The sequence below is a fragment of the Indicator indicator genome, chromosome 18, assembly GCF_027791375.1.
Source record: "Indicator indicator isolate 239-I01 chromosome 18, UM_Iind_1.1, whole genome shotgun sequence".
In the NCBI taxonomy this organism is placed as follows: Eukaryota; Metazoa; Chordata; class Aves; order Piciformes; family Indicatoridae; genus Indicator; species Indicator indicator.
This window is the reverse complement of record NC_072027.1, coordinates 20333443-20394390: the sequence shown is the minus strand read 5'-3', so window position 1 is coordinate 20394390 and position 60948 is coordinate 20333443. Positions and strand designations below refer to the sequence as shown.

The following is a 60948-nucleotide window of genomic DNA, read 5'->3' as shown; positions in this document are numbered from 1 at the left end:
GGTTTGTGTGATGGGCTGTGCTAGGTTTGATTTCATGAAGAAGACTTCCCTGGGTTGTTTGAATTCATTTGAGCTGTTTTGCACAGATATCCACGTACCTGGGGCTTGGGATTCTGTTTCAGAGAGCAGTGGATTCCCTTCTTTGAGAGGAGAGGATATGCATGGTGTGGTCTTCTTCCAGAAGGGGAGGTGCAAGGGCAGTCTGTGCTCCACGGTGAGAGCAATATAATCTTATAGAAAATGTCTTGGTTAAGGACGCAAAGCAGAGGCAAAGACAGAAGAGGATAGAGAAAGAAAAGAATTGAATGTAGGAAGGTAAGAACAAGGCAAAGAAAAGCAAACAAGGACGAAATCAGCACTAGAAAGAAGAGAGAGAAAAGAAGAACAGAATCAAGAAATTGAGCAGCATGCACTGAAGCTGTCACTGTACACAGGAAGGATGGTAGGGAGAGAGGGAGAGAGGAAGGGAGAGAGGAACAATAGGAGGGAGGGAAGAATGAAGGGAGGAAGGAAAGAAGGAAGGAAAGAAGAAAAGAAAGAATAAAAGGAAAGAAGAGGAGGTACAGGAGATGAGCAGAAGTGAACAAAGTCGCCTCTAGTCGCTGAAAGCAGTTGGTCCCTAACAGCTTCCGCCTTGGTTAGAGACCTGCGCTCCAGAGATCATTGTCCGGTAACTAGCGCCGATGGCTCCGACTTTGGTGGTCTCCACAGCTGCACCAGAGGAGACAGGAGGTGCTAGCGAGGGTAAGAGAGAAGAATGGAAAGAGAAAAGAGAAGGGAGTAAAAAGTCACGGAAGGTCAGGAAGAAAAAGGGAAATGAAAAGAGGAAATAGACGAGGAGGAAGAAAAGGAGGAAAGAGAAGATAGGGAAAACGGAATTGAAAAAGCAAAGAGAAACGATGAACAGGAGAACTGGAAGAAAAAAGAAAGAAGAAAGTGAGGAAAAGAAAGAAGACGAAGGAAAGGAAGGAAAGCAATAAGGACAAAGAAATAAGGAAAACCCGTGAGCGGAAAAGCAGGGCAGCGTGTGGGGCGGTGGAGCAGCACACGGTGTCGCTGCAGGATTAGAAACGGCGGCGTGCGGCTCGGCAGCTCCGCCCCGGTGCGGCGAAGAGCCCGGCTGTCAGAGCGGGAGGGCGGCGCGACGCAGGACGGTGAAGGCAGGAGAGCCGGTGTGTGCGGGTGGCGGAGAGGAACCGGTGTTTGCTCAGCCCGTGACTGGACCGTGGGCAGCGATGGACGTGCGTTGGGGTCCAGCGGTGCGTCTGGTGGTGCTGGTGCGGACGTGGGCGCTGGTGTCGGGGCAGGTGCGGTACTCGGTGCCGGAGGAAGCGAAGGTCGGGACGGTGGTGGGGGGGCTGCCGCAGGAGCTGGGTGTGGAGGCGGGCGATGCGGAGGCGCGGCGGCTGCGTGTGGTGTGGCAGGGCCGGCGGGCGAGCGTGGAGGTGAGCGGGGCGAGCGGGGCGCTGGTGGTGAGCTCGCGGCTGGACCGGGAGGAGCTGTGCGGCAAGAGCGCTCCCTGCTCCCTGCGTCTGGAGCTGCTGCTGGAGCGGCCGCTGCGCGTCTTCCATGTGGAGCTGGAGGTGACCGACATTAACGACAACGCCCCGCTCTTCCCCGCCGCACGGAAAAACATCAGCATCGCGGAATTAACCACGGTGCCGGGTTCACGTTTCCCACTGGAGGGCGCGTCGGATGCAGATATCGGAGCGAACGCACAGCTCTCCTACACCCTCAGCCCCAGCGAGCACTTCAGACTGGAAGTGAAAAACAAAGATGAAAATAAAAACTCTATAGTTCTTATATTAACGAAACCGCTGGACCGGGAGACGGTGCCTGTGCACCGGTTGGTGGTGACGGCGAGTGACGGGGGACGACCATCTCTGACCGGCACTATGGAGCTGGTGATCACGGTGCTGGATGCCAATGACAACGCCCCGCAGTTCAACCAGTCGGTGTATAAGGTGCAGCTGCCGGAGAACGCCGCTCCGGGAACTGTGTTTTTCCAGCAAACAGCAACAGATGAGGATGAAGGAATTAATCGCGAGATACATTATTCCTTCAGCGACTCAGTTCCGGCCAGGGTTCAGAACCTTTTCATAATTGACCCAAAATCCGGAGAAATACGAACTGCCGGGGAACTGGATTATGAGGATGTTCATTCGTATGACCTCGAAGTCGAAGCGAGAGACAAAGGGGCACCTCCCCTGTCCGGTCACTGCAGCGTGGAGCTGGAGGTGCTGGACGTGAACGACAACGCGCCCGAGGTGTGGGTGACGTCACTGTCGGTACCGGTGCCAGAGGACGCGTCGGTGGGGACGGTGGTGGCGCTGCTGAGCGTGTCGGACCGGGACTCGGGGGCGAACGGGCGAGTGCAGTGCTCGGTGTGGCCGACGTCGCCGTTCGGTCTGGAGTCGAGGTTCGCGGGGTCGTACTCGCTGGTGGTGCGTGAGGCGCTGGACCGGGAGCGGGTGTCAGAGTACGAGGTGGAGGTGCGGGCGGAGGACGGCGGGAAGCCGTCGCTGCGTGCGAGGCGCGGTGTGCGTGTGCCGGTGTCTGACGTGAACGACAACGCGCCGTCGTTCTCGCAGGCCGTGTACACGGTGCTGGCGCGGGAGAACAACGCGGCGGGCGCGGAGCTGGCGCGGCTGTGGGCGCGGGACCCGGACGAGGCGGACAACGGTCGCGTGAGCTACTCGTTGTGGGAGGGCGTCGCCGGGGCCCCGTGGTCAGGCGGCGGGTGGCGTCCGGCGTCGAGCTACGTGTCGGTGGACGCGGAGAGCGGTCGCCTGTGGGCGGTGCAGCCGTTGGACTACGAGGAGCTGCAGGTGCTGCAGTTCGAGGTGCGAGCGGTGGACGCGGGGGAGCCGCCGCTGGTCGGCAACGCGACGGTGCAGCTGTTCGTGGTGGACGAGAACGACAACGCGCCGGCGCTGCTGCCGACCGCGGGCGGCGGTGCGGGGCTGGTTCCGTTTGCGGGTGGCGTGGGCGGGTCGTCGGTAGAGGGGGCGTCGGGATCGGAGTCGGAGACGCTGTGGGCGTGGGCGGCGTGGGGGTCTCCGGCAGGGCAGGTGGTGGCGAAGATCCGTGCGGTGGACGCGGACTCCGGCTACAACGCGTGGCTGCGGTACGAGGTGTGGGAGCCTCGTGGGAAGGGCCTGTTCCGCGTGGGGCTGTACAGCGGCGAGGTGAGCACGGCGCGGGCGCTGGAGGAGGCGGACGGCCCGCGGCAGAGACTGGTGATCGTGGTGCGGGACCACGGCGAGCCGTCGCGCTCGGCCACGGCCACGCTGAGCGTGTCGCTGGTGGAGGGCGGCGAGGCGGCGCTGGCGGCGGCGGGGTCGTCGTCTTCGTCGGTGTCGGGTGTGGTGTTGCCGGTGGAGGGCGGTGTGGCGGCGGGCGCGGCTTCGGCGTCGGCCAACGTGTGGCTGGTGGTGGCGATCTGCGCAGTGTCGAGCCTGCTGGTGCTGGCGCTGGTGCTGTACGGGGCGGCGCGGTGGGCGCCGCGGGCGGCCGTGCTGTCGGGGCCGGCTCCGGCGACGCTGGTGTGCGCCAGCGAAGTGGGCAGCTGGTCGTACTCGCAGCGGCAGAGCCGGAGCCTGTGCGTGGCGGAGGGCGCGGCCAAGAGCGACCTGATGGTTTTCAGCCCCAACTTACCGCCGCCGCCTCCTCCCGGCCCCGCGTCCAAGGACACTTCACAGCCGGAGCCTTCCGCTCTGCTGAACACGGTCAGTAGTCCTCGCTTTCTCGCCTCTCGACCCACCCTTCCTTCCTTCCTTTCTTGCCTGCCACAGCCTGAGACTCCCCTTCCCCTCTCTCTCCCTTCTCTGGTATCTCCTGGCAGGCGCTGCTGGGAGCCGGGTTAAGCCCGCGTGGCCTGCGGGCAGTGGGTGCTTTGCTGGTGCTTAATGATCTTGATTGTTCCTTTGTCTCTGCCCAGGCGTTCCTACCGGGACCCTAGGGCTCTTGATTTTAATGAGTGGGAAATTACATTATTTTCTCATCCAGTAGGAGTTACCATCTGCACCTCTGGTTTTCTGTGGTGGGTGTGAATTGCTCTCCAGCAGAATGAAATCAGTGCTGTTGCTTACTGGTGTGTAAGCAACCCGAGTTTGCTGAAGGTGTGAAGGATATGCAGACTATTGTGTCGACAATTCCCCAGACACAGACTGTTGTGGTGACAATCCTGCAGACACATAGATTGTTGTGGTGACAATCCCGCAGGTACTGTTTCCTGCCTTAGTATCCTCGATGGCTGCTGTCAGTGCTGGCATCAAATCTGGTTTCTTGTGGGAAAGTCCTCTCCTTCTCTGGGATTCTCTTCTGCTTGAGTCCTGATAGTCCAATACCTCCATTTAGTTTGTCCTACCAGCATCCTTATGAAGGGAGGGAAGACAAGATGGACTTTTCCCAAGTGTGTTATAACCATTTTATTAGCATAAAATGTTAAGGCAGAGGAGTGTGATGCAAGGCAGTTTTCTGGAAAGGGAGTTTTGAATTTCTCCCAGATGTCAAAGAAGATTTTTAGTAAGCTGACCAGTTTTAGCATCCTCCCAGTATTTGAGTCATCATCCACACAGGTACAAATGCCTAGAAATGTTGGTTTGTGACAATCAAAATAATTAACTGCACTGAAATACTCATCAGCATTTGGGTGGTTGTTCCACAGCATGATACCAATGGCATTTCTATTCAGAGCTGTCCTGACATCACCTAAGGAAGAAGTAGAGAGTCTTCTGTACACTGTGTATTTGATACCAGCCATGTGGGTTTTGAGTGGACTCTTATTGAAGGAAGGGTCTGCAAAAGCTGGAGTGGACCTTGAAGTGGTGAAGGAAACCACAGCATTGCATGGGTGTGACTGTGTCTGTCACGCTGAGTGGGACCTTGTTGTTTGCTGATGTGACCTTGAGCAGTGAGGAGAGTTGTCTGTGGGAACTGAAAATCTTTGGGAAGACCATGGGATGTGCCATAAGAAAAAATAGGAATATTAGATGTTTTTTGTGTCATGAGTATTGCATATGTCAGTGTCAGGGATGGAGTGAGCATAGAAGAAAGCGTGAGGCACGCAGTGTTCTTGTCCAGCATTCTTTGCCAGGCTCCAAAGGGTTTGGAACTGGAAGCCTTCCAGCTGTTGAGACTGTTACATGGTATTGAAATCCTCTCAATGTCCTTTGAGGACATGAAAATCTCGCAGCAGAGACAGTCTCTTGTGCTGCTGTTTGCTTGATGTAGGCAACAGGTTGGTGAGAGAAGGAGAGATTCAGACTGCTGAATGTTGTCTGGGTGTTGTACTAGATGATCCTTGAGGTCACTTCCAACCCTAACAATTCTATGATTCTATGAGCTTTTTGAGTGCTGTTTTGGGAAGCTGTTGTTGCACAGTGCTGGGTATCCATAGCAGATTCCATAGGTGTTCATGTTACCATGAGTGCTGTTTTCCCCTCTTCAGGCAGGATTTGTAAGGGGATGTAAAGAGGTTGGGTGCAATCTTCAGTGCTCAACTCCCATCTTCTTGTTCACTTGCACAGTCAGCCTTTGCAGTCTTGCCTGTGTGGCATTTGTGGAGGAAAGTGAGGACATGTGGAGGCTTAGGGCTTCCCATTCAGAGCAGCTCTCAGAGGAGGGGCAGCTTGCTGGGCTGAACCTGGGTACTGTGACAACAATCCTGCTGAAGTAGGCTGGGATTGTAACACAGGGAGAGAGGCCTCGAGGGTGGAAGAGCTTTACCTGAGCGAAATGCAGAAGCTGAATGGAATATAGTGTGTGCAAGAACTTCAAAATGTTCTCTTAAATGGAGAGGATCTCAGTAGAAAATCTCTGGAAGAGGTTCTGCAGGAAGTGCTACTAGCACAGGATCCTTTCAGGGCCTCCAGAATTTCTGCACATCCTTGTGCCTTGCTCTCTCCTTGCATTTCAACACAGTGAAATGGGATCCTTTGGTTTTCTTCCCTTTCTTACCAAACCCACCCACCCTGTGTGTTCTTCTCTCCTGCTGGCAATGTGTAGGTAACAGTGGATGAGATACTTACTGCATCTGTCTGGTTGCAGACATGCAGATGGTTTCTGCTCAGACTTAGAATGACTTTTTCCCACTCCTACACTGAGAGAGACGCTGACAGAATGTCCTTGGCTTTCAGGTCTGCCTTCTGCTTCCCTTTAGACAGAAGTGCATCAGCACTGCAGCCTGTCCAGCGTTTTCAATGCTTTTGCAGAATGTGAGGGAACTTTTTTCTGCCCGGCTTCCCTAGGAATCTCTCAGAATGTTAATTGAAAATGGCCCTAAAATTATTGCTGCTGTTGCTGTACTGTAGAATTATATCAATGCTTCCTTCCTTGCTAGTTTGCAGCATTTCCACCTGAGCTCCTTGAGGGACTGCAAGACCTGCAGGCTGTGGTCTTGACCATCCCCCAGGCACTATTGCCTGCATTAGTGGCACTGCTGACTGTGCTGGGAGCAGCTGTGGTTTATGAGTGAAAACTGTCTTCACTCTCTGTGATTCTCCTCTGACAAGACTTGACTCAAGGTGGTGTTTGGGATTGAAGGATTTTGTCTACAAGTGAAGAGAAGTCCCCACTGGCTGGTTCAGCTGCCTGAAAACATCATACAACATACATCATTCAGTGGCTGCTCTCACCCACAATGAGATCACTTTGTGGTACACAGCTGAGTTTTCCACCCTCCCGCATCACCCAGCTCCCAGGTCCTTGAGGAAAACCAATCCTGAGGGCCTGTGTCTGGAGCAGGACTCACCCAAACTATCTTCCCTGCTATAGTCTTAATGTGCACTGGAAGGACTTTGATACAGGGGTGCAGGGACAGAATGTGGGAGTTCTGACTGAGCAGGGCCAGCTGGCTTGGCAGATCCTCAGGTGTGCACTCACCAGGTGGTTTGTGCTAGATGTGTGTGCCAGTTTTGAAAGGTCCCTCCTTCCATTGCTCTCAGTGCAGTTTTGCCTCTTTTCTGGCTCAGTTTTTCTGGGCTGCCATGTTGCTGTAAGAGTTGCTTTTCAAGGACAGGGAAGGTATTATGGGTGGTGGCACAGGGCAGTGGTTAAGTTTCCAGCCCTCTGTCCTTCTCTTCTCTCCCACTGGGAATGTGTTGGGAACAGTGAATGAGACAGAGACAAGTTCTGGGGAAATGTCCCTTAAAGGCACTTCTGCTGTCTTGGCAACAATTCTTCTTCTGAAGATGGAACCATTGAAGCCACAGGTAAGTCAATGGCACCTGTAGAAGATGTGTGTGAGAGACAGATGTACTTTTGTCCCTGGTCTGTCATGGTATCTTCATGTTGGATTGAGCCAATGTTGCCTGGATTGCAGTGCCTGTAGGAGTGGAGCAGGGAAGCATCACTGCCTGCTCTCCCGTTCCTTTCTTTGTGGTTCCAGGCACAGTGTGAGCAGGTGTCACCCCACATGGGTGAAGAAGGGACTCCAACATGTTCGTGGGAGTGGATGTGCTGGGTGTCGAGGGGATGTTCTTAGGGAAAATGTCATCATAGAAATGTTTCTTTCATGGCTTCTGCTTGGTTGTGTGATGTGTGGATCATATGAATGCAGTTCATGTTAATGGTGTTCTCTGGGAACTACATCCCTTGGGTAAAAAGGTTCTTGTGTTGTTGTGGCAGAGCATGACTGCAAGAGGGGAAGCAGGAGCTTGGCATTCACTGTGCAGGTAGAAAAGATGTCAGGAAGAACAAATCTTCCTCAAATACATGGAAGTGTGCTTGGGAGCTAGGACTGCCCTGTGCTCTTTCATCTTTTGTGGAGGGTTGTTGTGCAGGTCTGAAATGGGTTTGTTTTTTTTTCAAAAGAAAGACTTTGCTAGATTTTTTTGACTCCCTGGAGCTTCTTTACAGAGATGTCACAGCCCCTGAGACCTTGGGCTTCTGTTGCAGACTGGAATGGATTCTGTTCTATTGGAGCTGCTTTGGTGTTTGAGATACATCGTTGCCTTGCTCTGGTGTTTGCTGAGTGCCTGAGAGGAGAGTGGTTGTGCAGGCAGCGAGCAGGTCAGGAGGAAGAGATCACTGTGGTTGCCCTGTGCTGTTTCAGCCTTCTGGAAGGCCTGTTTGTGATGGGCTGCAAAGAGTTTGTTTTCCATCATGAGAGACTCCCCTGGGTTGTTTGCATTCCTTGGAGCCTGTTTGCACAGTTGTCCAATGCCTTGGCCATGGGCTTGTGTCTCAGGATGGAATGGATTCTATTCTGTTGTAGCAGGGCAGTTCTTTCCCATCTGGTTGCCTTGCTCTGACATTTGCTGGGTACTTGAGAGGACAGTGACTGAGGAGTGTGGTCTTCTTACAGAAGGGAGGGAAGGGAAGCTGTCTGTCTGTCTTGTCTGGCACAGACTGGAGGAAAGCAGGAAGTTCACTCTGCATCCAGACACTTGGGAAGGTGAAGGGGAAGAGAATAATGAGTACTTTTCCCAAAGGGCATTTCCATGGTTCATGGCAAGTGTGGGGCAGTTCTATGAAAAAGTATTTTATTAACAAGGAAAATGAAGAGAGAAGGACAGAAGCAGAAGAGATTTGAGCCAGGAATACGGAAAAACAGAGCAGTCAAGAAAAAGAAAAATATAAAGTAAAAAATAAAACAAAGAAAATAAAGTAAAGGAGCAAAGGAAGAGAAAGAGAGGACCAAAGAGTCCTTTGAAGAAGGAAGAAATGAGTGAGAAAGAAGGAAGTGAAGGAATCTATGGAAAGCAAATGAAGCAAAGCATAAAGACAGAAGGAAGAGAAAGGAAAGAAGGAAAAGATGCTGAGGAGCTGAGCAGCATGCACGGATGTTACCTGCATGGTTAAAGGGGTGAGGACCTCGGCATCCTCGGTTCCCTGGGAAGCTGTCGAACTCCTAATGAAAAGTGTTGAGGAAGAGGAAAGCTGTCTTGCCTGAGGGCATTTGCGGGCTCCATGGTGAGTGTAATGTAACCACAGAGAAATCGTGTTGTTAATGGGAAGGGGAGGGCAGGAGTGGGAAGAGAAGAGGGGTAAGGGAACAGAGAAGGGAATGAAAGGAGGGAAGAACTGTAAGCAGTAAACTCAAACAAGTACGAAGGAAGGAAGTAGCAGAAAAAGAAGATAAAGGAAGAGCTGATATGGGGTTTACCAGCACGTGCCAACATTATCAGTGTACACAGGATGGAGGACAGTGCTTTCTAAATGAGGAGAAAAAGAAAGGAAGAACTGAAGCAAGGAAGTACTAAAGGAATAAATATTACAAGAGAGGAGAACGATAGGAAAACAAACGAATAGCAAACATAAAGAAGATGGGCAGCACCGAGTGACGTCTTCTGCAGTCGCTGGGGGAAGAGGCGGAACCATGGTTAGAGAACCGCTCCTTAGGTCTGATGGCTCTGTAAGCAGCGCTGATGTGTCCATCAGGAACAGGATGGAATCTATGAAAGGAAAAGAAAAGCAGTCAGGAAGAAAACAAAACAAAACAAAACAAACATGAAAACTATACAGAGAAAAAATAGACGAGCAGAAAAATAAGAAGGGTACACGAACAAGAGAAATAAAAGACGAGAGAAAAAGGAAGGGAAAAAGGAAGTTTGCAAGGAAAGACAGGGAAATAAATGGAAATAAAGAACAAAAAGGAAGAAGGAATAAGAACATAAGAAAGAAAGGGATATGAGCAAGAAAACATCAAATAAGGGAGAAAATGAAAGGTAAAAAAAGCAGAGAATAAGAAAAAAGGAAAGGAGCAAGAACTGAGCGGAACTGAGCCACTTGGTCTGTGTCGGTCAGCGTGCGAGGCGGCGGAGCAGCACACGGTGTCGCTGCAGGCTCAGAAACGGGGGCCGAGTGTCTTGGCGGCTCCGCCCCGGTGCGGCGGAAAGCATCTCTGCGAAAAGAGGTGGGGCGGCGCGGAGCGGGGCCAAGCAGAGAGCAGAGGCGGTGTGTACGGGCGGTGGCTGGGAGCCGTGCGCGGCGATGGAGGCGCGTTGGGGTGCCGCGGTGCGTCTGGTGGTGCTGGTGCGGACGTGGGCGCTGGTGTCGGGGCAGGTGCGGTACTCGGTGCCGGAGGAAGCCAAGGTCGGGACGGTGGTGGGGCGGCTGCCGCAGGAGCTGGGTGTGGAGGCGGGCGATGCGGAGGCGCGGCGGCTGCGTGTGGTGTGGCAGGGCCGGCGGGCGAGCGTGGAGGTGAGCGGGGCGAGCGGGGGCGCTGGTGGTGAGCTCGCGGCTGGACCGGGAGGAGCTGTGCGGCAAGAGCGCTCCCTGCTCCCTGCGTCTGGAGCTGCTGCTGGAGCGGCCGCTGCGCGTCTTCCATGTGGAGCTGGAGGTGACCGACATTAACGACAACGCCCCGCTCTTCCCCGCCTCACAGAAAAACATCAGCATCGCGGAATTAACCACGGTGCCGGGTTCGCGTTTCCCACTGGAGGGCGCGTCGGATGCAGATACCGGAGCGAACGCGCAGCTCTCCTACACCCTCAGCCCCAGCGAGCACTTTATGCTGGATGTTAAATCGTCGGGCGAAAATAGGGAATTTCTGTTTCTGGTGCTCTCGAAACCTCTGGACCGGGAGACGGTGCCTGTGCACCGATTGGTGTTGACAGCCACTGACGGGGGCCGGCCCTCTTTAACAGGCACAATGGAGTTGGTGATCTCGGTGCTGGACGTGAACGACAACGCCCCGCAGTTCAACCAGTCGGTGTACAAAGCGCAGCTGCCCGAAGATTCCTTATTTGGGACTCTTGTGGTACAAGTAAGCGCCACAGATCCGGATTTGGGACAATACGGAGATGTGATTTACGAAATTGATAATCTTGTTCCTGCCTCGGATTCAGATCTGTTCAGCATTGATACAAACAGCGGCGAGATCACACTGAAGGGAGCCCTGGACTTTGAGGCAGTTACTTTGTACATGCTACAAATTAAAGCCATGGATAAGGGATTGCCTCCGCTGTCAACTCACTGCAGAGTGGAGCTGGAGGTGCTGGACGTGAACGACAACGCGCCCGAGGTGTGGGTGACGTCGCTGTCGGTGCCGGTGCCGGAGGACGCGTCGGTGGGGACGGTGGTGGCGCTGCTGAGCGTGTCGGACCGGGACTCGGGGGCGAACGGGCGAGTGCAGTGCTCGGTGTGGCCGACGTCGCCGTTCGGTCTGGAGTCGAGGTTCGCGGGGTCGTACTCGCTGGTGCTGCGAGAGGCGCTGGACCGGGAGCGGGTGTCGGAGTACGAGGTGGAAGTGCGGGCGGAGGACGGCGGGAAGCCGTCGCTGCGTGCGAGGCGCGGTGTGCGTGTGCCGGTGTCTGACGTGAACGACAACGCGCCGTCGTTCTCGCAGGCCGTGTACACGGTGCTGGCGCGGGAGAACAACGCGGCGGGCGCGGAGCTGGCGCGGCTGTGGGCGCGGGACCCGGACGAGGCGGACAACGGTCGCGTGAGCTACTCGTTGTGGGAGGGCGTCGCCGGGGCCCCGTGGTCAGGCGGCGGGTGGCGTCCGGCGTCGAGCTACGTGTCGGTGGACGCGGAGAGCGGTCGCCTGTGGGCGGTGCAGCCGTTGGACTACGAGGAGCTGCAGGTGCTGCAGTTCGAGGTGCGAGCGGTGGACGCGGGGGAGCCGCCGCTGGTCGGCAACGCGACGGTGCAGCTGTTCGTGGTGGACGAGAACGACAACGCGCCGGCGCTGCTGCCGGCCGCGGGCGGTGGTGCGGGGCTGGTTCCGTTTGCGGGTAGCGTGGGCGGGTCGTCGGTAGAGGCGGCGTCGGGATCGGAGTCGGAGACGCTGTGGGCGTGGGCGGCGTGGGGGTCTCCGGCAGGGCAGGTGGTGGCGAAGATCCGTGCGGTGGACGCGGACTCCGGCTACAACGCGTGGCTGCGGTACGAGGTGTGGGAGCCGCGTGGGAAGGGCCCGTTCCGCGTGGGGCTGTACAGCGGCGAGGTGAGCACGGTGCGGGCGCTGGAGGAGGCGGACGGCCCGCGGCAGAGACTGGTGATCGTGGTGCGGGACCACGGCGAGCCGTCGCGCTCGGCCACGGCCACGCTGAGCGTGTCGCTGGTGGAGGGTGGCGAGGCGGCGCTGGCGGCGGCGGGGTCGTCGTCTTCGTCGGTGTCGGGTGTGGTGTTGCCGGCGGAGGGCAGCGCGGCGGCGGGCGCGGCTTCGGCGTCGGCCAACGTGTGGCTGGTGGTGGCGATCTGCGCGGTGTCGAGCCTGCTGGTGCTGGCGCTGGTGCTGTACGGGGCGGCGCGGTGGGCGCCGCGGGCGGCCGTGCTGTCGGGGCCGGCTCCGGCGACGCTGGTGTGCGCCAGCGAAGTGGGCAGTTGGTCGTACTCGCAGCGGCAGAGCCGGAGCCTGTGCGTGGCGGAGGGCGCGGGCAAGAGCGACCTGATGGTTTTCAGCCCCAACTTGCCGCCGCTGCCGCCTCAGGGTGGCCCCTCTGCCAAGGACACCTCGCAGCCGGAGCCTTCCGCTCTACTGAACACGGTCAGTAGTCCTCCCTTTTTCACTCCTACCTCTCAACCTTCCTTCCTTGCTTGCCCCCAGACCTGAAATTCCCGTTCCCTGCTCTCACTCTTGTCGCATTGCTCCGGGCAGGCGTTGCTGGGGGCCGAGCTGAGCCCGCTGCTGGTGGGTGCTTTCTGGAAGCTTAATGATCTTGATGACAGCTTTTCCTCTCTCTGCGCGTCCTTGATGGGTTTGAATTTTTCTCCTGTGAAACGAAGTCAATTCTATTGCTTGCTGGTGTGTAGCATTTGCCCTCGAGCTTGCTGAAGGTGTTGAAGACTCGCAGTTTGCACTCTCTAGTGCCTTAGTGTGGTTGCTGGCAGTTGACCGTGCTGGTGTCAGATTTGGTTATGTTATAACCATGTTTATTAATGTTAAATATTAAGACAGAGGAGCCTTATGGAAGGTGCTTTGAAGAATGGGAATTTTAAATTTCCTTTCCTGTTCTGCACCTCTCACATGTTTCAAATAAGTGGATGAAATTAGCTGACCTGGTTTAGCATTCTTTCATTATTTGAGTCATCAGCCACACAGGTACAAAGGCATAGCAATGTTGGTTTTGTGATATATAAACCCAAAGAACTTCATGGACAGCCCCTCTGAAAAGAAAAGCACCCAGACACCAAATTCTCCTACAGGTTTGAAAGATGCCTCATTACTGTGAGGCATTTGGATCCTTGTCTCACAGCACTAAATGGATGCCATTGGTATTCAGAGCTGTCCTGACATCACCAGTAGAAAGAGCAGGGAGTCTGCTGCACTCCATGTATGTGATATCAGCCCTGTGTCTTTGGGCTCTTCCTGATGGAAAGGTCTAGAGAAGCTGGAATGAGGCTTGAGCTAATGAATGAAACTGTGACATTTCATGGATCTGAAGGTGACTGTGGCACTGAGTAGGGCCTGGCCATTTCCTCATGGGAAGGATGACCTTGAGCTGTAGGAAGGCTTGTGTGAAGGAAGTGGAAATCCTTGGGAAGACCATGAGCCATGTCATCAGAAGACAGCAATATTAGAAGCTCTTCTTGTCATGAGAATGTGTATTTCATTGTCAGCAATTGAGGTGTGCCTTGAAGAAGTCTTGAGGCATGGAGTGTTGTCCAGCATCCTCTGTCAGGCTGCAAAGGGGGTTTGGAGCCGGAGGCCGCCTATGTGTTGAGATTGTTACATGGTGCTGAAATACTTACAATGTCCTTTGAGGTGATGAAGATCTCCTACCAGAGACAGTCTCTCATGCAGCTGCCTGTTGTTCTTGAACAGTTTGGGTATGCACAGCAGATTCCGTAGCTGTCCCTGTTGCCATGATTGTTTTTTTCTCCTCTCCAGGCAGGATTTGTAAGGGATGTAAGGAGGTTGGTGCAATCTTCAGTGCTTGACTGGATCTTCCTGTTCACTTGCTGAGTTGACCTCAGTAGCAATGATGTGTCCTGTGGTTATCCTTAACTCCTTCAGATATGTGCATGCCCAGGCCAAACCTTACACAGCAGCCCAGCTCTCTTTATCCCTGGTACAAGTTCTGCCACACAGCTGACATTTTGAGTGTGTTTCTGCTTCAGTATTTGTTGTATTTCTCTCAAAGAATGGTATCCACATGCTCACGAATCAGCAGTGTCTTGCTCTGATCACAGAATCTGTGAGTTCTAAAGCATAGCTCTGTTGATTCCACCTGAGATTGCTGAGAAGTTCAGGCGTCTGGGCAGTGTCTGTCAGGCACTGGATGGCTTTGCAGTCCTGTATTATTCTTGGTGCCATTTGTGAGGGCAGGTGAGGACAAGTGAAAGCCTGGTCATCTTCAGACTGGATGTGGGAGATACTGTTGGGCTGGCACAGTGTCAGGTAGTGTGGGAGTGATCCTGTGCATGGCTGAAGCAGGCCCTCAGCCTGTGTCATGGGAACAGAGACTCTGAGTGGGGAAAGTCTTGCCTGTGGGAAATGGAGTTGCAGAGTGGCACATGGTGTGTGCCAGTAGGGAAGAACTCCCAAATGTCCTCTGAGATGGAGATTACTTTTCCCCCTGATTGATATAGGGGACGGCAGTAGAAAACCTGAAGAAGAGGTTCTGCAGGAAGTGTTACTTGCACAGGATCCTTTCAGAGCCTCCAGAATCTCTGCGTCTCTCTCATGTTAACTGAAAATGGCCCTAAAATTACTGCTGCTGTTGCTCTACTGTAGAATGAGATTAAAACTTCCTTCCTTGCTAGTCTGCAGCATTTCCACCTGAGCACTTTGAAGGACTGTGAGACCTTCAGGCTGTGATCTTGACCATTCCCCGGGCACTATTCCCTGCATTAGTGGCACTGCTGACTGTGCTGGTAACAGCTGTGGTTTGTGAGTGAAAATTGTCCTCACTCTCTGTGATTCTCCTCTGACAAGTCTTGACTCAAGGTGGCGTTTGGGATTGAAGGGTTTTGTCTACAAGTGAAGAGAAGCCCCCACTGGCTGGTTCAGCTGCCTGAAAACATCATGCAACATACATCATTCACTGGCTGCTCTCACACAAAATGAGACATGCACCCAGGTCCTTGGGCAAAACCAATCCTGTAGATGTGTTTGCCTGTGGCTGAAGTAGGACTCACCCAGACCATCTTCCCTGCTATAATGTGCACTGTGGGGACTTTGATCTCTTCTACAGAGTGTGGGAGTCCTGACTGAGCAGGGCCAGTTTGGTTGGCAGATCCTCCAGTGTGGACTCACCAGGTGGTTTGTGCTAGATGTGTGTCCCAGTTTTCAAAGGTCCCTCCTCCCACTGCTGTCAGTGCAGCTTTTAGCAGTCCCTTGCAGTGTTCAGTCTTCCCAGGAGCTCATGCATGTTAAAGGGATGTGATACACCCCTGGGAGTGCCACCCTCCTTGCCCCAGGTGTCTATGACCTGTTTAAAAAACGAGTAATTTTTTTCCTGTTCATGTCCCCCAGAAATCTCTGATATAGTTCAGGGGGAAATGTCCTTAAAACTATCTGGGAAGATGTCTTAAAACTGTCTGGAAATGTTTCCTATTCTGAAGATGAAAGCAGTGAAGCTACAGTCACTGATACCTATGGAAGGTGTGTTTGAGAGACAGATGTACTTTGGCTCCTGTTCTGTCAGGGTGGATTCAGTGTTGTCTGGATTGCAACACCTGCAGGACTGGAGGAGCAAAACACCACTGCCTGCTCCTGCTCCTTTCCTGCTGCTTCCAAGCACAGCATGAGCATGTGGCAGCAAGCATGGACAGAGGAGAGACCCCAATATGTTTGTGGGAGTGGAAGTGTTGGGTGTTGAGGGGATGCTGCCAGTGAAAACGTCCTCCTGGAGTTTCCTTTGTGGCTTCTGTTTGGTTGTGTGATGTGTGGATCATGTTAATGAAGTAGAGATATTTGTTGGGGACTAAATCCCTTGGGTAACAAAGCTCTTGCTGTGTTGTTCTGTCAGAACATGTCTGTGTGAAAGGGGAAGCAAGAGCTTGGCATTCACCATGCAGGTGGAAAATGAATCAGGAAGAACAGATCTTCATCCAGGTGCATGAGGAGTGCTTGGGAGCTGTGGCTGCCCTTTGTTTTTTCAGCCTTCTTGAAGGACTGTTGTGCTGGGCTGTATTGGGTTTGGTTTCCATCACGAGATACTCCTCTGGGTTGTTTTAACTCATTGAAGTCTCTTTGCACAGTCGGCCAAGTGCCTGGGACTTGGGCTTGAGTTTCAGATTGCAATGGGTTCTGATCAAATGTATCTGAGCTGGTCTTTGTGATATGGTTGCCTTGCTCTGGTATTTACTGGGTGCTTGAGAGGACAGCGAATGAAGAGTGTGATCTTATTGCAGAAGAAGGGGAGGTGAAGGGTCTGTCTTGTCTAGTATAGATTGTTCTCCGCCCAGAGTCATGGAAGACAAAGGGAAGGGGAATAAGAACTCCTGTCGAAGAGCGTTTCCATGTTGCATGGCACATGTGGTGCAGTCATGTGGAAAATATTTCAACAAGGGAAAAAATAAAAAGGATGAAAGCGGAAGAGATGAAGAGGTTAGGAAAGAGCAGAAGAGAGGAAGACAGAAAAAGAAATTAAAGAAAGGGAAAAGAAACTCGGAATGGAAACGAAGAGAGGATGGAAGAGAAAGAGCAGAAAAAGGGGAAAGTGGAAGGGGAAGGAAATAAAGGAATCTGTGAACGGAAAAAAAAAAAATCAAGTAAAGCATAAAGAAAGAGAAAGGAAAAATGGAAGAGATTACAGAGGTTACCAGGATGCAGCAAGGTTACTCCTGCAAGGCTTATGGGGGTGAGTACCTTGTCATCCATGATGCTCTGGGACCGTGTGCCTGATCTGAAGTGGTGATCAAGAGGAAAGAGTTGTTGGACCATGGTCACTGTAACGTAGGCATATAAAAATTATATAAAAAAACAGGTTGGTAAAGTGCAGAAGAGGAGAGGAGGGCAGGACAGAGAAGGAATAAAAAGGTTAGACAAGTAAAAAGGTAGTAAATGAGAAAAATAAAACCCAAGAAGAACAACAACAACAAAAAAGATTAGAATCAAGATACGGAAAGAAGAAAGGATAAAATATTTTAGTGGCATGTACTGATGATATCGCTGTCCACAAAAAGGAGGGCAGGGAAAGACGAAAAAGGAAACATAAAAGACATGAAGCAAGGAAGTAATAATGGATAGAAGATGTCATATAGAGCTCAGCTACGTTTTTGTAGAGGCTGAACTCAGCTGCTACTCCCTAATAAGCCTCCACCTTCGTTAGAGATCCATGGCCGGGCGCTGATTCTCTTTAATGATAGCTGATGCCACTAATTATCGCTGATGGCTTCGTCAGGGTGAGTCAGGAAGAAGAAAAGGAATGAATTTGTGGAAACGGAAGGCAAGCAGTTGGAAAAAATCCAAAAGTAAAATAAAATAAAGATGAAAAGAAAGAAGAAAAATAGTAAAAGGGCAGGAAGATCGGTGAGCGGAGCTGACCCGCGCGGGTCCGGTAGGACGGTCGGTGTCGTTCAGCGTGCAAGGCGGTGGAGCAGCACACGGTGTCGCTGCAGGCTCAGAAACGGCATAGAGAGGATCGGCGGCTCCGCCCTGGTGCGGCTGTAATCACGGCAATGAGCGGAGGCGGGGGGATGTGGTGCCCGACTGACAGCAGAACCGGTGTGTACAGGCGGCGGCGGGGAGCCGTGCGTGGGCCGCAAGCGGCGATGGAGGCGCGTTGGGGTGCCGCGGTGCGTTTGGTGGTGCTGGTGCGGGCCTGGGCGCTGGTGTCGGGGCAGGTGCGGTACTCGGTGCCGGAGGAAGCGAAGGTCGGGACGGTGGTGGGGCGGCTGTCGCAGGAGCTGGGTGTGGAGGCGGGCGATGCGGAGGCGCGGCGGCTGCGTGTGGTGTGGCAGGGCCGGCGGGCGAGCGTGGAGGTGAGCGGGGCGAGCGGGGCGCTGGTGGTGAGCTCGCGGCTGGACCGGGAGGAGCTGTGCGGCAAGAGCGCTCCCTGCTCCCTGCGTCTGGAGCTGCTGCTGGAGCGGCCGCTGCGCGTCTTCCATGTGGAGCTGGAGGTGACCGACATTAACGACAACGCCCCGCTCTTCCCCGCCGCACGGAAAAACATCAGCATCGCGGAGTTGTCTCTGCCGGGTTCGCGTTTCCCACTGGAGGGCGCGTCGGACGCAGATATCGGAGCGAACGCGCAGCTCTCCTACACCCTCAGCCCCAGCGAGCACTTTGTGCTAGATGTTAAATCCCCTGATGAAAACAGGAAATCTTTGTTTCTGGTGCTCATGAAAGCTCTGGACCGGGAGACGGTGCCTGTGCACCGGTTGGTGCTGACGGCTAGTGACGGGGGCCGTCCATCTCTAACGGGCACTATGGAGCTGGCGATCACAGTGCTGGACGCGAATGACAACGCCCCGCAGTTCAGCCAGTCGGTGTATAAAGTGCAGTTACTGGAGAACACTGCGGAGGGCTCCGTAGTGGTGCGAGTGAACGCCACGGATCCTGACGAGGGTCTCAATAAGGAATTTGCTTACAGCATCGTGAGTGCGGTTCCTGGTGGTAGCAGAGGTCTGTTCAGCATTGATCCGAAGACAGGCGAAATAAGACTGACGACAGCCCTGGACTATGAAGACGTCCGTTTACACGAATTACAAATCGAAGCAACAGACAGAGGCACTCCCCCGCTGTCCGGTCACTGCAGCGTGGAGCTGGAGGTGCTGGACGTGAACGACAACGCACCCGAGGTGTGGGTGACGTCACTGTCGGTGCCGGTGCCGGAGGACGCGTCGGTGGGGACGGTGGTGGCGCTGCTGAGCGTGTCGGACCGGGACTCGGGGGCGAACGGGCGAGTGCAGTGCTCGGTGTGGCCGACGTCGCCGTTCGGTCTGGAGTCGAGGTTCGCGGGGTCGTACTCGCTGGTGCTGCGAGAAGCGCTGGACCGGGAGCGGGTGTCGGAGTACGAGGTGGAAGTGCGGGCGGAGGACGGCGGGAAGCCGTCGCTGCGTGCGAGGCGCGGTGTGCGTGTGCCGGTGTCTGACGTGAACGACAACGCGCCGTCGTTCTCGCAGGCCGTGTACACGGTGCTGGCGCGGGAGAACAACGCGGCGGGCGCGGAGCTGGCGCGGCTGTGGGCGCGGGACCCGGACGAGGCGGGTAACGGTCGCGTGAGCTACTCGTTGTGGGAGGGCGTCGCCGGGGCCCCGTGGTCAGGCGGCGGGTGGCGTCCGGCGTCGAGCTACGTGTCGGTGGACGCGGAGAGCGGTCGCCTGTGGGCGGTGCAGCCGTTGGACTACGAGGAGCTGCAGGTGCTGCAGTTCGAGGTGCGAGCGGTGGACGCGGGGGAGCCGCCGCTGGTCGGCAACGCGACGGTGCAGCTGTTCGTGGTGGACGAGAACGACAACGCGCCGGCGCTGCTGCCGACCGCGGGAGGCCGTGCGGGGCTGGTTCCGTTTGCGGGTGGCGTGGGCGGGTCGTCGGTAGAGGCGGCGTCGGGATCGGAGTCGGAGACGCTGTGGGCGTGGGCGGCGTGGGGGTCTCCGGCAGGGCAGGTGGTGGCGAAGATCCGTGCGGTGGACGCGGACTCGGGCTACAACGCGTGGCTGCGGTACGAGGTGTGGGAGCCTCGTGGGAAGGGCCCGTTCCGCGTGGGGCTGTACAGCGGCGAGGTGAGCACGGTGCGGGCGCTGGAGGAGGCGGACGGCCCGCGGCAGAGGCTGGTGATCGTGGTGCGGGACCACGGCGAGCCGTCGCGCTCGGCCACGGCCACGCTGAGCGTGTCGCTGGTGGAGGGCGGCGAGGCGGCGCTGGCAACGGCGGCGGGGTCGTCGTCTTCGTCGGTGTCGGGTGTGGTGCTGCCGGCGGAGGGCGGCGCGGCGGCGGGCGCGGCTTCGGCGTCGGCCAACGTGTGGCTGGTGGTGGCGATCTGCGCGGTGTCGAGCCTGCTGGTGCTGGCGCTGGTGCTGTACGGGGCGGCGCGCTGGGCGCCGCGGGCGGCCGTGCTGTCGGGGCCGGCTCCGGCGACGCTGGTGTGCGCCAGCGAAGTGGGCAGCTGGTCGTACTCGCAGCGGCAGAGCCGGAGCCTGTGCGTGGCGGAGGGCGGGGGCAAGAGCGACCTGATGGTTTTCAGCCCCAACTTGCCGCCGCCGCCGCCTCAGCCTGGCCCCGCGTCCAAGGACACCTCGCAGCCGGAGCCTTCCGCTCTGCTGAACACGGTCAGTAGTCCTCGCTTTCTCGCCACTGCCCTACCCACGCTTCCTTCTTTCTTTCTTTCCTTCATTGGTTGCCCCCACGGTATGTGATGGCTCTTCTTCGCCCTCGTTCTTCTTGCTTTCACCCTGGCAGGCGCTGCTGAGAGCCGGGCTGAACCCGGGGGCCTGCGGACGTTCGGTGCTTGGTGGGTGATTCAGAATCTTGATGGGACCTTTGCTTCTGCCCACACGTTCTTGTCTCTTACCCTTGGGCTCTCGCTTTGATGTGTGAATGAGAAGTTAACCTGTTGTGGCACCACCCCATACCCCGCCCCCCCCCCCCCCCGTCATGTACCGCTCACAGCTGAGGTTTCCCCTGGTGGGTGTGAATTGTTTTCTTGTGGAATGCAATCAATGCTGTTGCTTGCTGGGGTGTAGCATTTCCACCTGAGGCACGCAGCCTGTGGCTGCGGCAGTTTCCCGGCATTGTTGGTTACCATTGCTGGCTACCGAATTTGCTGATATCAGGTTAGGGTTCCTGTAGAAAAGCCAGGAGACCGCGGTGAGTTGTAGAAAGTGTACAAGGAGATTTCTACAACTCCAGACAGGTGGTAGAAATGGGCGTTTTCTTTTTTCCTTTCCTGCTCCTCACCTTGACCATGTCCCTGTCCAGAGAATTGGTGTGAGTGTGCTTGGCCTCTTCTGATGTTCTCTCAGTATTTGTATTTGCACAGACACCAGGGACTTAGAATCCTTCATTTAATGATGAACTGCGTGAGAAAGAGAACCCCAGTGTCGTGATGGTATAAGACCTCCATATAAAATGTTAAGAAATTCTTAGGAATGGGAATTTTGGACTTCTCTTTCTCTTCCCTCTCTCTGCCACTTTTCAGAGAAGTTGCTTGAATAAAGTAAGCAGGTTGACTGTTCTTTCAGTATTTGAATCAGCAGCCGCACAGTTACAAAGACAAAGAACTGTTGTTTTTGTGATTAAAAAGAAAGAAAGAAAAAAGAAAATAAACAAAACCAAACAAGGAAAGCCAAAGACCCCCTTTGGAAAAGAAAAGCACCCCAAGCCTGAATTGTCCTACACAGTTGAAATAATTCATCCCTGTGAAGTTCCTATCTGTGTTGGGATCGTTCTTCCACAGCATGATATCAATGCCATTGCTATTCAGAGCTGTCTTGACATCCGCTGTAGAAAGAGCAGGGAGTCTGCTGCACACTGTGTGTGTGATGTCACCCAGATGTTCATTCACTGGTTCTTACTGATGGAAGGGTCTGCAAAAGCTGGAACCAGCCTTGAGATGGTCAAGGTGTATTCTGAAGGGAATGTGTCAGTGGTGTTGAGGAGGGTCTGGCCATTTACAAAAGCCTGTAGTGATAGGACAAGAGGTAATGGCTTCAAACTAGAGCAGAGCAGATTTAAGTTGGATGTTAGGAACAGGATCTTTACTGTGAGGGTGGTGGAACACTCAACAGGTTGCCCAGGGAGGTGGTTGGGGTCCCATCCCTGGAGATATTCAAAGTGAGGCTGGACAGGGCTCTGGGCAGCCTGATCTAGTGGAGGATGTCCCTGATGACTGCAGAAGGGGGTTGGACTGGATGAGCTTTGGAGGTCCCTTCCAACCCAGATCGTTGTATGATTCCCTGATGTGAAGGGTGACCCTCAGCAGTGTGAAGACTTCTCTGTAGGACCTGGATCTCTTTGGGAAGACCATGGGATATGTCATAAGAAGACTGGGGGCTCTTCTTGTCCTGAGAACACATATCACAGTATATCATAGTATGTGTTAGAGGTCGGAAGGGACCTCAAGACATCATTGGGTTCACGCCCCTGCCAAAGCAACATCACTTAGGGTAGTCCACACAGGAATGCATCCAGGTGAGTTTTGAAAGTGTCCAGAGAAGGAGACTCCACAACTTCTCTGGGCAGCCTGCTCCAGTGCTCTGTCACCCTTGCTGTAAAGAAGTTTCTCCTCATGTTGAGGTGAAATCTCAGTCAGGAATGGAGTGTGCCTTGAGGAGAGCATGAAGCACGGAATGTTCTTATCCAGGATCCTTTCCAGGCTCAAAGGTGTCTGGAGTTAGAAGCCTTCCAGATCTGGAGATTGTTACATGGTGTTGAAATACTCACAACGTCCTTTGAGGTCACGAAGTTCTCACACTGGAGAGAGTGGCTTGTGCTGCTGCCTGTCTGGTTAGCACTGTGTTGGTAAGAGGGGGAGAGATGCAACTGCTGAATGTTTTCTGATTAATATTTTCGCTGCTGTGTTGGGAGGTTGTGCTTCAATCTGTTGTGCATCAACAGTGGTGGATATCTGTAGCAGATTCCATAGCTGTCCATGTTACCACGATCGCTTCTTTCTTCTCTTCAGGCAGGATTTGTAAGGGATATAAGGAGGTAGGTGCAGTCTTCAATGCTTGAGTCTGTCTTCCTCTTCACTTCCACACTTGGCCTTGGTGCAGATGATGGGTGGTGGAGTTAACTCGTTCAGATATGTTCCTGTACTGGTCAAACACTGCAGAGCAACCATGCTCTGCTACAAGTTCTCCCACAGAGCTGACATCACGAGGGCACTTCTGCTTCAGTATTTGGTGTGGTTCTCTCAAAGGAGAAACTCTGTGGGGACTAGAACCAGAACTGTCAAGCTCTAATCATCTCTAAGTTCCAAAGCATAGCTCTCTTGTTTTCATCTGAAAGTGCTGGAAAGTCACTAAACATTCAGGAAGAAGTGCAAGTAGCTGGGAAGAGTTTGTTAGACTCTGGGTGGCTTTGCAGTCCTCCATCTGTTCTTGTGCTATTTGTGAGGGCAGGTGAGGACATGTGAAGGCCTGGGTGATCCTCTGACTGGTATTCGGAGGTGGGGCATGTTGCTGGACTGGAGCAGTCTTGGGTACTGTGGCAATGGTGCTGTGAATGACTGAAGTAGTGCCTGGGCATGTGGCATGGAGAGTATGGCACTGGGTGGGGAATAGTCTTTCCTGAGAGAAATGGAGGTGCCTGGTGGAACATGGTCTGTGTCTTTAGGGTAGAACTGGAGCATATCTGCTTAGCTGGAGATGCCTTTTCCTTTTGAGTGGGACAGAGGACTCCAGTAGAAAACCTCAAGAAGAGGCTTTGCATACAATACTAATTGCACAGGATCCTTTCAGGGTGCTCAGAATTCCTACAGATGTGTTACCTTACCTAAAACTGTCCTCATTCTCTGTGATTCCCCTCTGCCAAGACTTGATTCAAGGAGGCAATTGGGATTTAAGAGTTTTCTCTACAAGTGAAGAGTCAGTGTCTCCATTTTGGTTCTACCACCAGACTCAAAATGAGAGCAGGGAAGGCATGGTGCACTTTTTGTATGCTCCTTTTCCAAGTATGGTGTAATCCTAGCACCTCTTCTATGAGGACAGACTGAGAGAGTTGGGGCTGTTCAGTCTGGAGAAGAGAAGGCTCTGAGGTGACCTTCTTGTGGCCTTCCAGTATCTGAAGGGGGCTACAAGAAAGCTGGGGAGGGACTTTTTAGGCTATCAGGTAGTGATAGGACTGGGGGGAATGGAATAAAGCTGGGAATGGGGAGATTCAGGCTGGACATAAGGAATAAGTTCTTCCCCATGAGAGTGGTGAGACCATGGAATGGGTTGCCCAGGGAGGTGGTTGAGGTCCCATCCCTGGAGGTGTTTAAGGCCAGGCTGGATGAGGCTCTGGCCAGCCTGATCTAGTGTGAGGTGTCCCTGGCCATGGCAGGGGGGGTTGGAACTGGCTGATCCTTGTGGTCCCTTCCAACCCTGACTGATTCCATGACTCTATGATTCTAAGAGTGTCGTGCAGCAAGGTGAGTGTAACAAATGGGAGGTTTATGTTTATTTTTCTGTTTCCACTCTCCCCCAGGTTTTGGTGTGTCGTTTGTTGACAGAGGTACACTGCCTGATTTGATGTTCTTTCAATACATGAATCTGCAGCCAGCCACATGCTTACAGAATCCCTGAGAATGTTTTGGGAAAAGCAGAAAAGAAGAAAACAAAACAAAATACCCAACCTAAAACCCAGAAGCAAAAGGATCCAAAACCCCAACCAAATTGCTTAGAAACCCCCAAACCCCATTGTCCTACACAGTTGATACTATGCATTGCAGTGTGGTGCTTATCAGTGGTTGAGTTGTTCTCTCACAGCATGAAATTAATGTTACTGCCATTCAAATCTGTCCCAACATCACCTATAGAAGCTCCCAATTCTGCCACATTTCACAGTATCACAGCTCACAGGATGTTAGGGGTTGGAAGAGATCTCCAGAGATCATTGAGTCCAACCCCACTGCCAGAGCAGGACCAATGAATCCAGCACAGGTCACACAGGAACACATCCAGACAGGGCTGGAAAGTCTCCAGAGAAAGAGACTCCACAAACTCTCTGGAGAGCATTTTCTTCTGAAATAGCTGAAGCATTGCCAAGCATGATGGGTCAGCTGCAGAGGACACCATGTGTATGAATATACAGACCATCAGTGGGGGGGTTATGGTGCTCTCCTGGGTGGGAAGGGTAAGCAAGAGTTGCATTGAACCTTGAGTTGGGAAAGGCAACTTTTGGCATGTCACAGAGGTAAGCATGAGGCAGGTTGGCCACAGAATTTTCTCCTGCAGGATTCTATCCCAAGCACCAAGGGCCTGGAGCTGGAGGCCTTCCCAATATTGAAATAGAATGTGGTATTGAAATGCTTACAGTGTCTTCTGAGGTTAGGAAGATCTTCCACCAGAGACAATCCTTTTGCTGCTGCCTGCCCAACATAGGGAATGAGCTGGTAGAAGTTGATGAGATGCAGACTGCTGAATATTGGTTGATGGAGCTTTTCCTTCCTGATTGGGAAAAGTAAACGTGTGGGAAGGTAGTGCTTTGTCCTGCTGTCCTTGTATAGTGGTGGGCATTGATAGTAGCTTCCACAGCTATTGATAGTTCCATGATGGTTTATTGGTCCTCCTCTGTTGGGAGTGGTAAGGGCATATAAGGAGATGGGTGAAATTTTTGTGCTCCTGACTTCCCCTACTTGTGCATTTTACATCTTGGCCTTGGTGCCAATACTGTGATGCCCTATCAGACATGGCTCATTTCATGGGTGCATGCACAGACCAAACCCTGCAGAGCAGCCCAGCTCTGGTGTTCTGTATCACAAAACCTCCCACTCAGTAGATCTTGTGAGTGTTCTTGTGCTTCAGCATTCTCCTGAGGAGTAAAACCTATGTGCATTGGGATCAGAGTTCCCACAGCTCTGATCTCAGATCCTTTCAGAACTCTGATGTGCAGCTCTGTAGGGTTTCCACTTCAAATTGTTGAAAAAGCTCCAAATCTTTAGAGTGAAATTCATACAGCTGGGAAGAGTCTGCCAGCCAGTGAGCAGCTTTGTGTCCATCCGTATTGCCTTTGTGCTGATAACAAGGGAAGATGAGGAAGTCTAAAGGCCTGGGCCATGCTCAGAGTGGGTTTTAGAGCTGGGACATGGTTTTGTGGTGGAGCAGTGTCTGGGTATTGTGACAGTGATGCTTCCAGTGACATGGAGTACAGCCTGGACACTGGAAGGGTGACTTGGAATGGGGAAGAGTGTTGCCTGAGGGAAAAGAAGATGCTGGGTAGAACACGGTCTATGGTATTGGGAAAAAAAATTTGGAGATTGTCATCTAACTCAGAGATTTTGATTTTCCAGGCCTTGGGATAGAGGATACCAGTAGAAACCCTTGAGAAGAAGCCTGATGCACAGAGCTACTTGCTCAGAATTCCCTGTGTATGGAGTTCCTGTATGATGTGAAGATATCTGCCATAAATTTCTTTAAAAACTGCTCTTGAATGTGTTCTGTTGGTGATGAAATAGGAGGCTTTTGAAGTTTAGATTACTCTGTGTGCCCTCTCTAAAGCTCTCCTCTCTCATCTGTCTGCTCCCCTTGCTAGGCAGGGGAAGAAGTGCTCCATCTGCAAGATGCTGGCTTTGTGGTACAATTCAGTGGAATGAGTTCCTTCATTTCCTTCTCTCACACTTTGGGTTTCTCTTTTCTCCCCTTGACAGTGTTAACTGGAGATGATGCAGATGGCAGAATTTTGGCCTTTGGTTGCAAAGGTTTGACCATCAGTGTGGGGAGTGGCTTTTCCTGTCTCCCATACTGAGGTGATTGTTGAGAGAATGTCCTTTCAGGTTCCCCTGTTCAGGTGTCCTTTCTGCTTTCCCTGTGATAGAAGTGCTTAGAGGAGCACTTTGCAGTGTCCTGTAATTTCCAGGTTTTTGCAAAATGTGAGCAATTATTTTTCTGTTCATGTTCCCCAGAAACCTCTGATAATATTCAGGGGAAATGTCCCATGAAACCAATTCTCTTGTCCTGAAAATGTTTCTTTTTTTGAAAGAAGCTCCCAGTGATGCTAGAGGTAAGTCGATGATACTTATGGAACTTGTATTTGAGAGACAGAGGTACTTTTGTTCCTGTTAGGTCATGGTATTTGCATATTGGATTGACCAAATCCAATTGGTTTCTTGGATTCAAATATCAGTAGGCTTGGACCAGCAAAACACCACTGCCTCTTCCTGTTCCTTTCGTGCTACTTCCAGGCACATTGTGAGCAAGCAGCAGGAATTTAGGAGGGACCCCAGCATGCAAAAATGTCACAGTGTTTCCTCTGTGGCTTTTGTTTGGCTGTGTGATGTGTGGATCATGTTACTGAAGCATAAAGAAAGAGAAAAGAAGGATGCAAGAGATGATAGAGGAGATTGCCAGGATGTACAAATGCTACTCCTTCATTATCAATGGAGGCAAGGACATAGAGATCTATGGTACACTGGGATGTTGTTGAAAGCCCGATGTAAAGTGGAGAGGAAGAGGAAAGAGCTCTTGCTCCTTGGTGGGTGTGGTACAGGAATATGGAAATCATCTGGAAATCAAGTTGGTAATGGAAAGGAGAAGAGAAAGGCAGGAGAGGGAAGAAAAGAGAAGGAATAAGGGAGCAACAGAGAGAAATAAAATCAAAGAAATTCAAAAGAAGGAACAGAGAGAAAGAAGAAAAAGGAAGAATGGCAAAGCAAGAATGAAGAGGAAAGGAACAGAAAAAAGAGAAAAGAGAAAGAGGAAATAGAAGAAAGCAGAGGTTGAAAACAACACGGAATAGGAAAATAAACCCAAGAAGCAGACGAGAGAAAGGAAGAAAAAATAAGGAAGAAGGAAGGAATCTGTGGAAGCAAGCCGGGAGTAAGCAAAACTAAAAGTGGAAAGGAGAGAAGGGGAAACAAGACCAACTAGAGGTGCTGAGCTACGCCGGTCCGGTGCCGCAATCGGTGTCGGTCAGCATGCGAGGCGGTGGAGCAGCACACGGTGTCGCTGCAGGCTTAGAAACGGCAGCAAAGAGGATCGGCGGCTCCGCCCCGGTGCGGCGGAGAGCACGGCTGCGAAAGAGGGAGGCGGCGCGGAGCGGGGCCAAGCAGACAGCAGAGCTGGTGTGTACGGGCGGCGGCGGGGGGAGCCGTGCGTGGGCCGCAAGCGGCGATGGAGGCGCGATGGAGTTCCGCGGTGCTTCTGGTGGTGCTGGTGCGGGCCTGGGCGCTGGTGTCGGGGCAGGTGCGGTACTCGGTGCCGGAGGAAGCCAAGGTCGGGACGGTGGTGGGGCGGCTGTCGCAGGAGCTGGGTGTGGAGGCGGGCGATGCGGAGGCGCGGCGGCTGCGTGTGGTGTGGCAGGGCCGGCGGGCGAGCGTGGAGGTGAGCGGGGCGAGCGGGGCGCTGGTGGTGAGCTCGCGGCTGGACCGGGAGGAGCTGTGCGGCAAGAGCGCTCCCTGCTCCCTGCGTCTGGAGCTGCTGCTGGAGCGGCCGCTGCGCGTCTTCCATGTGGAGCTGGAGGTGACCGACATTAACGACAACGCCCCGCTCTTCCCCGCCTCACGGAAAAACATCAGTTTACCGGAGAACTCCCCAGTCGGTTCCCGTTTCCCACTGGAGGGCGCGTCGGATGCAGATGTCGGAGCGAACGCGCAGCTCTCCTACACACTCAGTCACAGCGAACATTTCGCTTTGGATTCAGAAAAACTGAATGAGGGAAATACAGTACCCGATCTAGTTCTCCGAAAGCTGTTGGACCGCGAGATGGTGCCTGTGCATCGGTTGGTGCTGACGGCGAGTGACGAGGGCCGTCCGCCTCTGACAGGCACAATGGAGCTGGTGATCACAGTGCAGGACGCGAATGACAACGCCCCGCAGTTCAACCAGTCGGTGTATAAAGTGCAGCTGCTGGAGAACGCTCCTCAGGGGACGCTGGTGGTGCGGGTAAACGCCACGGATTCGGACGAGGGGAGTAATAGTGACGTCACCTACACGGTGACCAATGTCATCCCACCAGGTGGAAAAGATGTGATTAGTGTCAATCCCCACACGGGTGAGATCCGACTGACAGGAGCCCTGGACTTTGAAGAAGTCAGTGTGTTTGATTTCCGAATAGAGGCGAGAGACAAAGGCACCCCTCCGCTGTCCGGTCACTGCAAGGTGTTTTTGGAGGTGCTGGACATGAACGACAACGCACCCGAGGTGTGGGTGACGTCATTGTCGGTGCCGGTGCCGGAGGACGCGTCGGTGGGGACGGTGGTGGCGCTGCTGAGCGTGTCGGACCGGGACTCGGGGGCGAACGGGCGAGTGCAGTGCTCGGTGTGGCCGACGTCGCCGTTCGGTCTGGAGTCGAGGTTCGCGGGGTCGTACTCGCTGGTGCTGCGAGAGACGCTGGACCGGGAGCGGGTTTCGGAGTACGAGGTGGAGGTGCGGGCGGAGGACGGCGGGAAGCCGTCGCTGCGTGCGAGGCGCGGTGTGCGTGTGCCGGTGTCTGACGTGAACGACAACGCGCCGTCGTTCTCGCAGGCCGTGTACACGGTGCTGGCGCGGGAGAACAACGCGGCGGGCGCGGAGCTGGCGCGGCTGTGGGCGCGGGACCCGGACGAGGCGGACAACGGTCGCGTGAGCTACTCGTTGTGGGAGGGCGTCTCCGGGGCCCCGTGGTCAGGCGGCGGGTGGCGTCCGGCGTCGAGCTACGTGTCGGTGGACGCGGAGAGCGGTCGCCTGTGGGCGGTGCAGCCGTTGGACTACGAGGAGCTGCAGGTGTTGCAGTTCGAGGTGCGAGCGGTGGACGCGGGGGAGCCGCCGCTGGTCGGCAATGCGACGGTGCAGCTGTTCGTGGTGGACGAGAACGACAACGCACCGGCGCTGCTGCCGGCCTCGGGCGGCGGTGCGGGGCTGGTTCCGTTTGCGGGTGGCGTGGGCGGGTCGTCGGTAGAGGCGGCGTCCGGTTCGGAGTCGGAGACGCTGTGGGCGTGGGCGGCATGGGGGTCTCCGGCAGGGCAGGTGGTGGCGAAGATCCGTGCGGTGGACGCGGACTCGGGCTACAACGCGTGGCTGCGGTACGAGGTGTGGGAGCCGCGTGGGAAGGGCCCGTTCCGCGTGGGGCTGTACAGCGGCGAGGTGAGCACGGCGCGGGCGCTGGAGGAGGCGGACGGCCCGCGGCAGAGGCTGGTGATCGTGGTGCGGGACCACGGCGAGCCGTCGCGCTCGGCCACGGCCACGCTGAGCGTGTCGCTGGTGGAGGGCGGCGAGGCGGCGCTGGCGGCGGCGGGGTCGTCGTCTTCGTCGGTGTCGGGTGTGGTGCTGCCGGCGGAGGGCGGCGCGGCGGCGGGCGCGGCTTCGGCGTCGGCCAACGTGTGGCTGGTGGTGGCCATCTGCGTGGTGTCGAGCCTGCTGGTGCTGGCGCTGGTGCTGTACGGGGCGGCGCGGTGGGCGCCGCGGGCGGCCGTGCTGTCGGGGCCGGCTCCGGCGACGCTGGTGTGCGCCAGCGAAGTGGGCAGCTGGTCGTACTCGCAGCGGCAGAGCCGGAGCCTGTGCGTGGCGGAGGGCGCGGCCAAGAGCGACCTGATGGTTTTCAGCCCCAACTTGCCGCCGCCTCAGCCTGGCCCCGCGTCCAAGGACACCTCGCAGCCGGAGCCTTCCGCTCTGCTGAACACGGTCAGTAGTCCTCGCTTTCTCGCCACTTCCCCCACCCACGCTTCCTTCTTTCCTTCTTTCTTTGTTTCTTTCCTTGGTTGCTCTCACAGCCTGAGATGGCTCTTCTCCGCCCTCGTCTGTCTCGCGTCTCCCCGGTCAGGCATTGTTGGAAGTCAGCTTGAGTTCGCGGGGGCCTCCCGCGCGTCTTTGGGTTCTTGTTGGCTGCTTAAGAATCGTGATGGCTCCTTTGGTTCTGCCTTCTCCTCCCTGTTTGAACCTCTCGCTTGTTTCCTTGTGGAAGGGCAAAATAACGTTATTTTTTTGCGGCACTCCGCACTAAGTACAGATAGTAGCTAATGGTAATGTGTATTGGGTATGAACTGTTCACTATCAGCATGAAATATCTGCAGACTGAGACGATATTAATTTTCGAGATGCTCTTTCTTGCTTTTTACAGTCCCTCAGGCACTTTCCAGCACCTTATTACCCTTTGTCACAAGTGGTTGTGCTGGTATCTATTGTGGCAACCTTTTTCCTACACCCTAGGTGGGCATTTTGCGGGTGCTTAAGAATCTTGATGGCACCTTTGTCTCTGCCTGCACCTTTTTGACCCTGACCTTTGGTTCTTGCTTTCATACGGTGTGCAATAAAGGGGTTGGCCCTGCAGCAGCTTTAACCATCACAGCTGAAATTTGGTGTGGTGTGTGAGCCTTTTTCTCTTGGGAAATGAAGTCACAACTCAATGTGGTGGGAGATGCCATCTCTTCAGATTTCAAGAAGCTCTTTGTGCTGGTGTGTGGCATTTGAGGGTTCTAATGTACAAGCAACTGAATATGAGCCATCAGTGAGTCCAGGTGGCCAAGAAAGCCAGTGGCAGCCTGGCTGGGATCAGAAATGCTGTGTCCGGCAGGAGTAGGGAGGTAATTGTCCCCTTGTACACAGCTCTGGTGAGGCCACATCTTGAGTATTGTGTCCAGTTTGGGGCACCTCAATCCAAGAGAGATGTGGAGGTGCTGGAGTCACTGCAGAAGAGGGCAAGGAAGCTGTGAAGGCCTGGAGAATAAATCTGATGAAGAGCTGGGGCTGTTTAGTTTGAAGAAGAGGAGACTGAGGGGAGACCTTATTGCTGTCTACAATTATGTGAAAGGAAGTTGTAGAGAGGTTAGTGCTGGTCTCTTCTCACAGGTAATTAGTGACAGAACAAGAGGGAATGGCCTCAAGGTATGACTGAGTCTCTTTTACCAGACAAGGTAAAACAGTGAGCACTTGCAGCCCAGAGAGCCAACCAGACCCTGGGCTGCATCAAGAGAAGTTTAGCCAGCAGGTCAAAGAAGGCAATTCTCCCCCTCTGCTCTGATGAGATCCCACCTGGAGTATTGTGTCCAGTTCTGGAGCCCCTAGTACAGGAATGATCTGGAGGTGCTGGAACGAGTCCAGAGAAGGTCCATGAGGATGAGCAGAGGACTGGAGCTGCTCTGCTATGGAAACAGACTGAGAGAGTTGGGGTTGTTCAGTCTGGAGAAGAGAAGGCTCCCAGGAGACCTTCTTGTGGCCTTCCAGTATCTGAAGGGGGCTACAGGAAAGCTGGAGAGGGACTTTTGAGGGTGTCAGGGAGTGATAGGACTGGGGGGAATGGAGCAAAACTAGAAGTGGGGAGATTCAGATTGGATGTTAGGAAGAAATTCTTCCCCATGAGGGTGGTAAGAGACTGGCACAAGTTGCCCAGGGAGGTGGTGGAAGCCTCATCTCTGGAGGTTTTTGCAGCCAGGCTGGATGTGGCTTTGAGCAACCTGCTGTAGTGTGAGGTGCCCCTGCCCATGGCACGGGTTTGGGACTGGGTGCTCTTTGAGGTCCCTTCCAGCCCTAATTCCATGATATGTGCATGTACAGGCCAAACCTACACAGCAGTACACCTCTGCTTTTCCTTGGTACAAATTCTACCACCAAGATGACACCGTTGCTGAACTTCTGCTTCAGTATGGTTCTCTCAAAGAATAAGATGTGTGTGGAAAGGAATCATTACCAAGAACTGCTAATCATACAATCTCTGAGTTCTAAAGCATAGCTCTGTTGTTTCCATCTGAGTCTGCTGAAGTCACAAAATATTCAGAGTGAAGTTCAGGCAGCTGGGAAGAGTCTGTGAGACAGTGGATGGCTTCACAGTCCTCTCTCTGTTCTTTGTGCTGTTTGTGAGGGGAAGTGAGGACATGTGAAGGCCTGGTTCATCTTCAGGTTGGTATTTGGAGGTGGGACATGTTGGACTGGAGCAGTCTCAGGTATTCTGACAGCAATCCTGTGAGTGGATGAAGCATTCCTGGACATTCATCATGGCAATTGTGACCTGGAGCAGGGAAATTCTTGGCTGTGGGAAATGGAAGTGCTGGGTGGATCATGGTCTGTGTCCCTGGGGAAGAACTGCAGAACATCCACTTAGCTGGAGATGCCTTTTCCTCTTGTGTGGGTTAGAGGATGCCAGTAGGACACCTCAAGGAGAGGTTCACCATGCAGCATGGAATCCTTCAAAATTTCTCCATATCCTTGTGCCCTGTTGTTCTGTTCCTGTGTGTCAATATAGTGGAATGGAATCCTTTGGTTTTCTTCCCTCCCCTTACCAGAAAGTCCCATCTATTGTGTTTTGGTTTTGGGGTTTTTTTCTCCCATTTGGCAACATGTTTGCAACAGAGGATGAGATGTAGCTTGTGGAATTTTAGCAGCCATCTGGTTGCAGACATTGGAATGACTTGCCATCAGTGTGGGGTTGGATTTTCCAGTGTCCTGAGCTGAAGTTGATGTTGACAGAATATTCTTTGCTTTTGGATATCTTTCCTAACTTCTTTGTGACGGAATTGTGTAAGTGAGCACTGTTTAGTATTTTCCAGGCTTTTGCAGAATGTAATCTTATGTTCAAGTTCTCCAGAAATCTCTGATGAAGTTGAGGGGAAATGTCCCTTAAAACCAATTCTCATAGCCTGAGAATATTTTCTTTTTCCTTTTTCCTTTTTCCTTTTTCCTTTTTCCTTTTTCCTTTTTCCTTTTTCCTTTTTCCTTTTTCCTTTTTCCTTTTTCCTTTTTCCTTTTTCCTTTTTCCTTTTTCCTTTTTCCTTTTTCCTTTTTCCTTTTTCCTTTTTCCTTTTTCCTTTTTCCTTTTCCCTTTTTCCCTTTTCCCTTTTTCCCTTTCCCTTTTCTTTCCCTGAAGCAGCAACCAGTGATGCTAGAGGTAAGTCAATGATAAATATGGAAGATGTAATCGAGAGACAGATGTTACTTTTGTTCCTGTTCACTTGTATCTGCATGTTGGATTGCTCCAATGTTGCCTGGATTTAAATGCTTTCAAGTTTGGAGCAGCAAGGCCTCACTGCCTGCCCCTGTTAATTTCCTGCTACTTTGGGCACAGCAAGATAAGTTGGCAGCCAGCATGGATAGAGGAGAGACCCCAGTGTGTTTGTGGGAGTCGATGGGTTGCACATCAAGAGGATGTTCTCAGTAAAAATCCCTTGGTGTTACCCTTGTGGAGACTGTTTGGCTGGTGGCTGGATCATTTCATTCTGAGGTAACAAATTCCCTAGATATTGAGGTTCTTGCTGTATTGTTCTGGCAGAATGTTTTTGCCTGAAAGGGAAAGTGAGAGCTTGACTTCAGGCATGCATGTGAAAATGAGGGTGGAAGGATTGAGATGTATGAAGAATGTTTGGGAGCTGTGGTTGTGTTGTGCTTACTCATCCTTCCTAGAGGCTTATTGCGCTGGTTTGTGAAAGATTCAAGTTCCCCTCTGTTGTTTGGACTCTCTAGAGCCTTTTTTATCAGACATCCAAGAACATGGTCCTTGGGCTCGTGTTTCCTAGGGTGGTGGGTTGTGTTTTCATGTAGCAGAGCTATTCTTTGCCTTGCTCTGTTACTTGCTGAGTCCATTTCAGTGGTGAGAAGTGTGATGTTCTTTCAGAAAAGGAGATGCAGAATCATGGACTGTGGCAAAGCAGGAAAGTTGTTCCCTGTCTGGAAGGATGGAAGGTGATAAGTTGGAAGAATTAGAGCTGTGGCCAAGGGGCATGCCTGTCCTCCATGGTGAGGGTGGAGTAGACATCTTAAAGGTTGGCAGTAGAGAAGTGAACAGAAGATACAAGGATGGAAGTGAAAGAGAAGGGGAGACAAGGAGGAGACAGGAGAAAAAGGAAGATGAGAGAAGAAGAGCAGAAGCGAGAAGGAAAGGAAGGAATCTGTGTGAATCAGAACTATTTGAGGAAGAAAGAAAACGAGCAAGAAAGAAGAAACAGGAAAGAAGGAGAGATGATAGAGGAGATGAGTAGCATTCAGCAACATTATATTGATCCAAGGGATGGAGCAGAGGAGCTCAGCATCCTCGGCAGTGAGGAATGCTGTGTAAGGCTTGATGAAAAGTGATAAGGAAGAGGAATGAGTGCTCGTGCCTGAAGGGATGTTCACCCTTCGTCATGATCATGGTGTAGATACTTATAAACCATTTTTTGTTAAGGAGAAAAAGGAAAGAGGGGAGAAAGTTCAGAATTGAAAGATGCAGAAAGGGAAAGAAAGAAAGAGAAAAGAGAAGTGCAATGGAAAGAGAAAGCAGAAGAAAGATGAAGAACGAGAGGAAAGGTTAAGATAAAAAGGGGAAAAAAAGAAAAAGAATGGCAGAAGGGAGAGAAGAAGAGAAGGAAGGAATTTATGGATGGAATATGCAAGGAAGAAAGAGAAAAGATGAGAAAGACAGGAAAGGAGAATCCATAGAGAACATTAACAGGACCACGTCACGTCTGGATGCTGAACGCACTTGGTCCTTAAAAGACACCGGCTTGGTTAGAGACCCGCGCTCCAGCGCTGAGGCCCCGTAATTACCGCTGATGGCTCTAGCTTCTGTGATCTTCAAGAGACGCCGGAAAGGACTGGGGAGCTGAGAGTGGGGCTAAAGAGACAATGATGGAAATAGAAAAGGGAAAGGCAGAGGAAGAAAGAGAAGAAACAAGAAAGATAAGGTAGCATATAGAAGGTCTTTGGACAGTAAAATAGAAAGAATAAAATCAATAAGAAAGAGAAAAAGGAAGAATGTGAGAAAATGGGGAAAAGAGACGTGAAGAAAATGGAAAAAAAGAAAGAGAAAGAAAAGAATAAGAAAGCAAGTAAGGAATCTATTGGAGATGGAAAAAAAGCGAGACAAGTTAAAATACAGAAAGCAAAAAAAGGGGGAAAAATAAAGCGGAGGCTGAAGGCGAGTAGAATCGCTGAGCTGTCCCGTTCCCAGTAGCACGGTCGGTGTCGGGAAGCGTGCGAACCGGCGGAGCAGCACACGGTGTCGCTGCAGGCTCACAAACAGCTTTGGAGCATCTCGGCGGCTCCGCCCCGGTGCGGCGGAAAGCACGGCAATGAGCGCGGGGGGGCGGCGCTGCGCGGGGCCCGGCAGACAGCAGAACCGGTGTGTACAAGAGGCGGCGGGGAGCCGTGCAGGGCCGCGGCGGGGACAGTGAACGGCGATGGAGGCGCGTTGGGGTGCGCCGGTGTGTCTGGTGGTGCTGGTGCGGGCCTGGGCGCTGGTATCGGGGCAGGTGCGGTACTCGGTGCCGGAGGAAGCCAAGGTCGGGACGGTGGTGGGGCGGCTGCCGCAGGAGCTGGGTGTGGAGGCGGGCGATGCGGAGGCGCGGCGGCTGCGTGTGGTGTGGCAGGGCCGGCGGGCGAGCGTGGAGGTGAGCGGGGCGAGCGGGGCGCTGGTGGTGAGCTCGCGACTGGACCGGGAGGAGCTGTGCGGCAAGAGCGCTCCCTGCTCCCTGCGTCTGGAGCTGCTGCTGGAGCGGCCGCTGCGCGTCTTCCATGTGGAGCTGGAGGTGACCGACATTAACGACAACGCCCCGCTCTTCCCCGCCGCACGGAAAAACATCAGTTTACCGGAGAACTCCCCAGTCGGTTCCCGTTTCCCACTGGAGGGCGCGTCGGATGCAGATATTGGAGCGAACGCGCAGCTCTCCTACACACTGAGTCCCAGCGAGCACTTCACGCTGGATGTTAAATCCCCTGATGAAAATAGGAAATCTCTCTTTTTGATCCTCTCGAAACCTCTGGATCGGGAAACGGTGTCTGTGCACCGGTTGGTGCTAATGGCGAATGACGAGGGCCGGCCATCCCTAACGGGCACGATGGAGGTGGTGATCTCGGTGCTGGATGTGAATGACAATATCCCGCAGTTCAACCAGTCGGTGTACAAAGCGAAACTGCCGGAAGATGCCTTGGAGGGGACGCCTCTGTTGCGAGTGAACGCCACGGATCCGGATTTGGGACCATACGGAGATGTGATTTACGAAATTGATAATATTGTTCCTGCCTCGGGTTCAGATCTGTTCAGCATCGATGCGAACAGCGGCGAGATCAGATTGAAGGGAGCCCTGGACTTTGAGGCAGTTATTTTCTACGAGCTGAACATTAAGGCGAAAGATAAGGGATTGCCTCCGATGTTGAGTCACTGCAGCGTGGAGTTGGAGGTGCTGGACGTGAACGACAACGCACCCGAGGTGTGGGTGACGTCGCTGTCGGTGCCGGTGCCGGAGGACGCGTCGGTGGGGACGGTGGTGGCGCTGCTGAGCGTGTCGGACCGGGACTCGGGGGCAAACGGGCGAGTGCGGTGTTCATTATGGCCGGCATCGCCGTTCGGTCTGGAGTCGAGGTTCGCGGGATCGTACTCGCTGGTGCTGCGAGAGGCACTGGACCGGGAGCGGGTGTCGGAGTACGAGGTGGAGGTGCGGGCGGAGGACGGCGGGAAGCCGTCGCTGCATGCGAGGCGCGATGTGCGTGTGCCGGTGTCTGACGTGAACGACAACGCGCCGTCGTTCTCGCAGGCCGTGTACACGGTGCTGGCGCGGGAGAACAACGCGGCGGGCGCGGAGCTGGCGCGGCTGTGGGCGCGGGACCCGGACGAGGCGGACAACGGTCGCGTGAGCTACTCGTTGTGGGAGGGCGTCTCCGGGGCCCCGTGGTCAGGCGGCGGGTGGCGTCCGGCGTCGAGCTACGTGTCGGTGGACGCGGAGAGCGGTCGCCTGTGGGCGGTGCAGCCGTTAGACTACGAGGAGCTGCAGGTGTTGCAGTTCGAAGTGCGAGCGGTGGACGCGGGGGAGCCGCCGCTGGTCGGCAACGCGACGGTGCAGCTGTTCGTGGTGGACGAGAACGACAACGCACCGGTGCTGCTGCCGACCGCGGGCGGCGGTGCGGGGCTGGTTCCGTTTGTGGGTGACGTGGGCGGGTCGTCGGTAGAGGGGGCTTCGGGATCGGAGTCGGAGACGCTGTGGGCGTGGGCGGCGTGGGGGTCTCCGGCAGGGCAGGTGGTGGCGAAGATCCGTGCGGTGGACGCGGACTCGGGCTACAACGCGTGGCTGCGGTACGAGGTGTGGGAGCCGCGTGGGAAGGGCCCGTTCCGCGTGGGGCTGTACAGCGGCGAGGTGAGCACGGCGCGGGCGCTGGAGGAGGCGGACGGCCCGCGGCAGAGGCTGGTGATCGTGGTGCGGGACCACGGCGAGCCGTCGCGCTCGGCCACGGCCACGCTGAGCGTGTCGCTGGTGGAGGGCGGCGAGGCGGCGCTGGCGGCGGCAGGGTCGTCGTCTTCGTCGGTGTCGGGTGTGGTGCTGCCGGCGGAGGTCAGCGCGGCGGCGGGCGCGGCTTCGGCGTCGGCCAACGTGTGGCTGGTGGTGGCCATCTGCGCGGTGTCGAGCCTGCTGGTGCTGGCGCTGGTGCTGTACGGGGCGGCGCGCTGGGCGCCGCGGGCGGCCGTGCTGTCGGGGCCGGCTCCGGCGACGCTGGTGTGCGCCAGCGAAGTGGGCAGCTGGTCGTACTCGCAGCGGCAGAGCCGGAGCCTGTGCGTGGCGGAGGGCGCGGGCAAGAGCGACCTGATGGTTTTCAGCCCCAGCTTGCCGCCACTGCCGCCTCAGCCTGGCCCCGCGTCCAAGGACACCTCGCAGCGGGAGCCTTCCGCTCTGCTGAACACGGTCAGTGGCTCTCCCTTTCTCGCCTCTACACACCGCTCTTCCTTTCTTTCTTGCCCCCACAACCTGATACTCCCCTTCCTTGCTCTATGCTTCTCGTGTGGTGCTGAGCCAGAAACGGACTGCGCACGGTGGGTACTTAGTGGGTTCCTAATGGTGTTGATGGCAGCTTTGTTTGTGCTTGCTCCTCCTTAATTTACCTCCTCAGCTCTCGCTTTGATATGTGAATGGAAAGTAAACCTATTATGGCAGTCCTCAGCGTTTATGGTTCACAACTGAGGGTTGCTCTGGGAGGTGTGAATTTTTCTCCTGCAGAACGACGTCCTTGCCGGTGAGCTTTGTCTCTTTCATCTCTTTTCCTTCTTTCTTCGCACCCACACCTTTTCCCCGCTGTTACCCTTGTCACATCCCCCCGCCCCGGGAATGCGCTGCTGGGAGCCGGGCTGAGCCTGCGTGGGTCTGCGGTCAGTGGGTGCTTGGCGGATGCTTAAGGATCTTGATCGGACCTTTGCTACTGTTTTCTTCCTCTTACCGGAACTCCTTGGCTCTTGCCGAGGGTGGGAAATAAAGATATTTTGACATCTAGTAGACGCTACCATCTGCATGTGAGTTTTTCTGCTGTGAGTGGGAGTTTTCCTGTAGAATGAATGACAGTGTTGAGGTTGTTCAGTCTAGAGAAGTGAAGGCTCCGAGGAAACCTTATTGTGGATTTCTGGTTTCTTGAGAGGGCCTTTAAGAAAGCTGTTGAGGGACTTTTTTGGAGCAAAAGTAGAAACAGAAAGATTCCCCCCATGAGGGTGGTGAGACACTGGCACAGGTTGCCCAGGGAGGTGGTGGAAACCTCATCCCTGGAGGTTTTTAAAGCCAGGCTGGATGTGTTTCTGAGCAACCTGATCCAGTGTGAGGTGTTCCTGCCCATGGCAGGGGGGTTGGAACTGGATGATTCTTGAGTTCTCCTGTAGAATGCATTCACTGCTGGTGTTTACCGATGTGTACCATTTCAAGGCAGAGGAGTGTGATGCAAGGTAGCTTTTAGGAACAGGAATTTGTGATTTCTTCTCCCTGTTTTGCCCTGTGTTTTTAGTGTGGTGTGGCATAGGCTGACCTGCTTTAGCGTTCTTAGAGTATTTTAATCAACACCCACGCTCAAAGACACAGCAATGTTTTATTTTATGATACATAACAAACAAAACCAGACACCCACTCAGGGAGAACAAAACCAAACAAAACAACCCCCCACATTCTCCTCCACAATCCAAATAATCCCTCACAGTGAGACAACCTCCAGATTGTTTTCTCACGGCATGGAATCAGTGCCATTAATATTCAGAGCTGTCTTAACACTGTCTATACAAAGAGGAAGGATTCCTCTGAACACTGTTTTTTGAGTTGGGCTCTTACTGTTGGAAGGGTTAGTAAAAGCTGGAGTGAGCCTTGAGGTGATCAAGGAAACTGTGGCATTTCATGGACGTGAACGTGTCTGTGGCACTGAGCAGGACCTGGTCATTTCCTGATGGGAAGGGTGACCTTGAGCAGTGGGAAGCCTTGTCTGTGGGCACTGGGTGCTTGGGGGTGCTACAGTATGATGATGGGACCTTTGCCTCTGCCTTCTGACCTTGCCAGACCTCCTGGGCTCTTCCTTTCATGGGAGTGGAGGGACAGAAATGTGTTGCTGCACTCAACAGCAGTTATCCTCCTCATCTGAGGTTTGCTGTGGTGGGTGTCAGTTATTTTCCTGTTGAATGACATCACTGCTGACTGCAGTGAAAGGTGCCACGACATCAGCTTTGTAGACCATCCTGTTTGCTTGTGTGTGGCATTTCCAGACGATCTGTGCTAAGGGAATGAGGGAGATGCAAGCTGGAGTTGTGACAATCCATCAGTGCAATGTTATTACAGTTGCTGACTGGGGACTGTGCTGGTAACAGCTGTGGTTTCCTATGGAGAACTCCAACTAGCTGTAGTTGGTAGAAGGAAGTGTTTAGGCAGAAGGCTTTTACACAAGGTAGGTATTGGATGCTGGAATTTTCTTTTTGTTTTCCTCTTTGCAACATCTCCAGGTTTTGATCTGTTGTTGGCAGACAAGTGGTGTGACATAATGTTTGTCTGCTTTGGTAGATCCTGATACTTGGATCAGCAACCACAGGCTTACAGAAATCCTTCTTTGCAGTAGGGCACTCATCAGTCTTTGATTCATTCTCTCATAGCATGAAATCAAAAGCTATTGCCCTTTAGATCTGTCCTGACATCACTGTTGTTCCCAGGTCTGTCACATTTCCATCAGAGACAGCAGAAGCATTGCCAAAGGAGATGGATCAGCTGCAGAGACTGTGCTGGACACAGTTCATATGTGTGTGCAGACCGCCTGTGTGGCTTTTATGGTGCTGTCATTGATGGGAAGGGTCTGCAAGAGCTGGACTGAGGCTTGAGGTGGGAAAGACATCTGTGACATGTCATGGAGGGGAATGTGGTAGTGGCTCTGAATAGAGTTTGGCCATTTCCTGATATGAAGGGTGAACTTAAGCAGTAGGAAGATTTATCTGAAAGACCTGGAAGTCCTTGAGAATACCATGGGACATAAGTGCTTGTCTTGAGAACACACATCCTAGCCTGGGGGATGGATGTTGCATCAAGGAAAGCATGGGGGATGGATGGGAACATTGTTTTCCTGCCCAGGATCCTTTCCCAGGGTGCAAGGTGTTTGAAATTGAAGGTCCTCTGGATCTTGAAATAGTTAGGTGGTGTTGAAATGCCCATGATATCTTTTGAGGTTATGAAGATGTCCCACCAGGGACAATCCCTTTGGCTGCTGTCTGCTGGATATGGGAATGTGTTGGTTATGGGTGGGGAGGTGCAGACTGCTGAGTGTTGTCTGATGAAACCCTTGTTTTGGGCAAGGTGTTGTGGGACAGTAGTGTCTGCGTTGGTGTCTTTGTGTAGTGGTGGACATCCACTGTAGCTTCTGGAGCTACTGGTGCTGCAATCATGATTCCTTGCTCTGCCTCAGGAAGGATTTGTAAGAACATGTGATGAAGTGGATGTAGTTTGGGGGCTTTTGATGTCCCCTACTTCTGCTCTTTCACAGGTGATCTTGGTAGACTTGATGTGTCCTGGTGTCACACATGGCTCTTCTTGATGTATGCAATGTACCCAACCCTGCACAGCAGCCCAGCTCTAGTTTTCTCCAGTACAAATTCTCCCACCCTGTTGATACCGTGAGAGGACTTCTGCTGCAGCATTTGGTGTGGTCTTCTTGAGTGGCCTGGGGTCAGAACTGTCACAGCTCTAATCACAAAATACTGAAGAGCTGTTTCCTGCAGCTCTGTGGTGCTCCCACCTGCAATGGCTGAAAAAGCACAAAGGATTCACTGTGAGGTTCAGACGCCTTGGAAGCACCAGCCTGATTCTGTGTGGCTTTCCATCTCTCCATATGTTCTTTGTGGTGATCATGAGGGGAGATGAGGATGCACAAAGCCCTGGGTCATGCTCAGAGTGGGGTTTAGAGTGGAACATGTTGTGGGTGTGGAGCAACCTCTGAGTACGTGGCACTGAGAAGGCACTGGGCATGTGTCATAGGGAGGGTGACTTTTGAGTGGGAAGAGTCTTGCCTCAGGAAAATGGAGATGCTGGGTCAAACATGTTCTGTGTCATTGGGGAAGAGCTGTGGAACATCTGCTTAGCTGTGGAGATGCCATTTGCTGTGGTGTGGAAGAGAGGATGCCTGCAGAAAACCTTGAGAAGCAGCCTGGTGCACACACTGAGCATCTCTCCCAACATCCTCTCAGGATTTCCAGAAGTTCTGCATATCGTCCCAGCCTGTTCTCTGTGCTGTTACTGCTTTTGAAGATATCTGCCACACATGCTATTTTTTGTTGTTGTTTTCTGTTTTTTTGGACATGAAATGTTGGTCAAACAGAAGCTTTTCCAAATTTGGATCATTCTACCAGCCTTGTCTCTCTGTCTCCTCAGTCGTGTCTCTGATCTTAGTCTTGCAAGGCAGAGGAAGAAATGCTCTCTCTATTCATTTGTTTCTTTCCCATATGGTGGTAACTCTCTATGAGACTGAGGCAGCGGAAGTTTTAGAGCTGCCAGGTTGTAGATTTTGGGGCAGTTCCACCAGTTTGTGGGAAAGTTTTTCCTCTCTCCTGAGCTGAGGCTGCTGTTGAAAGAACGTTGCTAGCTTTCAGGTCTCCCTTCTGCTTCCCTCATGAAGTATATGAGAGCTCTACACACTTCCCAGAGTTTTCATCATTTTTGGAGAACATGATTAATTTTTTTTTTTTTGTCCATCATGCCCCAAAATTACTGAAGTTAAGGGACAATGTCCCCTAAAGGAAATTCCTCCAAACATGTCTTTTTCTGAAGGTGACACCAGTGATTCTACAGGTAGGTCCCTGAATAAAGAGGATGAATTTGAGACAGCTGTGACTTTGTTCCTGTTGACTTGTGATATCTTCAGATCACCTGAATATTGCCTGAGTTGGAATGCTTGTAGGTGTGGAGCAGCAAAGCAGCACTACCCTGTCCTTGTTCCTTTCCTACTGCTTCCAGGCAGAATGTGAGCAGGTGGCAGCAAGGACAGATGGAGGAGGGACCACACTGTAGTTCTTGGAGCAGATATATTTGGTATGGAGGGAATTTTCTCAGTGCAAATGTTGTGTGTTATCATTGTGGGTTGTTTTTGGTTTGTTTTGTTTTATCTATAACAATTGATTTATGCTACTGAGAGATATTCCATGGAAATGAGACCCCCTGGGTATGGAGGTTCTTGCTGCTGTTCTGGCAGAGCATTTTTGCCTGAAAGAAAGCAAGAGCTTGACTTTCAGCATACAGGTGGAAAATGAGGCTGGACAAAGAATTCATCATCAGGGGACATGGACAGTGCTAGGGAGCTGTGGTTGCCCTGTGGTTTTTCAGCCTTTCTGGAGGGTTGGTTGTGCTGGGCTATGATAGGTTTGAGTTCCTGAATGAGAGGCTTGCCTGCATTATTTGGAGCATGTTCTGTATAGGTGAAGGGCTTGTTCTTGTGTTTTAGAGGGTTGTAGATTTTGTTCCTACATAGCAGAGCCATAGGATTGCCTGGCTTTGGTGTTAGCTGAGTCCTTGAGAAGACTGGAGGCTAAAGGGTGTGGTGTTGATCCCGAAGGGAGGGAGTTTGGAGGTGCATGGACGTTAGGAAAGCAGGTAGGTTTTTCTGTGTCCAGAGGGATGGAAGGTGGTAAGAAATATGAATGAAAGCTCTGACAAAGGACATTTCTGCTCTTCATGGTGAGCAGGGTGTAACTGCTTTAATTAACTTTTGATAAAGGGAAAAATGAAGAGAAGGTAGAAGGATGAAACAGAAGAGAAGGGAAGGAAGAAAGAAAGAAGAGAGAAGGAAAAAATGCCTGTCCATTTTGAAGGGAAACAATTTGTAAAGGAAAACAAGAATAGAACAGTCAAGCATGGAAATAGAAGATGGGAGAGAAAGGGAAAGTTAAAAAACGGAGAAAGGAAATAAAGGAAGAGGGGGAAATGAAAAAGAAAAGAATTCGATGGAAGTAAAAAGCAAGGCAAGGAGAAAAGAGAGGAAGAAAAGACAATAACCAGCACAAAGGGACCAGCACAAAGAGATGTCACCTCTAGTCTCTAAACTTCTGCCTTATGAAACTAAAGAAGATAAAAAGGTGGAAACAGAAGGAAAAGGGCAGTAAAAAATAGGGAATGACGAAGGGAGAATCCAAAGCAGAAGGAACAGAAAAACGAGAAGAAAAAAACCAAAAGGACAAACAGAAAAGTAACAAAGATATAGGAATACAGAAATTACGAAAAAATAAAAGTAAAAAATTGAGACCGAAGTAAGAAAGAAAAGAAAGAATATTTGTGAACAAAGACAACACAGTAAGTGGAAAATAAATGAAAATAAAAAAGAAAAAGGAAGAAGAAAATGAATGAAAAAAGGCAAGAAAAGGTCAAGTAACAATTAAAAAACAACACTGGAGTGAATAAAAAGAAGAAAAGAAGGTAAAAAAAAGAAACAAAACAAAAAAAAAGAAACTAAAGAGCTGAAAGGCAAGAAGATCTGTGAGCGGAGGTGAGCCGTGCTGGTCCGTAGCACGGCCAGTGGCAGTCGGCGTGCGAGGCGGCGGAGCAGCACACGGTGTCGCTGCAGGCTCAGAAACGGCAGCAGAGCAGCTCTGCGGCTCCACCCCGATACGGCGGAGAGCACGGCAATGAGCGCGGGGGGGCGGCGCTGCACGGGACTCGGCAGACAGAAGAACCGGTGTGTGCGGGAGGCAGCGCGGAGCCTTGCAGAGTCACGGCGGGGCCCGTGAGCGGCGATGGACACGTACTGGGGTCCCGTCGTGCGTCTGATGGTGCTGGTGCGGACGTGGTCGCTGGTGTCGGGGCAGATGCGGTACTCGGTGCCGGAGGAAGCCAAGGTCGGGACGGTGGTGGGGCGGCTGCCGCAGGAGCTGGGTGTGGAGGCGGGCGATGCGGAGGGGCGGCGGCTGCGTGTGGTGTGGCAGGGCCGGCGGGCGAGCGTGGAGGTGAGCGGGGCGAGCGGGGCGCTGGTGGTGAGCTCGCGGCTGGACCGGGAGGAGCTGTGCGGCAAGAGCGCTCCCTGCTCCTTGCGTCTGGAGCTGCTGCTGGAGCGGCCGCTGCGCGTCTTCCATGTGGAGCTGGAGGTGACCGACATTAATGACAACGCCCCGCTCTTCGCCGCCTCACGGAAAAACATCAGCATCGCGGAATTGTCTCTGCCGGGTTCCCGTTTCCCACTGGAGGGCGCGTCGGATGCAGATATCGGAGCGAACGCGCAGCTCTCCTACACCCTCAGCCCTAGCGAGCACTTCCGACTGGATATAGAAAAATCGAATGAGCGAAATACTGTACCTGATCTTGTTCTAACAAAAGCTCTGGACCGGGAGATGGTGCCTGTGCACCGGTTGGTGCTGACGGCGAGTGACGGGGGCCGCCCGTCTCTAACAGGCACAATGGAGCTGGTGATCTTTGTGCTGGACGCGAACGACAACGCCCCGCAGTTCAACCAGTCGGTGTATAAAGTGCAGCTGCCGGAGAACGCTCCTCAGGGGACGCTGGTGGTGCGGGTAAACGCCACGGATTCGGACTTGGGGAGCAACAGTGAGTTGACCTACACGGCGACGAATTTCATTCCCTCAAGAGGAAAATATATTATTAGCGTAAATCCGCACACGGGTGAGATCCGACTGACAGGAGCCCTGGACTTTGAAGAAGCCATTGTGTTTGATTTCCGGATAGAGGCGAGAGACAAAGGCACCCCTCCGCTGTCCGGTCACTGCAGCGTGGAGCTGGAGGTGCTGGACGTGAACGACAACGCGCCCGAGGTGTGGGTGACGTCACTGTCGGTGCCGGTGCCGGAGGACGCGTCGGTGGGGACGGTGGTGGCGCTGCTGAGCGTGTCGGACCGGGACTCGGGGGCGAACGGGCGAGTGCAGTGCTCGGTGTGGCCGACGTCGCCGTTCGGTCTGGAGTCAAAGTTCGCGGGGTCATACTCGCTGGTGCTGCGAGAGGCACTGGACCGGGAGCGGGTGTCGGAGTACGAGGTGGAGGTGCGGGCGGAGGACGGCGGGAAGCCGTCGCTGCGTGCGAGGCGCGGTGTGCGTGTGCCGGTGTCTGACGTGAACGACAACGCGCCGTCGTTCTCGCAGGCCGTGTACACGGTGCTGGCGCGGGAGAACAACGCGGCGGGCGCGGAGCTGGCGCGGCTGTGGGCGCGGGACCCGGACGAGGCGGACAACGGTCGCGTGAGCTACTCGTTGTGGGAGGGCGTCGCCGGGGCCCCGTGGTCAGGCGGCGGGTGGCGTCCGGCGTCGAGCTACGTGTCGGTGGACGCGGAGAGCGGTCGCCTGTGGGCGGTGCAGCCGTTGGACTACGAGGAGCTGCAGATGCTGCAGTTCGAGGTGCGAGCGGTGGACGCGGGGGAGCCGCCGCTGGTCGGCAACGCGACGGTGCAGCTGTTCGTGGTGGACGAGAACGACAACGCACCGGCGCTGCTGCCGACCGCGGGCGGCGGTGCGGGGCTGGTTCCGTTTGCGGGTGGCGTGGGCGGGTCGTCGGTAGAGGCGGCGTCGGGATCGGAGTCGGAGACGCTGTGGGCGTGGGCGGCGTGGGGGTCTCCGGCAGGGCAGGTGGTGGCGAAGATCCGTGCGGTGGACGCGGACTCCGGCTACAACGCGTGGCTGCGGTACGAGGTGTGGGAGCCGCGTGGGAAGAGCCCGTTCCGCGTGGGGCTGTACAGCGGCGAGGTGAGCACGGCGCGGGTGCTGGAGGAGACGGACGGCCCGCGGCAGAGGCTGGTGATCGTGGTGCGGGACCACGGCGAGCCGTCGCGCTCGGCCACGGCCACGCTGAGCGTGTCGCTGGTGGAGGGCGGCGAGGCGGCGCTGGCGGCGGCGGGGTCGTCGTCTTCGTCGGTGTCGGGTGTGGTGCTGCCGGCGGAGGGCGGCGCGGCGGCGGGCGCGGCTTCGGCGTCGGCCAACGTGTGGCTGGTGGTGGCCATCTGCGCGGTGTCGAGCCTGCTGGTGCTGGCGCTGGTGCTGTACGGTGCGGCGCGCTGGGCGCCGCGGGCGGCCGTGCTGTCGGGGCCGGCTCCGGCGACGCTGGTGTGCGCCAGCGAAGTGGGCAGCTGGTCGTACTCGCAGCGGCAGAGCCGGAGCCTGTGCGTGGCGGAGGGCGCGGCCAAGAGCGACCTGATGGTTTTCAGCCCCAACCTGCCGCCTCCACCTCCCGGCCCCTCGTCCAAGGACACCTCGCAGCCGGAGCCTTCCGCTCTGTTGAATACGGTCAGTAACCCTTCCTTTCTCGCCTCTCTAACTATTCTTTCTGGATTTTCCCCAGCGCCTGAAACGCCCCTTTCCGCCCTCGCCTTTCTCGCATACCTCCGGGCATGCGGTGCTGGGAGCCGGGCTGAGCGCGGAGGACCTAACATGGGGTGGGTGCTTAGTGGGTGCCTAATGCTCTTGATGGTACCTTTGTCTCTGCTCGCTCCGCCTTAATTTGCCTCCTCAGCTCTTGCTTTGATGTGTCACTGAAAAGTAAACCTATTGTGGTAGCCCTCAGCGTTTACGGTTCCCAGGTGAGGTTTGGTCTGGTGGCTGTGAACTGTGTTCCTGTAAAATGAAGTAATTGCCGGTGATCTTCGTCTCTTTCTGCGAGATGTAGTGTCTGCAGCCGCGGTTTTCCGTGGCGGGTGTGAATGGCTCTACCTTATAAAGAAATCATTCCCGACAACTTCATCAGAGACAACTTGAGAGGCTCGCTCTTGCTGGGGTGTGGCTTTTTCAGCCGAATTTGCTGAAAGAGTGCTGATGTCCCACAGACCATGGTGGTAATACTCCCCTTGGCACTCTTTAGTTCCTTATTGTTTATTGCTGACTGTGAGGAAGGAACTGCAGTAGTTAGATTGAGGTTTGATGTGGTACAGGAAACTTTAGCATGTCCTGGGGGTGAGTGTGGCAGTGGCACTGAGTAGGTCCTGGCTGTTTGATGAGTGGAGTCCCTCGGGGATTGCTACTGGCACAGGTGCTGTTTAACCTCTTTGCTGGTGACATGGGCTGTGGGACCAAGGTACCATCAGCAAGTCTGCCGATGACACTAAGCTGTGTGGTGTTGTTAACATGCTGGAAAGGAGAATGGCGTCCAGAGGGATCTTGACAGTCTGGAGAGGTCCCTGTGCCAACCTCATGAAATTCATCAAGGCGAAGTGCAAGGTCCTTCACCTCGATTACGGCAATCCCAAGCACAAATACAGGCTGGGTGACAAGTGGAATGAGAGCAGCCCTGCAGAAGAGGATCGGGGGATGCTGCTTGATGAGGTGTTTGACATGAGCTAGCAGTATGCTCTGGCATTCCAGAAAGCATCAAAAACTGCATCAAAAGATGTGTGGTGAACAAGCCAAGGGAGCTGATTCTGCCCCTCTGCTCCGCACTTGTGAGACTCCACCTGGAGCACTACATCCAGCTCTGGAGCCCTCAACACAAGAAGGACATGGACCTGCTGGAGAGGGGCCAGAGGAAGACCACAAAAATGTGGCCTCACCAGGGCAGAGTAGAGGAGGAAGAGAACCTCTCTGATCTACTAACCACTCCCCTTCTAATACACCCTGGGGTACCAATGGCCTTCTTGGCCTCTAGGGCATATTGCTAGCTCAAGGTCATCCTTCTGTCCACCAGACCCCCACATCCTTATGGGTAAGAACCAGGAGTAAAGCCAACAAGAGTGATATCGTGATGGGTATCTGTTATAGACCCTCCAACAGGGAGGAAGAGATAGATGAAATTTTTTATAAGCATTTGAGAGAGGTTTCATAATCACTCCCCCTTGTTCTCATGGGGGACTTCAACTTCCCAGATGTCTGCTGGGAATATGATACAGCAGAGAGAGAATGGTCCCAGAGGTTCCTGAAGTGTGTGGAAGATAATTTCCTGACAAAACTGGTGAGGGAGCCAACTAGGGAAGGTGCCCTCCTGCCCTCCTTCCCTGTGAAGAGGGAAGAACTTGTGGAGAAAGTAAAGATTGGAGGTGTTCTAGGGCACAACAATCCTGAGATGATTTTCAGTCCTTGGGGAAAGAGGAAGGGTTAGTAAAATTGCCACCTTGGACTTCTGGAGGGCAAACTTTGGCCTGTTCAGGAGACTGATTGACAAAGTCCCTTGGGAGGCCACCCTAGAGTCCTATAAGAGTCCAGGAAGGTTGCACACACTTCAAGAGGGAAGTCTTAAAGGCACAGGAGCAGCTGTCCCCATGTGCTGAGAAAGAGTCATCGGGGAAAGCGTCAGGCCTGGCTGAGTGGGGACTTCACTTCAAGAACAGAAGGAGAGTCTATGGCCTTTGGAAGAGGAGACAGGTTTCTCACGAGGACTATAAAGATGTAGTGAAGCTTTCCATTATTGACCTGAAGTCCTGGCTAACTGGGGAGGTCCCAATGGACTGGAGGGTAGCAAATGCAACACTGATCTACAAGAAAGGAAGAAAGGAGGATCTGGGAAACTATAGAGCTGTCAGTCTGACCTTGGTACCATGGAAGGTCATGGCACAGGGAATCTTGAGTGCCATTACACAACATATAGAGGACAACCAGGGGATCAGGCCCAGTCAGCATGGCTTTATGAAGGGCAGGTCCTGCCTGACCAACCTGATCTCCTTCTGTGACAAAATGACCTGACTGTTGGATGAGGGAAAGGCTGTGGATATTGTCTACCTAGACTTTCAAAAAACCTTTGACACTGTTCCCTACAGAATTCTTGTGGACAGACTGGCTGCTTGTGGCTTGGCTGAGCAATGCTGGCTGGAGGAACAGGCCCAAAGGGTGGTGGACAATGGAGTTAAATCCAGCTGGCAGCTGGTCACAAGTGATGTTCCTCAGGGCTCACTGTTGGGACCACTTCTGTTTGAAATCCTTATTGATGATCTTGATGAAGACATAGAGTGTGTCAGCAGTAAGTTTGCAGATAACACCAAGTTAGGTGGAGTGCTGATCTGCATGAGGGTAGGGAGGCTCTGGGTCTTGGATAGATTGAATCCATGGCCAGCATTAACAGGATGAGTTTCAGCAAGGTGAAGTGCCAGGTCATGCGCTTGGGCTGCAAGAACCCCAAGCAATGCTAGAGGCTTGGGGCAGTGTGGCCAGAAAGCATCTGGCTGTGACCTGAGGATTCTAATCAACAAGCAGCTGAATGTGAGCCAGCAGTGTGCCCAGGTGGCCAAGCAAGTCACTGGCATCCTGGCTTGTATTAGAAATCCTATGTCCAGCAGGAGTAGGGAGGAGATTGTCCTCTTGTACTCAGCTCTGGTGAGGCCACACCTTGAGTATTGTGTCCAGTTTTGGGCACCCCAGAACAAGAGAGATGAGGAGATGCTGGAGCCAGGACAGAGGAGGGCAGGGAAGCTGGGAAGGGTCTGGATAATAAATTTGATGAAGAGTGACTGAAGGAGCTGGGGCTGCTTAGTTTGAAGAAAAGGAGGCTGAGGGGAGACCTCATCATTCTCTACAACTACCTGAAAGGATGTTGCAGAGAGGCTGGTGCTGGTCTTTTCTCACAGATAACTGGCAGCAGAACAAGAGGGAATGGCCTCAAGCTGCGACAGGGTAGGTTTAGAATGGGCATTGGGAACAATTTTTTCACAGCAAGAGTAGTCCAGGGAGGTGGTTGTGTCACCATCCCTGGATGTGTTTGAAAGCCATTTAGGTGTAGTGCTTGGGGATATGGTTTAGGGGTGAACATTAAGGAGTGGGGTTAATGGTTGGACTCGATGATCCCAGGTGTCTTTTCCAACCTGAATGATTCTATGACTTTTCAGGACAAATGTTGTGGTCAAAGTAATCTTCATGCAGTTGACCTTGTCTTCTTGTGCACTTGCACAGGTGGCCTTGCTGTAGCTGCTCTGTCTGAGACATGGCTCATTCTGATGTCTACATGTACAAGCCAAACCCTGTACAGCAGCCCAGATGTGGTCTTCTGTGTCACAAATCCTCCCACCCAGCTGGTATTGTTCTGCTTTCAGCATTTGGTATGGTTCTCTTGAAGAATAAAATCCATGTGGAAAGGGATTTGAGCTGTCATAGTTCTGAACTCAGTTCTTGGAGCACTCCAATGTGCAGCTCTGCAGAGTTTCCATCTGAAATTTCTGTAAAGGCACAAAATAGTTAGAGTGAAGTTCATACAACTGGGAAGAGTCTGCTGGATGTTGAAATTCTTTGCATCTGTCCATATGTTCTTTGTGGTAATGATGAGGGAAGCTGAGGATGAGTGAAGGCATGAGTCATGCTCAGTGCAGGGTTTGGAGCTGGCCAATGTTCTTGCAGAGGAGCAGTGTCTGGGTATTGTGGCAGTGATGCTTCTACTGGTGTGGAATAAGGCCTGGGTGTGCATCACTGCAAGGGGGAATTTCAGGGGGGAGGAGTCTTTCCTTGAAAGACATGGAGATGTGAGGTAGAACATGGTCTATGTTACTGGGGAAGGGCTGGAAATTGTATGCTAAGTTGGAGATCTCATTTCCCAGGTCTTGGGATTGAAGATGCCAGCAGAGACCCTTGCAAAGAAGCCTGACACAGAGCTACTTGTTCAGGATCCTATTCACACCATCTCACCGTTTTGTCCCCCAGGGAGTTCTTGCATGATGTGAAGAAATCTGCTGTAGGCTCCTTTACAAGTTTTCTTTTGAATGTGTTCTGTTGTGGGTCAGAGAGGAAGCTTTTGACATTAGAATCACTTTTTGTGCCTTCTCTAAAGCTCTCCTTTGTCATCTCTCTGCTCATGTTCCTTGCTGGGCAGGGGCAGAAGTGTCCTCTGTATGCAAGATGTTGGCAAACCCTGCAGTTCAGTTCAGTGGAAGAGGTTCTTTTGTTTTTTTTCCCTCAACAAAACATCTTCCCTTTTGGGTTTCTCTTCTCTCCCCTCGGCAATGTGACAGCAACTGGTTGAGATGCAGACTGCTAAATGTTGGTGGCTTTCAGGTTGCAGAGGTTTGAGTGCTTTGCCATCAGCATGCAGGGGGCTTTTCAAGACTCCTGTGCTGAGGCTGATGTTGAGAGAATGTCTTTCTTCCAGTCTCCTGACGTGAGGCTGATTTTGAGAGGATCTCCTTAATTTTGAAGTGTCCCTCTGGTTTCCCCTGTGATAGAAGTGCCTGTGGGAGAGCTCTGCACTGCCCAGGGATTATGAGGCTCTTGCAGAATGTGAGCAATTTTTTCCTGTTCAGGTTCCCCAGAAACCTCTGATAAAGTTCAGGGCAAATGTCCCTTAAAACCAATTATCTTGTCCTGAAAACGTTTCTTGTTCTGAAGGAGCTGCCAGTGGTGTTACAGGTAAGTCAGTGATACCTATGGAAGATGTGTTTGAGAGACAAATGTACTTTTGTTCCTCTTCAATCATGCTACCTTCTTGTTGCATTGACTAAACGTTGCCTGGATTGCAATGCCTGTAGGTTTGGAGGAGCAAAGCACCACTGCCTGCTCCTCTTTCCTTCCTGCTGCTTCCAGCCACAGCATGAGCAGATAGCAACCAGCATGGATGGAGGAGGGATCCCAGTGTGTTTCTGGGAGTAGATGGGTTGGTTGTCAAGGGGATGTTCTCTGTGAAAAAGTTGTGATGATTCCTTCATGGCTTTTATTTGTCTGTGTGATGCATGGATCATGTTAATGGAAGAGATATATACTGTGGAAAGTAAATCTCTTGGGTAATAAGGCTCCTGCTGTGTTCTGACAGAGCTTGACTGTGAGAGGGGAAGCAAGAGCTTGGCATTCACCATGCAGGTGGGAAATGAGTGAGGAAGAACAGATCCTCCTCAAATGTATGATGAATACTATGGAGCTGTGATTGCCCCTGCTTTTTGTTGAAGGACTCTCTTTCTGGGCTGTGATGGGTTTGGTTTTCAGCATGATAAGCTCCCCTGGGTTGCTTGGACTCATTGGAGCCTATTTGCATAGTTGTCCAAGTACCTGGGACCTGGGCTTTCAGATTGGAATGGATTCTGCTCTAGTGTATCCAGTCTCTGTGATATGGTTGCCTTGCTCTGATATTTGCTGGGTTCTTGGGAGGACAGTAGATGAAGATTGTGGTCTTATTTCAGAAGGGAGGAAAGGGAAGGGAAGGTGACAGGGCCATCTGTCTTGCCTAGCATAGACTGGAGGAAAGCAGGAAATTTGTTCTCCATCCAGAAACATAGAAGATGAAGGGAAGGGGGATGACAATTCATACCTAATGGTATTTTTATGCTTAATGACAAGTGTGGTGCAGTTATATGGAATAGGTGGCATAAAACAGAACCAAAGGGAAACAAAGGCAGAACAAAGAAGAGAAAGAAAGAAATGAAGGCATCTATAGAAAGAAAATGGAAGCAAAACATACAGATAGAAGGAAGATAAAGGAGGGAAACAAACAATGATAACAGGTTACCAGCATACACTGCTGTTACCCCTGCATGGGTTGAGGACCTCGGTACCCTGGCATGCTGTTGAAAGTGGTGAGGAAGAGGAAAGATCTCTTGCCTGAGAGCATTTCTGTGCTTCATGGAAGGTATGATGAAATCATACGGAAAACTTCTCAGAGGGAAACAGTGAAGCGAAAGAGTAGGAGAGGACAGAACAGGGAAAAGAATATGTGGAGAAAGAGGGAAAGGGAGAAAAGGAAGGAGGGTTTCACTGTACACAGAAAGAGTGGGAGAAAAAGAAAGAAAAAAAGGAGGGGGAAAAAAAGAAAAAATAGAAGGAAAGAAAATAGAAGAAGCAAGGAAGAAATAAAGGAGGAAAGATGACAAAGAAGAGAATAAGAGGAAGAAATAATAAAGGAGATTAGGAGAGAACAATAGTGTTCTCCAGTCGGTGGATGCTGCTTATCCCTGACAGCCTTCACCTAGAGAGCCGCGCTCTGGCTCTGGGCCGCATAATTAGTAGTGGCGTCTCCGACTTCGATGGTTTCTGTTGCGGCACCGGAGAGGATTAAAGGCCTGAGAGAGAAGGATGAAAGCCTATGGAGTGTCAGAGCAAGACCGAAAAGAAGAGGAAGACACGAGAGAATAAACAGAAAGAAGGAGAAGAAAGAAGAGACAGAAAAAAACAGAAAGTAGAGACGCTTAGGAAACAGGGAAGATATAGCTGAAGGAAAACACAACAGAATAAGGAAAGGAAGGAATCTGTACAAGCAAACAGCAAGTAAGGAAAAAATGTGAAAGGGAAAGAAAATGGAGAAAAAGAAAGAAGAAAAAAAAAAAAGAGGAAAAGATGGGTGAGAGGAGATGAGCCGGCGAGGAGCGTGCGAAGCGGCGGAGCAGCACACGGTGTCGCTGCAGGCTCAGAAACGGCTTTGGAGCGACTCGGCAGCTCCGCCCCGGTGCGGCGGAGAGCACGGCAATGAGCGCGGGGGGGCGGTGCGTCGCGGCGCGGGGCCCAGCAGACAGCAGAGCCGGTGTGTGCGGGCGGCGGCGGGGACGTAAGCGGGAATGGAGGCGCGCTGGGATGCGGCGGTGCGTCTGGTGGTGCTGGTGCGGACGTGGGCGCTGGTGTTGGGGCAGGTGCGGTACTCGGTGCCGGAGGAAGCCAAGGTCGGGACGGTAGTGGGGCGGCTGTCGCAGGAGCTGGGTGTGGAGGCGGGCGATGCGGAGGCACGGCGGCTGCGTGTGGTGTGGCAGGGCCGGCGGGCGAGCGTGGAGGTGAGCGGGGCGAGCGGGGCGCTGGTGGTGAGCTCGCGGCTGGACCGGGAGGAGCTGTGCGGCAAGAGCGCTCCCTGCTCCCTGCGTCTGGAGCTGCTGCTGGAGCGGCCGCTGCGCGTCTTCCATGTGGAGCTGGAGGTGACCGACATTAACGACAACGCCCCGCTCTTCCCCGCCGCACGGAAAAACATCAGCATCGCGGAATTGTCTCTGCCGGGTTCCCGTTTCCCACTGGAGGGCGCGTCGGATGCAGATATCGGAGCGAACGCGCAGCTCTCCTACACCCTCAGCCCCAGCGAGCACTTCCGACTGGATATAGAAAAATCGAATGAGGGAAATATCGTACCTGATCTTGTTCTAACGAAACCTCTGGACCGGGAGACGGTGCCTGTGCATCGGTTGGTGCTGACGGCGAGTGACGAGGGCCGCCCGTCCCTGACAGGCACAATGGAGCTGGTGATCACAGTGCTGGACGCGAATGACAACGCCCCGCAGTTCAACCAGTCGGTGTATAAAGTGAAACTGATGGAGAATGCCACAGAGGGGACATTGGTGGCTCGGGTGAACGCCACGGATCCAGACTTGGGAAGTAACAGTGAGATAACCTACAAGGCGACCAACTTCTTTCCTCCAAGCGGAAGAGATGTGATTAACCTCAATGCACACACGGGTGAGATCCGACTGACAGGAGCCCTGGACTTTGAGGAAGTCCGTATGTTTGATTTTCGAATAGAGGCGAGAGACAAAGGCACCCCCCCGCTGTCAGGCCACAGCAAAGTGGTGTTAGAGGTGCTGGACGTGAACGACAACGCGCCCGAGGTGTGGGTGACATCACTGTCGGTACCGGTGCCAGAGGACGCGTCGGTGGGGACAGTGGTGGCGCTGCTGAGCGTGTCGGACCGGGACTCGGGGGCGAACGGGCGAGTGCAGTGCTCGGTGTGGCCGACGTCGCCGTTCGGTCTGGAGTCGAGGTTCGCGGGGTCGTACTCGCTGGTGCTGCGAGAGCGCTGGACCGGGAGCGGGTGTCGGAGTACGAGGTGGAGGTGCGGGCGGAGGACGGCGGGAAGCCGTCGCTGCGTGCGAGGCGCGGTGTGCGTGTGCCGGTGTCTGACGTGAACGACAACGCGCCGTCGTTCTCGCAGGCCGTGTACACGGTGCTGGCGCGGGAGAACAACGCGGCGGGCGCGGAGCTGGCGCGGCTGTGGGCGCGGGACCCGGACGAGGCGGACAACGGTCGCGTGAGCTACTCGTTGTGGGAGGGCGTCGCCGGGGCCCCGTGGTCAGGCGGCGGGTGGCGTCCGGCGTCGAGCTACGTGTCGGTGGACGCGGAGAGCGGTCGCCTGTGGGCGGTGCAGCCGTTGGACTACGAGGAGCTGCAGGTGTTGCAGTTCGAGGTGCGAGCGGTGGACGCGGGGGAGCCGCCGCTGGTCGGCAACGCGACGGTGCAGCTGTTCGTGGTGGACGAGAACGACAACGCGCCGGCTGCTGCTGCCGACCGCGGGCGGCGGTGCGGGGCTGGTTCCGTTTGCGGGTGGCGTGGGCGGGTCGTCGGTAGAGGCGGCGTCGGGATCGGAGTCGGAGACGCTGTGGGCGTGGGCGGCGTGGGGGTCTCCGGCAGGGCAGGTGGTGGCGAAGATCCGTGCGGTGGACGCGGACTCGGGCTACAACGCGTGGCTGCGGTACGAGGTGTGGGAGCCGCGTGGGAAGGGCCCGTTCCGCGTGGGGCTGTACAGCGGCGAGGTGAGCACGGCGCGGGCGCTGGAGGAGGCGGACGGCCCGCGGCAGAGGCTGGTGATCGTGGTGCGCGACCACGGCGAGCCGTCGCGCTCGGCCACGGCCACGCTGAGCGTGTCGCTGGTGGAGGGCGGCGAGGCGGCGCTGGCGGCGGCGGGGTCGTCGTCTTCGTCGGTGTCGGGTGTGGTGCTGCCGGCGGAGGGCGGCGCGGCGGCGGGCGCGGCTTCGGCGTCGGCCAACGTGTGGCTGGTGGTGGCGATCTGCGCGGTGTCGAGCCTGCTGGTGCTGGCGCTGGTGCTGTACGGTGCGGCGCGGTGGGCGCCGCGGGCGGCCGTGCTGTCGGGGCCGGCTCCGGCGACGCTGGTGTGCGCCAGCGAAGTGGGCAGCTGGTCGTACTCGCAGCGGCAGAGCCGAAGCCTGTGCGTGGCGGAGGGCGCGGGCAAGAGCGACCTGATGGTTTTCAGCCCCAACTTGCCGCCGCCGCCGCCTCAGCCTGGCCCCGCGTCCAAGGACACCTCGCAGCGGGAGCCTTCCGCTCTGCTGGACACGGTCAGTAGCCCTCCCTTTGTCGCCTCTCCTACTATCCTTCTTTAGTTGCCCTCACATCCTGAGACGTCCGTTTTCCGCAGGCTGGCGCTGCTGGGAGCCGGACTGGGCTCGCAGGGTCCTGCGGGCGCTGGGTGCTTTGCGGGTACTTAACAATCTTGATTGCAACCTCCACGGCCTGTGCTTCCTTGCCGGATCCCTTGGGCTATTGATGTAGTAGCTGTGGAAACTCATGTTGTTTCACCATCCAGGAGCAACCGTAGATTCTTCTTTGTTCTCCTTTTCTTTCATTGCTCTCTGTAATAGACTTTTGCAACAATTGTGACCTCGTCTGTATTTTCTCTTCCCATGATTTTATGTCTCCAGTGTACTTGTGTCAGCCTAGATATTATGAAAGTTCAGAGGACTTTGTAGGTTTACAGCCTTTTCCTGTGTTTTTGTTTGTTTTTCTAGGCATGTTATGGTTACTAGTATAAAGTGTTCTGGATGAGGAGTATGGGCCAATACAGCGTTAGAAATGGGGGAATTTTCTTTTTCTCCTGATTGTACCCTGCCCTCATTGTGACATTGTCTTCCTGGATGGAAAGGTGGATTGATGGAGTCTGATTTAAATTCTTGGTAAAAAGGTTTACATGAGCAGCAATATCTTTACAGATTCCCTTGAAATCCTCTTTTCAGCAACAACAAAACAAGTTCCTCTAACGCATTCTGCTACACAGTAGATGCCATCAAGCAGATAGATCAATGTGTGGATTGTACTCCCTCGATATGAAATCATTGCCCATTGCCATTTCAGTTGTCACAGAATCACAGAATGTTAGGGGCTGGAAGGGACCTTGAAAGCTCATCCAGTCCAACCCCCATGCCAGATCAGGGTCACCTAGAGCAGATCACACAGGAACACATCTGGGCAAGTCTTGAATATTTCCAGAAAGGGAGGTTCCATCAACCCCTGGGCAGCCTGTTCCAGTGTTCTGTCACCCTTACAGTGAAAAAAAATTTTCTCATCTTTCCCTGGAACTTCTCTGCCTCCTTACTGTGTCCCCCCTGACTTCTCAATAGAGGGTTGGCCTCAATTCTGCAACATTCACTCTGGAGTTGCTGAAACATTACCAATCCTGAATGGGCACCTTTGGAGTGCTTGCAGGACACAATATATATGATACCATCTCTGTGGTTTTCATGGTGCTGTTATTGTATTGGAGGGGTCACCAAAAGTCAGATTGAGCCTTAAGATGGGAGAGAAAGTTGTGTCATGTCATGGAGGTAAACGTGACCCTGGCACTGAACAGGGCATGGGTTTTATCTGATGTGAGGGGTGGCCTTGACCAGTGAGAAGACTTGTCTGAGGGAACTGGAAACCCTCAGGAAGGCTGTGTTGTAAGACAAGAATGTGAACTGGTGTGCTTTTCTTCAGGAGTCAGATCCTATAACATGGAATTCCCTGGAAAGCATGAGGCAGGATGGGTATGAAAGTTCCTGCCCAGGATTCTTTCCAGGCTTCAAGGGCTTGGACTTGAAGACCTTCTAAATCTTGAGATAAGAAATGACATTGAAATGCCCATGATGGTTTTTGAGGTTATGAAGAAAGGTGTTGTAGGAGGATAGCACTTTCACTTGCTGTGCTTGTGTAGTATTACAGCATATCAGAGGTTAGAAGGGACCTCAAGACATCATTGGGTCCAACCCCCCTGCCAGAGCAGGATCACTTAGGGTAGTCTGCACAGGAATGCATCCAGGTGGGGTTTGAAAGTCTCCAGAGAAGGAGACTCCACAACCTCTCTGGGCAGCCTGCTCCAGGGCTCTGTCACCCTCACTGGAAATAAGTTTCTCCTGATGTTGAGGTGAAATCTTCTATGTTCAAGTTTGAACCTGTTCTTCCTTGTCTTATTACTGTGCACTACCAAAATGTGCTTGGCCCCATCCACTTGACACCTACCCCCTCAGATATTTATACACATTGATGAGATCCCTTCTCAGTCTTCTTTTCTCAAGACTAAATAGCCCCAGAGGTCTCAGTCTCTCTTCAAAGGGGAGATGCTCAAGTTCCCTAACCCTAATCATCCTCATGGCTTTCTGTTGGACTTTCTCCAGCAGGTCTCTGTCTTTCTTGAACTGGGAAGCCCAAAACTGGACACAGTATTGCAGGTGTGGTCACAGCAGGGTGGAGTAGAGAGGTAGAAGAACTTCCCCAGGCCTGCTGCACACACCCTTCTTGATGTATCCCAGGATCCCATTGGCTCTCTTGGCCACAAGGGCACATTGTTGTTCCGTGGAGAACTTGCTGTCCACCAGCACTCCATGATCTTTCTCTGTGGAGCTGCTCTCCAGCAGGGCAGCCTCTAACCTGTACTGGTGTCTGTTGTTATTCCTCCCCAGTAGTAGGCATTAATAGCAGTTTCCACAGCTGTTCTTGGTTTGATGGCCCTTCTCAGGAAGGATCTATAAGGCCATGTGATGAGGTGGGTGATATCTTTGTGTACTTGACTTCCCCTACTTGTGAACTTGCACAGCTGACCTCAGCAGAGATCCTGTGTCCTATTAGGCATGGCTCATTCTGATGTGCACACTCACACATCAAACCCTGCATGGCAACCAAGCTCTGTTTTTCTGTGGTACAAATTCTCTCACCCAGCTGATGCCTTGAATGTATTTGTGCTTCAGCATTTGGTGTAGCTCTCCTGAAAAATAAAATCCCTTGGGCTGGGATCGGAGCTGTCATAGCTGTCACCAAGGACTCAGTTTATTTGAAATTGCTGCAAAGACACAAAGCATCCAGGCAGCTGGGAAGGGTCTCACACTGCCTTTGCAGCACTTCATATGATCTTTGTGACAATTATGAGGGAAGATGAGGATGTGCAAAAAACAGAGTCATGCTTAGAGGGAGGTTTAGAGCTGGGGCGTGTTGTGGTGGTGGTGGGGCAGTGTCTGGGTATTGTGGCACTGAGGGCTCCAAGTGGCACTTGAGTAGGGCCTTGGCATGCACCCCTGGGACTGTGAGCTTGAGTGGGGAAGAGTGTTGCCTGAAGAGAGGGAGATGCTGGGCAGAACACAATGTGTGTCATTAGGGAGGAAATGGACAATGTCTGCCCAGCTGTGGAAATCCAGTTTCCAGTGGCCTATCATAGGGGATGCCAGCAGATGATCTTGAGAATTGTCCCCATGCACAGTGCCCAGGATCCTCTCTAGGCTGCCAGATGCTTTACACCTCCTCATGCCTAATTGTTCTCTCTGGTGTTACTGCTTTTGAAGGTAACTGCCATACACACCTTGGTTTTGATCTGTTTTGATCAACTGCCTGGGATGTTGGTTGGCAACCGACTGAGGATGAGCCAATGTGTGGGCAGGTGGCCAAGGAGATCACCTGATCCTGCCCTGAATCAGCAATAGTGTGCCCAGCAGGATCAAGGCAGTAGTTATGGCACTGGTGAGGCTGCCTCCCAAAAACTGGGCCCTGACTCCAGGAAGGAAAATGAGCTGCTGGAGCACATCTAGAGAAGGACAATGAAACTGCTGAATGGTGTGGCGCACGAGTCTGGTGAGGAGGAGCTGAGGGAACTGGAGTTTTTTAGCTTGAAGGAAAGCAGACTGAGGGGATACCTTCTTGCTCTCTACAGCTACCTGAAAGGAGGTTGGAGCAAGATGGGTGTCAGTCTCCTTTTTTGAAATAGCAACTGAGAGGACAAAAGGGATGGCCTCAAGCTGTGCCATGAAGCTTGGGTACTGCATAGCCATGATCTGAGTGGCACAGAGTAAGTCCTGATATGTTTGTCATGGGGAGGGTGACTTTGGTGTTTTCCCTGAGGAAATGGAGATGCCATGTAGAGCATGGACTGTGGAAAAACAGAGAACGTTTACTTAGCTGGACATCAGTAGAAAATCTTGGGAACATGCTTGACTCACAGTGTTTCTTGCTCTGGACCCTCTCAGGACCTGCCTTGGTGTTCTCTGTGCTGTTCCTATGAGATGTGAAGACATCTGCCACCCAAAAGTGCAATGTCTTGGTTTTGGCAGGGAATGGTGCTGGTCAAACAGGAGATTTACAATCACATTTGGGCAGCCTTCTCTGAAGTTCCTGTGGTTACCTTTCTGCTCTTCATCTTGCTAGGGAGCAGAAGAAATATTCTTTACATTCAAGAGGTTGGCAGACCTTGTGTTTCAGTATGGTGGAATAGAATCCTTTGGTGTTCTTCTCTCCTCTCACCCTGTGTTTGTTTTTTTGGTTTGTTTTGTTTTTCTTCCCTCCCATTGGCAATGTGTTGGTGACAGTGAATGAGATGCAAACAGCAGAACTTTGGTAGCTATTGAGTAGCATCTTTGGAGCGTTTGCCATTGGAATTCAGGAGAAGCTCTTCCAACCTCCTGCTGTAAAGATGATTTTGAGAGGATCTCCTAAATTTTCAGGTGCCCTTCCTGCTACCCCTGTGATAGAAGTGCTTACAGGAATGCTCTGCATTGCCTTGAGATTTT

The 60948-nt window shown here is 53.3% G+C and overlaps 6 protein-coding genes and 1 pseudogene across 6 annotated transcripts; all 7 read left to right on the top strand.

The window, feature by feature from the left end:
* The first annotated feature begins 683 nt into the window (after positions 1-683).
* On the top strand, positions 684-4011 carry LOC128972889 (protocadherin alpha-5-like). The gene is made up of 3 exons (XM_054389012.1): positions 684-744; positions 1063-3783; positions 3941-4011. Exons 1-3 carry the CDS (start codon positions 684-686, stop codon positions 4009-4011), a joined length of 2853 nt encoding a protein of 950 aa, XP_054244987.1.
* A 5925-nt stretch (positions 4012-9936) lies between these two features.
* Positions 9937-12499, top strand: LOC128972888 (protocadherin alpha-6-like; annotated as a pseudogene).
* A 5015-nt stretch (positions 12500-17514) lies between these two features.
* LOC128972887 (protocadherin alpha-3-like) lies at positions 17515-20190 on the top strand. Its single transcript, XM_054389011.1, has one exon. The coding sequence runs from the start codon at positions 17515-17517 to the stop codon at positions 20188-20190; it is 2676 nt and encodes an 891-aa protein (XP_054244986.1).
* A 7395-nt stretch (positions 20191-27585) lies between these two features.
* On the top strand, positions 27586-30858 carry LOC128972885 (protocadherin alpha-8-like). The gene is made up of 3 exons (XM_054389010.1): positions 27586-30111; positions 30598-30690; positions 30784-30858. Exons 1-3 carry the CDS (start codon positions 27586-27588, stop codon positions 30856-30858), a joined length of 2694 nt encoding a protein of 897 aa, XP_054244985.1.
* Positions 30859-35534: 4676 nt separating this feature from the next.
* LOC128972884 (protocadherin alpha-2-like) lies at positions 35535-44338 on the top strand. Its single transcript, XM_054389009.1, has 2 exons — positions 35535-38155; positions 44119-44338. Exons 1-2 carry the CDS (start codon positions 35535-35537, stop codon positions 44336-44338), a joined length of 2841 nt encoding a protein of 946 aa, XP_054244984.1.
* A 6-nt stretch (positions 44339-44344) lies between these two features.
* On the top strand, positions 44345-48256 carry LOC128972883 (protocadherin alpha-5-like). Its single transcript, XM_054389008.1, has 3 exons — positions 44345-46831; positions 46887-46980; positions 48222-48256. The coding sequence occupies exons 1-3, from the start codon at positions 44345-44347 to the stop codon at positions 48254-48256; spliced, it is 2616 nt and encodes an 871-aa protein (XP_054244983.1).
* A 5732-nt stretch (positions 48257-53988) lies between these two features.
* Positions 53989-56526, top strand: LOC128972882 (protocadherin alpha-6-like). Its single transcript, XM_054389006.1, is given in 3 exon segments — positions 53989-55201; positions 55204-55682; positions 55684-56526. Coding segments are annotated over 3 exon segments (2535 nt in total).
* The last annotated feature ends 4422 nt before the right edge of the window (positions 56527-60948 follow it).

Excerpts from the sequence above, each read along its gene's own strand:
- LOC128972889 (XM_054389012.1), top strand. The coding sequence starts at position 684 with ATGGCTCCGACTTTGGTGGTCTCCACAGCTGCACCAGAGGAGACAGGA. Across the intron at positions 745-1,062 it reads GACAGGAGGTGCTAGCGAGG|GATTAGAAACGGCGGCGTGC; the intron begins GTAAGAGAGAAG and ends GTGTCGCTGCAG. Across the intron at positions 3,784-3,940 it reads CCTTCCTTCCTTCCTTTCTT|GCGTTCCTACCGGGACCCTA; the intron begins GCCTGCCACAGC and ends GTCTCTGCCCAG.
- LOC128972887 (XM_054389011.1), top strand. The coding sequence starts at position 17,515 with ATGAGCGGAGGCGGGGGGATGTGGTGCCCGACTGACAGCAGAACCGGT.
- LOC128972885 (XM_054389010.1), top strand. The coding sequence starts at position 27,586 with ATGGAGGCGCGATGGAGTTCCGCGGTGCTTCTGGTGGTGCTGGTGCGG. Across the intron at positions 30,112-30,597 it reads TCGCCACTTCCCCCACCCAC|GTGGGCATTTTGCGGGTGCT; the intron begins GCTTCCTTCTTT and ends CCTACACCCTAG. Across the intron at positions 30,691-30,783 it reads TTGGTTCTTGCTTTCATACG|TCACAACTCAATGTGGTGGG; the intron begins GTGTGCAATAAA and ends TGGGAAATGAAG.
- LOC128972884 (XM_054389009.1), top strand. The coding sequence starts at position 35,535 with ATGGAGGCGCGTTGGGGTGCGCCGGTGTGTCTGGTGGTGCTGGTGCGG. Across the intron at positions 38,156-44,118 it reads CCAGAAACGGACTGCGCACG|CACGGCCAGTGGCAGTCGGC; the intron begins GTGGGTACTTAG and ends GCTGGTCCGTAG.
- LOC128972883 (XM_054389008.1), top strand. The coding sequence starts at position 44,345 with ATGGACACGTACTGGGGTCCCGTCGTGCGTCTGATGGTGCTGGTGCGG. Across the intron at positions 46,832-46,886 it reads CTTCCGCTCTGTTGAATACG|CGCCTGAAACGCCCCTTTCC; the intron begins GTCAGTAACCCT and ends GATTTTCCCCAG. Across the intron at positions 46,981-48,221 it reads CGCGGAGGACCTAACATGGG|ACCCCCACATCCTTATGGGT; the intron begins GTGGGTGCTTAG and ends TCTGTCCACCAG.